The 63,860-nt window shown below is 38.5% G+C and overlaps 1 protein-coding gene across 1 annotated transcript; it reads right to left on the bottom strand.

Moving 5' to 3' along the window:
• Positions 1-4,319: 4,319 nt before the first annotated feature.
• LOC111864507 (1,4-alpha-glucan-branching enzyme) lies at positions 4,320-58,925 on the bottom strand. The gene is made up of 14 exons (XM_023851801.2): positions 58,674-58,925; positions 55,601-55,770; positions 53,028-53,143; positions 47,592-47,720; positions 47,362-47,506; positions 43,336-43,426; positions 40,975-41,184; positions 29,476-29,547; positions 26,013-26,184; positions 23,083-23,292; positions 20,991-21,162; positions 16,148-16,332; positions 5,880-6,128; positions 4,320-4,560 (listed from the first exon to the last, which is right to left on the bottom strand). The coding sequence occupies exons 1-14, from the start codon at positions 58,784-58,786 to the stop codon at positions 4,516-4,518; spliced, it is 2,079 nt and encodes a 692-aa protein (XP_023707569.1). The 5' UTR covers positions 58,787-58,925; the 3' UTR covers positions 4,320-4,515.
• Positions 58,926-63,860: the final 4,935 nt, after the last annotated feature.

Below are 63,860 nucleotides of genomic sequence, written 5' to 3'. Positions count from 1 at the left end.
ATATATATATATACACATACAAGTACTCAATATTTTACATATATAAATACAAATATAAAACATTTGTTGTCAGTAAAATTCTTGAAATATTATTATTTCTAGATTGTAAAGTGTGTCTTATTTTTATAATGTGGGGGTTGTCATGTGTCGAATTGCATGGGAGTGTCTTATTATTGTCTGTGCTCATTTATCTGCTCTATTCAATACACTATGATGTTCTGTAGATATAGGTGCTTATTACGTTGTTATTGTCAATGGGCACATGAGGGAAAGTCAGAAATTATCGGCACTTTCGCCGTAACACATCTTTAGGTTTGTCACACTGCCATCTGCACATGCATGCTTAGAGTTGGTACTACTGTGGTCATGTGATTGAAATTTGACCTTGATTGCATCATTTTCCTTGATGCTGTGACAGTGTAAACATGGCCGCTCCACTAGCAGTGTGCACCAAGGAGGAACAAAGAACAGTGATCTGATTTCTCTAGCTGGAAGGTGTGTCAGGGGCTGAAATTCATTGGAGGCTTTCAACACAATATGAGGACAGTGCTCTACTGCGTAGAAGTGTGTATGAGTGGATTGAGAAGTTTAAAAGTGGCCGGACAAGAAATTCAAGACTCAATCCTCCGCGGGAAAGGTGATGCTAACCGTTTTTTGGGACTCAAGAGGGCCTATACTGGAACACTACCTGGAAAAAGGGTGCATGATCAACAGTGCAAGATACAGTGATTTGCTGGCCAACAATCTGAAGCCAGCAATTCACACCAAACGCTGAGGACTATTGTTGAAGAAAGTGTTGTTGCATGACAATGCACGCCCACACATGGCCGGCCAGACCATTGAAACCATTAACCATTTGGGTTTCGAGGTGCTGGAACACCCTGCCTACAGTCAAGATGTCGCCCCTTCCGACTATTATCACATCTCTTTGGACAGCTCAAAGATGGTTTATAAGGTTGTCAATTTTCTACGGACAAAGAAGGGCGGGAAGCGGTGCATAAATGGTTGTGTGACCAACTGAAAACCTTCTTCTTGGATGAAATACGTAAGCTTGTTGACCGCTGGACCAAGTGCATCAAAAAGGAAGGAGACCAAGATCTAAAAGTTTGTGACGATGTTAAATTGCTACAAGTACTATGTTTTTGGACATTATCCATAGTCTGTCTATTTAAAAACAAAAAAGTCCTGTTTCTATTTTAAAACACAACGTTTCGGAGACTGGATTCTTTCCCCATCCTCAGGTAAAACCTACTCAGTTGGGTCCAATAGACAGATCTAGCCCCTATCTCCAGACTGGAGATAATTGCCATTCTCTTATAATGTATTTCTAATTTACAGATAAAACTGCAAATGCAAGATAATACATAGGGAAATCAAAAATTATCTGCACTCTTGTTTCCCAATTTATATACACAAAAGTAGGTGTTGAACAAGTACGTCATTTTTCTACATACTCTCCTTCCTACAAGTACTATGTTTTTGGACATTATCCATTGTCTTGTCTATTTAAAAAAAAATCCTGTTTCTATTTTAAAACACGTTTCGGAGACTGGATTCTGTCCCCACCCTCAGGTAAAACATACTCAGTTGAGTCCAATAGATAGAGCTAGCCCCTATCTCCAGTCCGGAGATATTGTTTCCTGGAAAGGAGCTTTTTGTGATGTTAATATTAATGTAAATTGGAGTTGTAGGTACTAACTATGTATGTCTATATCACAGTGTAATAAATAACAGCAGATAAACCACAGAAAATAATAAGACACACCCATAAAATCCATGTCACCACAAAAAAGAATTTGAAAACAGTCACAGTTTACCCCACACCCAATTCCACCCATAATGACCTCCACATTATGAAAATAAGACAACCTTTTACAATCTAGAAATAATAAGATTTCAAGAGTTTTACCAACTGACAACAAATATTATAGTTATATTTGTATTTATATATATAAAACATTGTGTACTTCTGTGTAAATAAACAGAGACACTTTTAATGCTATTGACAAGTTCACAGCTCTGCGCTTTACCACAACCGGTCCATTGCTGGCCACGAAGTGCATGCAAATTTTGTCACTGACTCAGCATGCTTGATGGCCAATGATGTATGGAATGAAGGAAAATAATAAACTTGTAGACCTCTACCCAGTATTATGTTACATGGTGGGCAGTACAATTCATGCATGTGGAGTTTCTTTATGATTTGTCAGCAGTAGGCAGTAATTAACAGTGCCATGAGCCATTTGTTCCCAGTTAACAGTTAGTCAGCAGTATGGCACGACATGGTTTGCAATACTTTAGAGCAACGTGTATTTCTGTATGACACCTACGTGAAATACACATCTGCTGGATAGTGTTCACAAAAATTTCAATGTAAAGCTTGTGATGAAAGAGTTCCCAGCAGACAAACAATTCATAATTAGGTGAATAAACTTATAACAACAGGACTCTTAAGCACTGATTGCTTAGTGAGGAGAAGTCAGATGGCACAGGGGCCAGACTTGAACATAGACCTAGAAAATCACCGAAATGTCTAACTCAAGAGACTGGATTGTCTAGTGCAAGAACAGCAACACAATTGCTCAAGCCATCCAGTGAAAGTTTGTGTCTGGTGTGCTGTAAGTGCAAGAAGGATTGTTGTATGTGTTTTTTAACAAAACAATTAATTGCGAAAGATATTTACGTTTAGAGGGACAGCATTTTCAACACCTCCAGTGATCTGTGAACAAAGGTAAGACTTCCCTTCATTCCAAATATTATAGGCATGCTGAGTCATCGGCAAAATTCTTGTGCGCTTTGCAGCCAGCAGTGTGCCAGTAGCAGTGAAGCACAGAGCTGTGAACACATCAATTTTATTAAAAAACACCCTGTATGTATTGTTTATACTTATATGACATGCGTAACAACAACAGATCTGTTGCATAAGGAGTTTAGTAGCAAATAATAACACAATTTATTATCTAGAAAATGCCTGATGATAGTCAAAAGACTGAAACATGTATATGATAATATTTCAATAAAACATCAGTACTGAAAAAGGAAATGTTTTGATTGAGGGGTATACTGCATATTGGTGTTATGCACAACAAGATGCATAACTTACGAAAAAAATAATAGCTTTCATTCTACACACACACACACACACACCCACCCACCCAGTTTGCAGTAATTTTTTTTATTTCTTCTATCAGTATTCTTTTACTTCAAAGTCACTACTAACAATAATCTATGAAATCTCATATGAAACTATATTAATACACTTCTTACCCTGTAACTTTCAATGGGCCTCTCTGTTCTACTGTGAACTACACAGCCTTTCCAAATGCAAGAAGACAAAAACCAAATAATAACAATTAACTTTGTATGGAATTACAGTGAACACCCATTTCATGTTCAGTTTAATATTTTCTTTCAGTTAAATTCAATTTCAACAATCCTTAGTCAATAATCTCAGAGTTAAATTTCTTCCATTTAAGAAGTAACTCAGTTTAGAGTTTAAATCCACAACTTCATGAGGAAACCTTAATCAGGGGTTTCACTGTATGCAACTGTGGTCTTCCACTGTGTATGTGATTATAATGGGCCATTCCTGTTTTGGATTATCAGTAATATGAAACTTAACTGTTGTATTTGGATACAAAGGAACCCATAATGAAAGTAGTGAACACAGAAATAGAAAACCAAATCAAATCCTACAAAATTCAGTTTCCTATGTGAACTGTCAGGCTCAGTATGTCAATCATAATCTTTGCATGCAATCTGGTATTAAAATAATTTTCATCATCATTCCAAATTATTTCAAAGCTAGTTCAGATCAGTGTTTCCATGTAATATGGCAACAAAACTCACCATGCATTTTAATATCAGTGTTCTCTGTGGAGTGTGAGAGATTTCACAATGGTATGTTGGTCACAATCACCAGCTGTCCAATTAAGGCTGGGGCCACACAAGTGCACAAAATGCGTCCGCTGTAGAAATAAACAAGAGAGGCGAATGCTATGCTTTCTTCTAGCTCCATTGCAGACAAAAACTACGCACCACATTCTGCAACTGTGTGGTGTCCTCAGCAACGTCCGTCATGAAGTACATCCATTGCAATGGACGTACTTTGTGCGCTCGTGTGACCCCAGCCTAATCCTTTACATTCCAGGTTTTTCAAATGAGTGCAATAAGGCCAATGACTTCTTTCAACCACATAATTATGTACTACAAAGAAATAGTACAGTATTCACGAAGTCCCAGCTACATCACTGTTATATCAAGAGTGAAACAAGCATGACGAACATTATCATTGGTATGGTGGATAAAACACAGCAGGATGCTAGAGAATATATTTATTACAGATATATCAGATTATTCAGGTTACTTCAAACTCAGACTGACAATCACACTAATTATGCACTATGGCCGTAAACTTTTACTTACCCCAAAATATCTATATGGAAGTTCTGAACTACTAATAAATGTCTCAAAATATGTGGCAATTGACATTTCAAGGCACCTTGCCTGCAGGAACTACACCCTTTCATACACCTGCGCTGTGCGTGATGGCAGGTACAGCTGAAAAAAATTGACACAAATATCACCTGGCTGCTTCATAAAATATTTCTTACATCAGCGATTCTCAACTTTTACATATAAACCCTGCTGCCAAAAAAAAAAAAGAAAGAAAGAAAGAAAGAAAGAAAGAAAGAAAATATAGTCCCATCACAATGAAACTGAGCATCTCATTCACAAAAAGTGTATTTCATAAATATGTACATTTTAGTGTTATAATAATTATTAATACAAGTTTTTAAGAACTAGAATACTGTAATAATTTTTTCCATAGTTTTGTTAGAAGAAATATAATTATATTGCAACCTTATTGAGGACCTTGTGCTTAGACTGCAGAAACATGTTTGTGTATGTGCCTTTCATGGAACTGAATTAATTATTATTTTGGGGGCCTTTCACACAACCCAAGTGACCATCAAGTTCCACCAGAGGGATCCTAACAATTGAGAAACACTGCCTTAAACACTACTGACAATAAACTGAAGACATACCTGTAATGTCTAGCACTTTAAGCTAAAGAACTCAAGCCACACTGTGCAAACAATGAATAAGATGGCATGCTTTATATCATATCTGAAGACAATATTTTGAAGAATAATGAAAGTTACATATTCAGTTCCCAGCCTGGCAGAGAGTTTTTCACTCAGACTATTCAAAACTCAAAATAATTATGCTGTCACGCTAAGTCAATATAAAATGACTAGAGAAATTATAACATCCCTCAAAACATGTTTAAATACAAGCAAGCCATTCTTGCTGTTATGACACATGGAAGTTACCACTACTTTTCAAAGAGTGACAAGAAGGTGGGGGATGAAGTATAGGCAAAGGCAAACCTATGCAGTTAACCTTCATCACGTAAAAGATCCTCATGTCTCTAGGAGACCTCTGAGCAAAATTAGGCAAAAAGTTTCCCGCCCAAGTAGTTTCCAATGCCTCTGATAGAGGGGGGAAGTATCAGGTACTGAGGGCCGACCTCGTTGGCTGAACAGGGCTGATAGCATGCACCAGTACCGGTAGGGTATGGCGACTGGTAGAATATCAAAGGGGGACGTACAATAGACTATTAGTCACAGCGCATGGGGAAACTCACCCCTCCAATAATAATAATAATAATAATAACCTTCATCAGCCATGTGTCACATCATGCATGTGGTCCAAGAGATGTAGTGTCATATAATTTTAATACATGTATAATTACACTCAAGCTAAAATACAGCCCACAGCAGCAGGGAGTTTAAATCCCTTATTCTCAGATAATACAGGTTAGAGGAATGAATGAAACAAGAAAATTGTTCAGTGTAATAAGGCTTTCCTTTTACCTTAACTGAATTCCTTCTACCAGCAAATTCTTCAGGATAAGTGAAATGTGGAACATTTGCATCCACTCGCTGGAAGCCTCCATATTTCCCATCATCTGAATCAAGGGCCACCTTGTACTGCCCGGGCACTTCCACCCCTATACGATAGTCAGTGAAACTCTTGATTGGATGGAAGTTGAAGATAAACAGCAGCTCCGCTCGCTCAAAAGCCACAACTTTGTCTGCCTCATGCTTCCAACTTACATAGCCCTAAACACAATGCAATCTGTTACTGTTTACTGAAACACCCATTTGGCTCATTCATATTCTCATATGCTGAATACCTACTTCATAATAATGTACCAGTTGGTATAATTCGTTACTACTAATTATACTGCTAATGAGAATGAATTCTGGATAAAGTAGCAGAACATGTGAAAAAGTGTGATATGCCCCCACTCCAACATCTCTATGCAAAGAAGAAATTTTGGGAAGAACTAAATGCCTACTTTCCTTTGATACAACATGGACTGCATAGAAAATAAACGTACAACAATTCTTGTATTGCTGTATGTGCATTTGTTGCCATGGTAATGTTTTTACTATGCCACTGCCTAGCAAGAGTAGGCGGATACATATTCAGACACAAACTGATGCGAGAGATGAACTCATATGCCATGATATACATAGGAAATTTCATAAAGGCTGGTTCTGGCATTCAACAGACACACAGGTCAGCATCGTGATCTCGTAAGCCTAGGTTTTTCTTCTTCAAAATAAGGTAGGTAGGCCTCGATGCGGTCTGCTCAGCAGCCCGCGGCATCCAAGTTGCCCTTGGGTTGGCCAGCAAGTATGGCCCTTACATGGTCCACACGGTCACTCTGGATATTTCCATGAGTACTGAGTTGACCAGTCTGCACTGTTGTTTGTCAGGGTCACAAATGTGAGAGTCCATGTATGAAGAGACAACCACTTATTAAACTTCTATACAACTATTTATTGGAGTTATATAGCATATGCAAACGTACTTCAGTTCAAGAACTGCAGGATGCAGTTTGCAGGTTGCAGACTGCAGGTAGACTGGTTGAAGACAATTGGTTCTCTGAGAGTCAGGGTTAGAGTTTCTTTACAACTGGCAGTTTACCGCCAGTCAGTTTGTCTCGGTGAGAAGCCCGTTGAGACCCACGACTTGAAATTTTATTTTCCAACTGAACACTTGAGGTTATAGTCCTTATGTAACATTTTCTCTGAGGAGAGGATGAGTCTGTCATTTACATTTGCTGCTGGTCCTCACCAGCAAAGTCATTCTCAGATCCAAATACCGTGGGACTCATTACCACATTTTACTATCTCAGATTCAAGACTCCCCCAACCTAGAGGGCCAGGTCCCCGCATTTATATCCCCCAAGAACAGGGTGGCCCAATTATACCCCAAGGCACTGGGGATAGGGTCCTTCCTTAAATAGTTTCATTCCGACCGCGTAGTGCAAATCTGGGGGTCTTGATTTGGTTCCGTGGATACATACATTATTGAGTCACTGCACATAAGTGAATAATTCCCAGTGATAATTGTACAATAAGTGTGTTGTCATTAAATGCTTGGTTTAATGTGGGTGGTTCCCACAGATCTATCAAGATCATCATCAGGTGGTATTTATGAATTATGAGGGAAAGTCAGAAATTATCCAGACTTTCGCCATAACACGTCTTTAGGTTTTTTTCACACTGCCTTCTGCGCATGCATCTTAGAGTTGGTACTACTGTGGTCACGTGATGGAAGTTTGACTTTGATCATGTCATTTTCCTTGACACTGTGACAGTGTAAACATGGCCGCTCTGCTAGCAGTGTGCACCAAGGAGGACCATAGAACAGTGATCCGATTTCTCTGGTTAGAAGGTGTGTCAGGGGCTGAAATTCATCGGTGGGTCCATCACTATGAACCAGAATCCAAAAGCCAGAGTATGGCGTGGAAACACCCAGGATCGCCAATGAAGAAGAAATTCAAGACTCAATCATGATGATGCTAACCATTTTTTGGGACTCAAAAGGGCCTATACTGGAACACTACCTGGAAAATTGTGCATGATCAAACGTGCAAGATACAGTGATTTGCTGGCCAACAATCTGAAGCCAGCAATTCACACCAAACGCTGAGGCCTACTGTCAAAGAAAGTGTTGTTGTTGTTGCATGACAATGCACGCCCACACATGGCTGGCCAGATGGTTGAAACAACTAACCATTTGGGTTTTGAGGTGCTGGAACAACCTGCCTACAGCCCAGATATCGCCCCTTCCAACTATGGTCTCTTTGGACCACTCAAAGATGGTTTACGATGTCAATTTTCTGCGGACAAAGAAGTGTGGGAAGAAGTGCATAAATTGTTGCGCGACCAACCGAAAACCTTCTTCTTGGAGGGAATACGTATGCTTGTGGACCACTGGACCAAGTGCATTGAAAAGGCAGGAGACTATGTAGAAAAATGATGTACTTGTTCAACCCCTACTTTTGTGTATATAAACTGGAAAAACAAGAGCATGGATAATTTTTTACTTCCATACATACATATCTTGTTACTGAATTATTAAACTGGATCTATTTTTTACATTTATCAGTAATATTATGACCTAAATTTTATTTTTTTAGGTTTAACAGAGCTCACTACCAGGGTTCATTAAGCCGGTATTACACGATGTCATTATAACTTCAGAGGTCCTTTTACAAGGACATATCACACAACAACTTGTGTGAGCAGCACATTATTTTCAATGAATTATCACAAAACTTTCGAGCCTTACACTCAGATGAAGATAGTAGGGTCCCCATCTCACAGTTCTCAAAGTACCTGTCATAAGTTAAAATTTTTTATTTTATTTTTAGTTTACTCAAAACCATGTTAGGTGGGCCCCTTGTCACCATGGCATGGCGCATCCTCAGGTTGCGGATGGAGGAGACGCCCTCCAGTTTTGGAGGGAAGCTGCAAATATATTGAATAAACAGTTCCAGACAGCCGACAAGGGGTGGCCTTCCAGCTTCGGGGTTGGGCGTGGGGCTAACAACTCCTCAACATAAAAAATCATTATGTTACAAAAATGAACATAAAGCCTCGGACCTGGACTGATTCCATGGATAAACGACCTAAACTAATGAAAATGAATATGAGATTTGGCACTCGGAATGTACGAAGTTTGTACAGGGCAGGTTCGCACAGGGCAGTGGCAGAAGAAATCTTAAAATATAAGTTAGATTTAGAGGGAGTACACGAGGTCAGATGGGATGGAGGTGGCATCGCACCAGCAGGAGACTATACATTTTTCTATGGAAAGGGGAATGAAAATCATGAATTCAGTACAGGTTTTTTCATACATAAGAGAATCGTATCAGCAGTTAAGAGGGTACAATTTGTTAGTGATAGGATATCACTGGTGTGATATCATCATTATGAATGTTCACGCCCCAACAGAAGATAAAACTGATGACATAAAGGATAGATTCTATGAAGAACTAGAACATGTATTTGATAAATTCCCAAAGTACCCTATGAAAATTTTGTTAGGAGATTTCAATGCCAAAGTAGAGAGGGTAGACATTTTCAAACCAACAATTGGGTATGAGAGTTTGCATGAAATTAGTAATGATTAGGGCCCGGATTTCTATGACATGTCATATTTTTTTCCTAGGGTTTATTCCTATTTTTCAATGTAATTATGCATGTTTCCAGTCATTCTTATTGAAATTATGTCGTTTTTATTGTGCATATAAATGCATATTTTAGAGTTTTATTGGTTTTACAGCATATTTTGGCATAATTTTGAAATAAGGTCATATTTTTGTCATTTTAGAAACAATTCTTTGATATAATGTAAAATTTCGGCTCCATAATGTTTAGTATTACAAAATAAATTTCAGGCTGGATTGTTGCTTCAATGTGGAATAGAGTTCAAGTACATGAAGTTCGTATTAAAAACCATATTTTTGACTGGACTGTACTTGCAGTTACAAAGGCGAAAATTTGTGAAATGCAGCATTTATGACCTGGCAAGCCGGCCTTTCCCAGTCGAGGCAGGAGGGAGGCAAGTGTAACGGGTATTCTCCTATTGTACTCCGTCTTACTATAAGGTATATACATCCCATTCTTTCTTGGAGGGCTTAGAAGTATTCTATTTATATATGTGGAGGGCGTTATAAGACTTCAGTTTGACTTTACAATGCCTAAAGTGAGTACATGTAGTTCAAGGAGCGCAAAGTTGCGTAGTTTTGTACAGGAGTTTGGTGAAAAAGTGTTTAGTACCGATGGCAAGATATTTTATTGTAAGTTGTGTGGCGTGAAAGTTACGGCAGAAAAGCGATTTACTGTGCAGCAGCATTGTAAAACTTTTAAACATGGTAAATGTTTAAGCAGATTATCTACAAAGGATAGCAGACAAAGTTTGTTGTTTAAAAACAGTTCCACTAATTCTTCTTCTTCTTCTTCTTCTTCTTCTTCTTCTTCTCCTTCTTCAACGAACAATGGGTCGGAATTTTCGAACGATTTGTGTCAGTGGATGGTATCTTCGAATATTCCATTAGAGAAATTGCATAATCAGCACTTCAGACAATTTTTGGAGACATACACTAGTCATCCTATCCCAAGTGAATCGACGTTAAGAAAGAATTATCTCTCTACATGTTATGAAGATATGTTAAATAAGATTCGAACATCTGTTGCTGACAACAAGATATGGGTTTCCTTGGACGAGACTTCTGACGTAGATGGGCGGTATATTGCGAATGTTATAGTTGGGACCCTGAAACAAGATCAACCTGGAGAGAGATTTCTTCTTGACTGTGAAGTTCTCGAAAGAGCAAATCATTCGACTATAGCTGTCCTATTTGATAATTCCATGAAGTTGTTGTGGCCAAATGGAATACAGCGAAATAATGTCCTTCTCCTAGTAACAGATGCCGCTCCATACATGAAGAAGGCTGCCAAAGGACTTCGAATCCTCTACCCGAAAATGGTCCATATTACTTGCCTCGCTCATGCATTGCATAGAGTGGCTGAAGAAGTTCGAGGACATTTTCCTGATGTAGATAGGCTAGTTTCAAACGGAAAGAAAATATTCATCAAGGCCCCTCTTCGAGTGCAGAAATTTAAACAAGAAGCTCCTCTACTGCCACTTCCTCCACAGCCTGTCGTCACACGGTGGGGTACATGGTTGGATGCTGTGGCATATTATTGTGAAAATTACACAGCCATTGAGAAAATGTTTAATGGCTTTGACAGCAGTGAGTCAACATCAATTAAAGCTGTCAAGGACTTATTCTCTACCACTCTAGCACAAAATCTGGCATACATAAAGTCAAACTTCTGTTCAATTTCAGGTGCAATAACTCGCCTGGAATTTGTAGGGACTGAACTCTGTGACGCGTTGGACACTGTAAAGAGCATTGAGAATGAACTAAACCGAACTCGTGGTGAAATAAGTGACAGGATTAAAACCAAAATAGAAAGTGTTCTTCATCGGAATGCTGGTTATTCAACATTATGCAAGATTGCAGATATACTTTCCGGTAAACTAGCAACATTCGAAGATGATACAGAACTGTCACCAAACGACTTGACATTCTTCAAATATGCTCCTGTCACATCATGTGATGTGGAACGAAGTTTTTCCAAATACAAAACTATCCTTAGTGATAATCGGCGATCTTTCAAATTTGAAAATTTGAAAATGCATGTAGTTATAAATTGCAATTGTAACAGTGAAAATTGAGACGTGAATAACTCAGTGAAAATTGAGACGTGAATAGCTTGTGTTCTTTTAAATGGTGTTTTTAGATAACAGAGTTAAGTTAGTGTTCATACCATGTGCACCAGTGTTTGTCTAAAATATGAACGCAAATATCAGTATTAAAAAGAAAACAATGAATGGTTTAATCCAGTACGAAATGTCGAAATTCCATCAGTTTTCTTTCCTTCAGAGACATAATAGGGCTAATTTGGTAAGTAGGACCTACTATCATATATTCATCATCTTTATTCTTAAACTCTAGTAAAAGTTGTAATTAAAATTGTGAAATTTTATGTTCCATTTAATATTTAAGGTCATATTTTACACTTTTTAGGTCATATTTGACATAATTTTGGGTCATAAGTGCATGCATATATTTATAGTTTTTAGGTCATAAAAATCCGGGCCCTAGTAATGATAATGGAGTTAAGAGTTGTAAATTTTGCCACATCAAAAAATCTTACTGTCAGAAGTACAATGTTCCCACATCGTAACATCCATAAATTTACATGGACATCTCCTGATGGGAAGATACACATTCAACTCGACCATATTTTGATAGACAGGAGATGGCACTCAAGTAAACTTGATGCCCGATCATTCAGGGCAGCAGATTGTGATACTGACCATTGCCTCGTGGTGGCAAAGGTTAGAGAAAGAGCACTGAGCAAACAAACAAACACACAGAGTTCATATGGAGAGGTTCAATCTCAAGAAATTAAATGAGGTAGAGGGTAAAGAGCAGTATTGTGTTGAAATCTCAAATAGGTTCACGGCTTTCAAAAACTTGGAAACTGAGGTGGATGTTAATAAAGCTTGGGAAAATATTAGAGAGAATATCAAAATTAATGCCAAGGAGAGTCTAGGTTATTATGAACTCAAGAAGCATAATGAAGGATGTTCAAAATTACTAGACCAAAGAAAACAAGCAAACTGCAATGGCTACATGATCCAAGCAAGTAAAATGGGGATAATCTGAACAATATAAAACAGGAAACCAGCAGGAATGTCTGATTGCAGTGTAAGGAGGATTTTACACAAGGATCTAAATTTCAATCCATATAAAACGGTGCTGGTGTAAGAGTTGAGCAATCATGACATGGCAAACCGTAGGACATTAGCTGGGCGCTTGATCAGAATTTTGTCCGACGATCTCATTTTCCTTATGAGAGATGAAGCACACTTCCACTTATTTGCCTGTGTCAACAAACAGAATTTTCACTATTTGGCTGAAGAAACTCCACAGTGGCTCCAGCAATGACCTCTTCACGGCACACGTGTGACTGTTTGGTATGGAGTGGCAAACTTCAGAGTCACAGACCTTGTCTTTCTGGAGGCAAAGATGGGCATGCAGTTACAGTCACATCTGCTCGTTATGTTGAAATATTATGGAACTTCCTCATACCAGAACTGAGTCATCGTGGAACTGAGCTCCCAACCGTATGATTCCAGCAAGATGGTGCAACTGCCCATACAGTGGGAGCATCCATGGAGGTCGTTTTGGAAACGTTTTTGGCGCACGTTACTTCAATGTGTGGTGAGCTTCAATGGCCTGCACCTTTGCCTATCTGTGCCTGTGATTATTTCCTTCAGGGGTATGTCAAAGCGAAAGTGTACACCACTAGACCATGGACTATCAACAAACAAACTCAAGATCGCAATTTGGAAACAATGTGGTGAGGTGAGCACTGGGAGACCTGTGAGCAAGGTTGGAAGAGTGTGGGCACAATGAAGGGCAACATTTTAATGATGTGCTGTTCAAAACGAAATAAAGAGAGATGTAATGAAATGTATGTGGAATAAAATTACATTAAAAGTTCATTCATCTTGTAACAACAAATTAAAAATTAAAATAAAATTTCACTGCTCTATATACTTTTGAAAATCGTCAGGCTCCTCTCCTGCATCTTGTACTTCACACAATTGCAATGTTGTTGATTTGAATTTAAAACTAATTAACTAGTTACTTTAATTAATTTCATGGGGCAGTCTTTCTTGAGAAGCCAGCAGCTGCTCTTTTTCTTTACTGGCGCTACAACCCTGCGTAGGTCTTGGCCTCCTCTGGAGGTTTCTTAACAGTAAATTTTTCTGGGGTGGCGTCATTAGCCCCATGCCCAAAACCCCAACTTGAGGACCAGGGACTACACTTCCTCTGGCCCCTAACCTTTGACATGTCTGGTATGGGTGGCCCTACCAGGAGCTAATGCTCCCACTATTATAGCTCTCCTGGTCATTGTGTCAGGCAAACCTCCTCTCCATGATAAGGATGTCCTCAAGGGGGCAACAGCTGGTCAGCCACTCCCTACATTTTGTGGAACATGAAGAGTCATTACCATCTTCACAAGAGCCTACCACTGGTCTCTATCATGAGCCAATTTAATTGAGTCCACAATCCCCCAAACTAGTTTTCTAAGATCCATTTTAATATTATCTTCCCATCTAGCACAGCTCTTCCTAGTAGTCTCTTTCGTTCTGGTTTTCCCAGCAAAACCCTACATACATTCCTCTTCTTCTCATATATGTTACATGACCTACCCATTCCATCCTCCTTGACTTCATCATTCTAATATCATCTGACGATGGGTACAAGTTATGAAGCTCCTCACTATACAATTTTCTCCGGCCTTCTGTCATATCATCCCTTTCAGGTCCAGATATTCTCCTCAAGACCATGTTCCCCAACACCCTTAGTTTATATTCTTCTCTTAATGTGAAAGACCAGGTCTCACACCTGCATAAAACTACTGGGAAGATTATAGTTTTACATATTTTAATCTTTACATTTACAGACAAAAGATTCTGAACTGCATGACAGCAAGCATTCCCCAAATTTAATCTGAATAGAAAACATTCCAGACAAATGTTAACCTACACCCACTTTGCTTTCATATATACACACTTTAATTAAACTAAATAGTCTATGGAGATACCAAACTCAATGAGAATTATGAACAATACTTCCCTCTAAATTGAATCACAGGTTTTCTGGAAGTCCAGAGCTAGCTGATGTACTGTATCAATGTACTTGCATTCTTTCCCAATATTTGACAAATGTAGACTATCTGATCAGCAGTTCAGGCAGTATGTTGAAACCCACACATGAGCCCTAATAATTCGGTCTACATATGGAGTTAACTCTGATAGAACAACATAAAAACTTGACAAACTTTCCAATAAACTTAAGAATCCTATGAAGAGTATTATCTTTTGAGTGTGACACTGTACAGTCTGGTACATATTTACTGTTCCTCTGAAACATTGGTAAACATTTACCAGATTGCACAGTGTCACATCCCAAAAGGTCAGTACCCTCCAGAGTCACTGACCACCATGAGGTCATCAAATGTCACATTATTCAGAATGCTAAACTGGAGTTAGTATACCACAGTTCTATACAGCCACCATACTAACATTTTCAGTAACAAAAAGTTAAGGACCAGAGTGGGAAGATGATTAAATGTTTTTCTAATAAACCTATCTGGAAGAACCAAACAATTTTCTGCCTGGTTTAGCTCATTTCTGATATTTTCCTATGTGCATCTATGTCCAGATTTTCTAAATGTCCAGAGTTTTGGCCATAATGAATTCTCTCTATTCATGTTCAGTAAAGTAATAAAAAAAAAAAAATAAAGCTATCCCTGTAAGAGGCCATGAAGGCCCATAGGGTTGTGAGATGTTAAGGGTCCCCCATTACCTTGACAATCGGCTAAAAGATGGCGGTAAGGTTGTCAGCCTTACGCGCCGCCCGCATTTCACTCCCCAGGAAAATTATTTAATTAATTCCTGGTACTCATTGCTGTTAGAGGCTGAGTAAAACCCAGGGCCTAGTGCGGCTGGAAGGATTAGGTCAATTGAAAAAATCCAATGACCTCATCAGGAATTGAACCCGTGACCTTCCGGCTTGTAGCATAGTACTACAGTACTACATGTTCAGTGCATCTGCTAACTTCCAACACTCAACTTATCATTACCCATACTTCGAACAATCTCCATATCTGAATTGTCAGTCAGACCTTCTCTTCCCTTCCACCTTGAAATCTCTTAAACCATCACAAGAACACTGAGGCACTGTGTACATGTCTGCGGTATTTCTTGCCACCTACATGAAAACCTTATGATGAGTTAACGTTCAGACCTGCAATCTTCTAGAATGTGAAACCAGGTGGTCTTGTAGGTGAGCAGCAACTTATACTGGTAACCCTTATGGGGAGGCAACATTAAACAGGACTCATCTCTTAGAAACTTACTGTATCAAGACAGCAAAGTTACTTTGCTCCCTTTCCTTTCAACCAAAGTACAGAGACCACAGCACTGTTCCTTGGCTCATACAGTTCTGACGCTCAGTTCAACAAGAGGTAATTAGGACAATCTACTGCTAGATATCATCCCCCCTGATCCATGACTCTGAAGATGATAGAATATTTCTGGCCATAAACATTAGTCTCATTAATTTATTACCGCATTTCATAAATCTCACACAGACTGTATTCCCATAATTCAGCCAACTTTAAATTACCGAGTCCTTGTGCAGCCAACCATGGCGCTCTTCCAGTTTGTTCATATCAGCATCAAATGCACTGAGAAACTTGTACTTCAGATGCTCATCATCCACCAGATGCCACTGACGGCGCGCATAATGATATGAGTCATTGTTTCCAGCTCGTGGAAAGTCTAGCCATTCAGGATGTCCAAATTCATTGCCTGAAAATTGTTAAACTTGTATTACTTTCCACCAGTTAAAGTTAAGTAAATCTTTCATGTTATTAAATTTTGAACAATCAAGTCATCCAATCCATCAATCTTTCAACTGCTCATCAAATTATTCAATAAGACCAATCCATCATTCAGTCAACCACTCAGACATTCAATCTACTGTCCAAGAACCATTTAATCAATCATTCATATGATCAAACAACCTATCATTCAGTCAATGACCAATCAAGCACTCATTTAGTCTAGTAATCAACCAACAACCAACCAACCAATCATCAATCAATTCTGAGTCCTCCTCCTGTTCCTCCAAGGTTTTTCCCTTTAAGGTTTCCCTACACCAAGTTTCCATCTCTAATAATTTTCTCCACCTTCCATTAGTTCTTTCATCCTGATTTCAGATGACATAGTGTGCCACTTCTCCAGTGACCAGCTGGACTCCATTCCAATTCCTGGCATGGCAAGCAGTGTTCTTCCATTTGATAAATATGTCCATAACATATCTACTGTTCTTCAGCTATGTGATTTTTACCATCACTTCTACTTTGACCTCTTGTCTAACTACAACATTGCAGACATTATGCAGAAGTGTTTTCTTTACACACCCAAAAGCCCATTTCTCCTACTAATAATCTCCTGCATACCTTCGTTTATTGTCCATGACAGCTACAAGTGTTACAGATTCTACAAAGAAGAAATGGATTCATTTTGGTAATATACTTCAATACCACAAGACTGAATTCAGTAGCAGCTTATCCTTTCCTTATTTTGCCGCATACATCTTTGTAGCTTGTGCCCATTCTATTGAAGACACAACCAAAATAATTATAACTGGAACATTCTTTAGTTTTTATGTGTAAATTTACACATTTTCGGCTTGTGAAACAATTATAGGAAGATTTTCGATTTGTTTTCTTCAAATTTATCTCTAGTCCCTACCTGGTACTGTCTTCCAAAAACGGTCATTCAGCCAGAAACACTATTCTCTCTTCCAATCTCAATACCTAAATATATATTGTACTCTACTGAACAGTGCCTGTAACCCAATTCAGGTAGTACTAAAAAATTTACAACAGACATTTAGGCCAATGCAGTATTCTACACATTCCAAAGTAAGAAGTTTAAATATCTTATGTCATCTAATATAATTGATGTAAAACTCTTTCTACAACACAAGCAATAATGATGCTTCTTTGTTTATTTTCAGTTGTTTTAGCATCAACTGATGACAGGAAATTTATGAATAAGTCGGGAGGACACAAAGATAAAAACTGCAAATTGCTCAGGAAATTAACAAAACTCCAATGTCTGTTTCACTATAAAACACAGATGTGCAAGAGCAAAAAATATTTTTCAATGTGTTCATTTTTAAATTTATTTAATGACACTTTTTTCAATAGCAAATATTTACAAGAGAACAGTAGGATGAAGGATGAAGGATGAAGGATGAAGTAGGAAAAATATGAACACAGTTGTGATTTGAATTGCATTACTCTCCCAACACATTCCTGGAAAGACAAAGGAAGATCACATAAAGAAATAGAACATGTTACATGTACACCCATTGCTAGGCAACGGGTTGGTAAACAAGTTCCTGTGAAGACAAATTCTTGGTAAAAAGTCTGTTGCTAGGTCACGCAACAATAGGACGAATGTTTATAACTCGTTGCTAGGCAACAATCACCGCGCCAATGACCTGGCAAGTTAGCTATCACATGACTTGTATGTAATGTGGTTCGTGCCATGTCCAGTGCTAAGCAATTGAACTGTAAACACATCTACAATAATCGGTATTTTCTAAGGGGTCCGTGCCAAAGGTTGACATGGAGACAGTGAAGGTCGTTTGCAGTCAGTCATAGCTGAGAAGCCATAAATCAACGACACGAAGCTGTCATGGAAAAAGAGTCCAGGAGGTTCAGCAGTTGAGAGTATGAGGATGAGAATGAAGAGTGTCTTTAGGGAATTGTGAAGATTAATTGAATACAGATTAGGACAGAGGAGTACAGAGTGACTGACAAAGAAATAACAGGAAAATTTCAGTGTGGTTTGAAGCACTAGTTTCTATGCTGAGATCCATTGCCAGGAGGCGACTAGTAAAGGCAGACAATCCTAGGGCATAATGGTGAACTGTAAATTGGGTAAATCAGCGACAGCGCCATAATAATTGTAATTAAGAGAGAAACTGTAACAGAAGTGCTAATAAATCCAATCATCCTAACTAGATTTCATCATGCATACCAGTTTACACATGACAATATCTATTAAGGAACTAAAACGTTTAGATAATAAATTAAATTTAACAGAACATCCTTATACATCCAAACATCTGCGAGGCTATCCACATAGTTCTATATCACTGGTCCTGATTAAAGAAAGCTAACTTAATGAAGTTGATCTGGCAAGAGACACAGAAGGTTTGCCTTACTTCAAATGCTCATTTTTAAATTGGTCAGAAGAATTCAAGTTGATCAAGATGTGGACACTAATGCTTTATAACTGCACAGGACAATGGATGCTGTCTGCATATGTTTTTCCCTCCATTCTAATACAATAAAACTTGATTCTTTTAATCTTTAAATTCTGCACCCTGTTGTGTTTACCAACTATAAAAATCCATAGACATTAAGTTTAAATTAATAACTGTTCAAAGAACTCCAATGATGACGTATCAGGTGGTACACTAACTAGAAACCTTATCACTGAGTGGTCATATTTTACCGCTACCTGCCTGAAATGAGGATCCAGTTTTCGGAAATTTGACATTGTATTATATATGCCAAAGCTTTAATGAAGTGTTGTGTAAATATTTAAAGAAAAAAGTATGATAAAATGTTAAATACACACGTTGCTGACAAAAACTCATTTAGTAAAAGCCCCGCATTTAGTGGAATAGATTTGCTGGTCCCAGCTGAAGCACAATATAAATAATTTCAATCTAGTATACAATGAGCAGGAAATTTTCACACTTCCAGAATTTCTACTTCAATTTACTGTCCTCGTGGCTCAAACAACTATCAACATTCACATTTTCTCTCTGCCAAAGACAGTTCCCACATAACCATTCTGTTTATTCCATATCATTAATTATTGTGGAAATGTATTTAAAATGACTAACTTGAAACTGCATTTACTAGTATTTGTGTACAAACTAAGGCAACTCCACGGAACTGAATCCTTAAGAAGCCAACAGTTGCTCAGGCACACAAGAAATTCCCAACATTTCAAAGAACCCCAAGGTTCATTACTGTGTTCACAAGAGAACGTCAGTAGCCTCTATCCTCAGCCAGATGAATTCAGTCCACACTCCTCAACCCATTCTTCCAAAATCTGTTTTAACATTACCCTCCCTTCAATGTCTACATCTTCCTAGTGGTCTCCTTCCTTCAGGTCTTCCTGCTAAAACCATGTATGCATGTCTGTCACACACATGCTACATAACCCACCCATCTCACTCTCCTTGACATGATCATCTTTATAATGATTTTTGATCAATACAACTTATGAGGATCCCCATTATTACCCATACATACTTCACCATAGCTTTCACTTAAACACATTTTAATTGATGTAACTAGTTTCATGGATATACCAAACTCAATGAGTATAATGTACCAATACTTCTTTCTTAAATGAATCACAGACTTAAATAGACGATGTACAGTCTCATTTTACTGCCACTCTGTATTCAGCATTTGATGAATGCAACAAATGTGATCAGTACTTGATTTATTATCTTAAACCTGAAGAGGACGTTGGATAAAATTCTGTACAAAGCTGATAACAATAACATGCCTCAATTATTACTAGAGTCAATTTTACCACATTTCTTGAAAATTGGTAAAATAATAGACCCCCTTCCATAGCTGAGGCAATTCTCTATTCCAAACAGAATTAATGAGCTTATGGATCTCATTTATTTGGGTACAGTTTCTTTAACTACTTACATAATAGAATTATTTCATCATAATTACATACAGTATACCTTATATTATTTGGTTTATTTAACCAGTCCTGCCAGTAGCTCAGACTATGTAGTGCACATTGGTAGAATGATTACTGAAATTAATTAGAAAGGATGTAAAGTGACTGCAGCCTAAATTGAGGTACTATCCTGGCATTTGCAACAGCAACTGAGTAAAACCATGATTATCAGTGTTCTGGTTTAGATTTGAACCAGGCACCTCACAAATAAATCAGATGCATTACTGCTTGAACCAGCTTACTTCGTAGTAAGTTTTATAAGACAACCGCCAGTTTCTTATTGCAATTTTGTATACCACTCTTTCACTGCAAATCTGAATTTAGGATATGAAAAGTCTTTCCTCCAGAGTGTAATTAAATATGTTCTTCGATGTAATATTTAACGAAATTGAGCACTGACACCCACTGCATAGGAAAAGCTGGCTGGGTAGGTCTCCAAGCTGGTCTGGATCTGTAATGTGGAGAAGCAACCCTACTCCTCCTGCAACCAAATCCCAGCTTTCCAGCCTACAGCCAGTCACTATGATGACTGAGCAATCCTGGCCCCCATGACATGATCACCCACAAACCATAACATCTCTGCACAGTTCTGAATTGCGAACAACAACAGCGACATTCTCCACAACATAAACTCTTCATTTTGTTGTGATACTGTGACTTTCACTTACCCATGAAGTTGAGATATGCCTCCCCTCCCAATCCATGTGTAATCAGCCTTATCATCTTGTGCAGTGCTAATCCTCGATCAATGATTGGTGATGGCTGAGAGAAGATTGACATGTGTGTATACATCTCCTTGTCCATTAGCCAAAATGCAATTGTCTTGTCTCCAACCAAGGCCTTAAACCAAAGAGTACATGGATATAGGCCTATAAAGACACTCAATAAATGAGTGACAAGCAAAACTATGCACACGTCCTGGATCAGCTACTGAGGCTATACACCATTAAACTTCAGTTGGAACAACATAAATGACAGGCTGCATCTTATATTATTTAATGATAATGTGACATGTAGACCCATTCTTGGGCAACGACTCTGTAAACACATTCCTGCAACAATGAACATGCAGGTAACACTGGATAACTTCCATTACTATGCAACGTGCCATAAATACAATAATAGTGGAAGTGGCGTTTTCTATGTGGTTTGCATATATCCATTGCTGGGCAATGGATGTGTTTTCTATGCAAGTTTTGTTTTTGTCGCAGTGGTTTCTTGATTAGATTTGTGTTGTATGCATTTCTTTGTAGTATGTTTTTATAGTGCTTTTTGTTTGTTTTGATTCTCTAGTTACTGGATATGTGTGTAACGGTTGTCTGCTGTTCCCAGGTTGCATGCAAAAAAAAACGTTGCTCATGACTTTCGGTACGATGTACATACATTCCTACAGTGAACAGTGACTTGTGACGAGATGTAAGTTCACTACTTCATGCAGCTAGGATATAAATTTCAAACCAATAAACCCAAACGTTGTTTCATGAATTGGCAATCATGATAAAAAAAACTTTTATTCTGCTGGCATCAGTAACTTGCCAGGATGATGGAAAAAACGTGTCCGTCTAAAGTAAAAATATCTTGAAAAGACATTAAAGTCTGGACATTTCTGGCATGTATATTCTTTTTGAGGAAGTAAAATTTAAGTCCAGGTTAATCCCAAACCACTGTCATAACATGAATCTACATGAAGCATGGACTATCCCTATTTATCCAATACAAATTCCCACAGGCAACACAGTAATGCAATATAATAATTATCACTTGTTTCTCATAGCCTGGTCTAGAAAACCGAAATTAACGGCCATGGGGATTCATTGTGCTGACCACACGACATCCTCTATCTGCTAAAGTTGGCACTAACTTCGCTGACAAGTGGCGGTCGCTTGGTTGGTATAGTTCGCTTGCAGACTAAAGCCACAGAGTTTGTTTTCTTTCTTTGTTTCTCATAGCTGTTCACTGGAAAGAAAGACTTGTCTTCTGTCCTGGGTCAAAATATTGGACTTCCAGGAAAGCAATTTCAAGTACAACACCTGAATTCTACATATGGACTTGAATTCTGGGACAGTTCACATTGGTTTCAGACAATATTTTGTTTATCAAAATCAGAAATGCAATAGGACCGTTCCTACACCTATCACAACATCCTGTCAATAAGCGGTCCCTGCAGATCACGAATCATAAATCAGAAAAGAGTAGCAATGTTCAATATAACATGAGTGTATGTGTTACAAACGGCATGGAAAGATGAACTATCTACTTCGCTTAAATTCATCAGATATACTATGTTCTTCATGGTAGAAGTAGTTCTGATGGAAAGTTATATTATTTTCCTGACTCATACCATAGCAATTTGGTCAGAAATATACTCTTAGTACATTTTGAATGATATTTAATTACAGTCACTCGGTGAAAGGATGTCATAGATTCTACTATATCTTCATGCCCAAAAATTATTTACATAACTTAAAATCCTACTCTATTCCAATCTAGAAAGTTTAGAACTTGGAGTTTGTGTGTATATGCATGTTTTAAATGTGGTACAGTTAAGTTCATGAGTTACAGTGCAGTTCTTATATGTGCACACAAACATTCACTTGTAAGCTGAAATATTCAACAAATCTCCAGTTAATTTAATTCCATAACCTTCATTTTTCAAAGAAATACAGATGTAATAACAATAATTCTGCATAAGCAGGTGCTTTCATTGTTGCGATTCTTCTACAAGTATGTTTGTGATACTGAGCACTTAACTCTAATTACCTGATCATGTGATTCTGCATAAGCAACTGTTTTCTCCTGCCACCGTCGATTTGTAAGTGTGTGAATAATATTGCCAATATCCCAATCATCATCTTTTACTTCCTTTAGAAGTTTTATCCATTTATCTGGGATTGCCATACCAAGTCGATAATCAAACCCAAGTCCTCCCTCTGAAACAGGACGGCATGATGCTGGCATACCAGACACATCCTGAAAAATATACCATAAAATACCAACTTCAATCATGACTCTGAAAGCCATTTAATCTGCAGTGGGAGCCAGGATAGCCCAGACAGAATAAATACTAAGCTAGACGCTGGACAACTGCAGATTCAGGGTTCAATTCCTGTCAGAGGTCAAGAGATATTTCTTTTCTCCACATCTTCCAGACTGGACATGGGACCCACACAGCCTCCAGTTGATGGGTAGTCTCTATCCAGGGGTAAAGTGACTGCAGTGTGAAGTTGACAACTCACCTCCATCTAATGCTGAAGTCAACATACCCAGGGCTTTGCTTCCACTCCCTAAATGCCTTCACTGCATGACGTTAATTAAGCAAACTATGAACACACATAATATTATTAACCTATTACCCATATGAATAGATTATTATTTCCAGTATTGATTCATTCTTATGTATAAGGTAAAAAATTGGAAACAATGAGGATCACTTTCAGCCTATTTTCTTTCCAAAAGAAAGTAGGCTTATGAGATCACCATGCTGTCTGTATCTTAACACCTCCAATTTAAATTTCTGAAGCACTTCACAGATTTCAGTCTTGGAAACTTGATACAGGAACAACACCTGTCATTTGAAAAGGAACTTACGTTTTGCATGCAACTTTCATTAGATCAGTTTTTAAGTAAACGGAAAATATCAAATGAATTCATGTATAAGCTCTTATCTTTTGTCACTTTGAAATTTGTAAAACTTCTTTGTCATTAAACGCAACTTTATGAAAATTTTCTACATCATTCTGATCACTTGGAAAATCTGTTTCTATTAGCAATGCTGAACTGAAAAACAAGGTGATGTCAAGTATGACAGATCAATAAGTGTTTCTTACCAAAATCATTTACTCTTCTGGTGGTCTTGTATTGATATTAAGAGCCAATATCACTGAGTTCTCTGTTCATGCTGTGCCATGAAGGGGCACTATCTACTGGTCTGTTAAACAGTTTGTAGAACCAGGATGATAAAAGGAAACCCTGTATATTTAATCATTCTCTCACATGTATTAACTGCACACTGTAGAGGTTACAGAAGATATGTAACAATGTATAGTTAACTTGCCTCTCTTCACGTAACAATGTAACTAAAGGAACAGATAAAGCTTCTGCCTTCCTTAGGAATAAAAGAAATCATCTCCAATCTACTGGAAGTCTTATGGGAGAAGGAAACACTTTTTATGTATCATGTGACTGCTTCCAATTTCAATATTAATGACTCTACATCAATTATTCTGACTTCCTATGAATTCTAACTGGATAACATACATGAAAACAAATATGCTTTTGATAATGCAAATTAAGTCCAATGTAGTGCTTCACAGATAATTTAAAAGAAATACTGATCATCTCCTGAATTGAACATAGAGAAGACACTTTTATAGTTTTGTAGTTCATACAGAATAGACATCTACAGACTCCAATGACTCTCTGAAATTAACAGTAAAACCAACAAGAAGTTCTGGGTAGAACTCATCGCTTATATTTCCTTTCACTAGAAACTGAGTATTTGTTATGACAAATGTTGCATAGTGGAAATTATTTATACCTTTGGTACCCAGTTAAGTTAAAAATTGCACTATATGAGGTGCTTTCAGAAAGTTCCCAGACTAGGTCAAAAAATAAATTGTGGTTTAACTTACTCAATTTTGGCTACCATCTCCCTCAAAATAGATTCCTTGGGAACATACACAGCAATCCCATCGTTTTCTCCGCACTTCAAAAGCACCATATAAGTCATTTTCCTTAATGCTGTCAAGTACTGCTTATGATCCTAGAGATAAAACTAAGGTCCTCGTTAGTCTTCTCTCACAGCTCAAGACACACATTTACCTGCCACTGCTTTTGATCATTTGTCAAGAGTTGGGGAACAAACTTTGTGGCAATGTGGTGCACATTCTAATTTTCTGTTAAGACCTCCTAGCAAACTCTATAACTGATCCCAATGGTGTCTGCGACATTTTCTGTCATTTTGCTGGTGCTTGGTCACCCTGAACGTTCATCATCTTCAACTGACACTCAAGCGGCCTTGAAATGTGAATGCCATTGAAAAACCACTGTTGGCTCAAAAATGTTCTCCAAAAGTATCATGAAGCATTTGAAGGGTTTTGCTAGTGGAATTACCGAGTGTCATGCAAAACTTGGTGCAGACATACTGCTCAATTTTGCCATCTGTCATAGAAAAGATGAAATAAAAAGTTGTAAAAGCACTTGCGTATAAACAATGTATTCACAGTGTGTCGTGTGGCAGACTGATATAACAGGCTTGCCCAAGTGTGACCTAGCCCTCCCCTCTCATCTTCTTCCAATGAGGCAGTTACAACAGTAACAGTCCAGGAACTTTCCAATAGCACCTCGTATACATACATACATTTATCTTTCCCTCTCTGGCTGTTTCCAAACATTTAGCTGTGAGCTGAATCTGGACTTAATTGCAAGATGAGCTACTTTGTTACATTACTTCCTTAGGTCCCTCCAGACAAATTACAGGACAGTATATAAAATTCCTAACATAAATCTGCTTGCCATTCATATTCATGTAAACACTACACTAACTCTCCATTCCCACATGTCTTTAGTACATGATATGACAGCAATGAAGAGCCAATAATTCAATCAATGCATGACACACTGGTTGAATCTCTCAGTATAATTTCATCTCCCTCTAACACTCATTGTGAATTCTAACATGCAAAACTAACCTCAGCAATTGTAATGGCATTTGGGTACAACTCATGAAGCATATGGTTAGCCAGCATCAAGTATACCAATGCCTCTGTATCAACATTCAGACCAAAGTACTCATCGTAATGGCCGCTGAAACCTTCTCCAATTCCACGGGAATGATACAACATGGACGTGACACCATCAAACCTGCCAACATGAACAATTTTGAAGGGATCTACCTTCTGGGATATAACGCCAAGTAATCCATTGAAAATCAACTGACATTTTGGAGGAAAATGTCGCCTCCATCTTCAGGGCAAAAGAATAAACCAAGCAAGAAACCAGCATGAAAACAGGTGGCAAGCAGAGCTTCACAATGGTTTCTTGCTTGGCTTACACTTTGGCCCTTTAGATGGAGGCGACATTTTCCTCCAAAACGTCAGTTGATTTTAAATGGATTATATGGCGTTATATCACATAAGACAGAGCTTTTCATAATCACCACTGCGATAACCTCAAACCCTACATAAGTACAGTTCTGTTTAACCACTTTCTCATGACTACCATACAGGGGTAAAGTAAAATAAATCTGGAGACCCTATTCTGTAAAAAATGGCAAACAAATTTTAATAAAAATAATTTTAGAAAACTTTCATTTCCTCTTCTGATCTTCATATAGGCATTATATAATCATAGGGCACATATATGAAATATAAAAAAGAATGAAATATCATGCACAATTTACGAGAAGTGCAAGATACAAAGATAGCTTTCCAAGAAACATATTCTAAGAGCCACAGCCATCAAACACATCTTCCATTACAATCTGAATATCAATTTTCTGTGCAGTCATATCAGCATCCCTATTTTGCATATAATGAAACCCCCATTTAAGGTTTCTTTAGGGAGTAGCAAATCAATCACTAAACTGATGAAAATCTTAAATGGAGGAAATTAGCACTGAGTTTATTAACCTGGTATCAATGGAACTGTATGTTAAATGAAGGAAAACCTTAAACTGAAGAATATTTAATAGGGGTTCCACTGTATATAGTAGAACAGACATAGTTTCTAATCATTAGTACATATAACCATACAAGTTACTCATTCTTTAGCAAGAAGCTACACAGAGTGTCAACTTCTCTCCATTTCTGTAACTTCCAAGCATTATTCCTTACATGAGTCAAGTTCCCAGCAATATACAGGGTATACACAAAAGAATGGTGCAGTTTCAAAAGTTAATAAAACATTTATTTCTCAACTTACATGGGCACAACATACACTGTCAGATGCGGCAACTGTCCAAGTTTCTCATGCGCTAATTAGAAACCTCCAATGTGTGCACACTTCTCACTCGGGGCGTGGATGTTTGGGTGCGTTTTTCTGTGTTTGTGTACAGGTAGAGGCCTTACGACGAGCTGATCACCCACTGAAATGAGGGCTGTAGCACCAAAAGAAAAAACAAATGTGTGCACCCTGGATTACACAACACACATCCACGTGGTAATCAAAGTCTGCTGCAGAGACAACAACCTTCTCCCTTGGCCACCCCATTCAGCAGATCTTAGACTGTGCGATTTCTTTCTTTGGGGGTTTGTTAAAGATAGCGTTTATGTACCACCATTGCCGACGTCCATTCATGAACTTCGTGATTGGATAACGCATGCACTGCAGGCCATTACAGTGGATATGCTACACCGGGTCTGGGATGAGTTTGATTACCGTGTGGATGTGTCGTGCGACCAAGGGTGCACACATTGGAGGTTTCTAATTAGCGCATGAGAAACTTGGACAGTTGCCGCATCTGACAGTGTATGTTGTGCCCGTGCAAGTTGAGAAATAAATGTTTTATTAACTTTTGAAACCGCATCATTCTTTTGTGTATACCCTGTACATAGACAGATTCATGCACTGCAAGATTCAAATACTTCTGAAGCCAATTTTTGGTCTACTGCATGAAAACATTCATTTGCAATGCCACAAAACATAATACTTGCTACTGTTTTTAAAGACTCCAGTTTTTGTTATTTTTCTCAGTTCGTCACTACTTTTCATACAATTTGCAATGAGCCGTCATACTTTCACAAGAACTGAACATACATTTTAAACAGAATATGGTTTTCTGATAAAGCTTACTTTCATTAAGATGGCTATGTGGGCAAAAGGAGTGCTAAATACTGGGCTGCACAAAGTCTACAGACTGTAATTCACATCACATACATTCTCAGTGAGATACAGTGTTGTATGAACCTTCTGGTATTGGCATATTTGAACACATGTTCATTGCACACCCTAAAGTTTTGCAGAATAATATCCTTCTTTTTCCAATCAGTAACAGTGCTGATAAGGTCTGGTCCCAACAAGGTGGCACAAGGCTTCATATAGCTGGTACTGTGTTGGATTTTTCAGAAGAAATATTTGGAGACTAGGTAGTCTCAAACACCCTTCCTCATCTTCATTGTACAGGTTCCCACTGACCACACATTTAAATCCAAGTGGCTTTTACCTATGGGAATATCTTGAGGATAAAGATAACCATTGCACAACTTACAATTTGAAATGCACAACAAGGTTAAGAGGGTTTTTTAGTCTCCACACAAAATTTGAAGTTATACTACAGATTTCTTTTCATTTCACAGGGCATATCAAACATCTTTTGCACAGACAACTGTACTTCCTATGTGTAGTCATGTGAAAATGCTGTGCCACTCTATTCTGAGAGCCTTCTTACAGGTGCCATCTGCAATGTGGAACTCTTAAATTAAATACAGGTTTATAATATTGTCACACGATAGAGTGACTATAGATGAGGTTCAAATTGATAATTAGATTTACTGAACACTTACAGAGAGGAAGTAGACAGACTGAATGAGTTACACACTTCAAAGATTAGTGTAACTACAGCATACATAAAGTCTTCTCAGTTTGCTATGTCTTCACCATTCATTGCCTGGTGACATATCTAAACAATGACCTCTGCTTCTGTGCTCACATTCTTACCTGCTGGTGACTGTCTCACAAATAACTCATTGCTCCAACTGTCCCGCTGATAACACCTCGGCATGGACAGTACAGAAAACACTGTTCCTCTGCTGCCGTTTCCAATTGCCACCATGCAAACACGCTTGTATGAGAAGCCCTTACTCAGTAATAGCTGCTGTATTTTTACTTATCTCAAGGTCACTGCACAGCAATGGGTCTACATGCCAAAATATGCTCACAGGTGACAATATGACAGAACGTACCTCCAAAATGTCAGGAATATCACCCAAAACCACATTATGCAATAGCCCAAAAACAGGATCAACCTCAATAATTAACCACCACAAAAGCCTAAAATCAGTAACTACTAGTCCTTACAAACATACATATTTTTAAAATTCATGTATTTCCTTTACAATAAATGCCACAATAGTATTCAATTCTGGGACACGTATGAAATTAGGTGAATGAGATCCTGAATCAGTTTCTCCTCAATACAAGAACACATCCAATTACCTGAAGCCATCAAAGCGGTATTCTTCAGCATACCATCGGAGATTGGACAGCAGAAATCTCAATACCTCATACCTGAAATGAAAATTTAATGTTTAAAAAGGTTCAATTATATATGTGGTGCTTTCTTTCAGAAAATGTGAAGGTCCATTAAGAAAAGTGAGTGACTTCGGAATAAATAATTTTGGTTTTTTCTTGGTATGGATAATTAAGCACAGACTTTACTTTACTTTTACTCGTATTTTACTAGGGAAAATTACATTTCCTCCTTTTTCACATTCTGGCTGGTTCTGAGGGCCACACAATCGCCTTACCCTCCTTGGGACTGGGGACTAGGGCAGTGTTCCGCAACCGGTGTGCCATCACAAGGTGAAAGGTGTGATGTGAACTTTTACCTATTGTAAGAAATTAACTGTCGAAATTGTCGAATTTTATCCCAGCTACCGTGTTTCATATGCTTGTATTTTATTCTCAGCCACTGCACTGATTAAATAAGATGAAGCTTGTTTATTATTACATGCTGTGATTTTTTATGTACAGTAATGTTGTATTCTAAGAAATTAAATGTAAATTATTTATTCACAGTTATTGTTATATCATAGTTTTATTTATTAATTAATTTTTATTTTTCTCGCATCTACGCAGCTTCTTTAATATGCTTGCCGCATGTTCTTTGTATGTGCTTTTCCCTAAAACTGCAGGGATTAGCATGGGTTTTCCTGTCTTTTATAATGCTGTTTCGGTATTTGCCCGTTTGTTAGAAGTTGGAGCTTCTTCAACTTTATGACTTTCTTCCTGCAACAATGCACCCACCGATTGTTGGACTTCATATAAATTATAAATATTTCAAAAATAAGTCGGTATAGTGTCACTTCTTCCGTTTGAAGAGTAGAGATCCCGCGTTTTCCAATTGNGAATTCAGAACATCTTCCGATTAATATACAACAGGAACTCGCAGATTTAAAAGCAGACAGAACATTGAAACTAAAACTTCTCAAAGTGCCTTTAGATATGTTTTGGTTGGCAATAAGGAGTGGATACCCGGCTATCTCCGAGATGGCAGTTAATGTGTTATTGCCATTTTCAACTACATATTTGTGTGAACTGGGCTTCTCGACGTTAACTGAAATTAAGACATCAAAGAGGGAGCGGCTCAAATCCATCAATGAAGAAATTAGACTTGCATTGTCAACGATTCCACCACAGATCAGTCGCCTGTGTGCAGGCACAAGTATCACATTGAAGGTATGAGTAGAATTACTGTATTTACTTTAATAGTAATAGAAGTGTATTTTCTACACTCTACAGTGAATTAAAGTTCATTAATTGTTAATAAATGCATGAGTCGATTTCTGTTTAATAATAAAATAACAATATAATAATAATATAGTAATAAGTTGATCACGTTACGTATTTATATTAATTGTCTGATATCATGCGCTTCTGAGGGGAATAACATTTTGGTGTGCCGTGTTGAGTCATGGATACTTCATGGTGTGCTGCGAGTAGAAAAAGGTTGCGGAACACTGGACTAGGGCATGATGGCAAACACCTGACTTTCTTCCAGGCCAAAGGTTAACTCTCTGCATGCCACATACCAACTGGACAGGCTTGGGTACTTGAGCTGAAACTGTCATTGCTGAAGATAGGCTTGCTGTTAATCGATCAGTATAGCATTTCTATAGACAGCATCAAAGCCATGTTAGGTGGGTTTCTGTCACCACGGCATGGCGCAGCCTCAGGTTGCGGATGGAGGAGACGCCCTCCAGTTTTGGAGGGAAGCTGCGAATATATTGAATAAGCAGTCCTGGACAGCCGACAAGGGGTGGCCCTCCAGCTTGGGGGGTTGGGCGTGGGGCTAACAACTCCTCACCATAAAAAATCATTACGTTACGAAAATGAACATAAAGCCTCGGAACTGGACAGATTCCTTGGATAAATGACCTAAACTAATAAAAATGGATATGATATTTGGCACTTGGAATGTACGAAGTTTCTATAGGGCAGGTTCACTCAGGGCAGTGGCAGAGAAAATCTTAAAATATAAGTTAGATTTAGTGGGAGTATAGGAGGTCAGATGAGATGGAGGTGGCATCGCACCAGCAGGAGACTATACATTTTTCTACGGAAAGGGGAATGAAAACCATGAATTAGGTACAGGTNTATCAGCAATTAAGAGGGTAGAATTCGTTAGTGATAGGATATCATATATAATACTAAAAGGTTGCTGGTGTGATATCATTGTTACGAATGTTCACGCCCCAACAGAAGATAAAATTGATGATATAAAGGATAGATTCTATGAAAAACTAAAACATGTATTTGATAAATTCCCGAAGTACCCTATGAAAATTTTGTTAGGAGATTTCAATGCCAAAGTAGGGAGGGTAGACATTTTCAAACCAACAATTGGGTATGAGAGTTTGCATGAAATTAGTATGATAATGGAGTTACAGTTGTAAACTTTGCCACATCAAAAAATCTTACTGTCAAAAGTACAATGTTCCCACATTGTAACATCCATAAATTTACATGGACATCTCCTGATGGGAAGATACACATTCAAGTCGACCATATTTTGATAGACAGGAGATGGCACTCAAGTAAACTTGATGCCCAATCATACAGGGCAGCAGACTGTGATACTGACCACTACCTCGTGGTGGCAAAGGTTAGAGAAAGACTGGCACTGAGCAAACAAACAAACACACATAGTTCATATGGAGAGGTTCAATCTCAGGAAATTAAATGAGGTACAGGGTAAGGAGCAGTATCGTATTGAAATCTCAAATAGGTTTGCGGCTTTGGAAAACTTGGAAACTGAAGTGGATGTTAATAAAGCTTGGGAAACTATTAGAGAGAATATAAAAATGTCTGCCAAAGAGAGTCTAGGTTATTATGAACCGAAGAAGCATAAACCATGGTTTGGTGAAGGATGCTCAAAATTATTAGATCAAAGAAAACAGGCCAAATTGCAATGGTTACAGAATCCAAGTGAGTTAAATGGGAATAATCTGAACAATATAAGATATGAAACCAGCAGGCATTTCAGGAACAAACGAGGGAATATCTGAAAGACAAAATTGATGAGATTGCAATGAACAGTAAGTACAAGAACATTAGAGACCTGCATAGAGGAATAAATGACCTTCAGAGGGGTTACCAGCCTAGCAGTAACTTGGTGAAGGATGAGAATGGTGACCTGCTTGCAGATTCCCACAACATTTTGAATAGGTGGAGGAACTACTTCTCTCAGTTATTGAATGTACATAGGGTCAGTGATGTTAGGCAGACAGAAATCCATACAGCTGAGCCATTAATGCCTGATCCTAGCCCTTTTGAAGTTGAAACTGCTATTGCAAAATTGAAACAGTATAAATCGCCAGGTAGTGATCAAATTCTGGCAGAACTTATTCAAGCAGGAGATGAAATATTACATTCTAAGATCCACAATCTAATTACTTCTATTTGGCATAAGGAAAAATTGCCTGATAAGTGGAAGGAGCCTATTACTGTACCAGTTCACAAGAAGGTGATAAAACTGACTGTAGTAATTATCGGGAGATATCAGTGATATCAACTTCATACAAAATTTTGTCCAATAATCTTCTGTCAAGGTTAAGTCCATATATAGATGAAATTTTGGGGGATCATCAGTGTGGGTTTCGACGTAACAGATCAACTACAGACCAGATCTTCTGCATTCATCAGATATTGGAGAAAAAATGGGAGTACGATGAGACAGTACATCAGATATCTGTAGACTTCAAGAAAGCCTATGATTCATATAGGAGGGAAGTATTGTACAATATTCTGATTGAGTTTGGGATACCCATGAAACTAGTTAACCTGATTACAATGTGTTTATATGAAACTTAGAGTAAAGTCCTTATAGGTAAACATTTGTCTGATAAATTTCCTATCCAGAATGGTCTAAAACAAGGAGATGCTTTATCACCACTCCTTTTCAACTTTGCCTTAGAATATGCAATTAGGAAGGTCTAGGGAAACCAGGTGGGACTGAAGTTAAACGGGACACATCAGCTGTTGGTCTACGCCAATGATGTGAATCTACTGGGTGATAATGTAGATATCATAAAGAAAAACACACAAATTTTAATTGACGCAAGTAAAGAGGGTGGTCTGGAAGTAAACACAGAGAAAACTAAGTATATGTTACTGTTTCATCACCAAAATGCAGGGCAAAATCATGACATAAAGATAGGAAACAGATGTTTTGAAAATGTGGCACAGTTCATATATTTGGGAACAACGATAACAGATCGAAACCTGATTCGGGAGGAAATTAAGAGGCGACTGAACTCGGGTAATGCTTGCTACCATTCAGTCCAGAACCTTTTGTCTTNAGTGACAGGAGGTTGGAGAAAACTGCATAATGAGGAGCTTCATAACTTGTACTCTTCTCCAAGTATAATTAGAATGATCAAGTCGAGGAGGATGAGGTGCACAGTGCATGTAGCACGAATGAGGGAGACGAGGAATGCGTATAGGATATTAGTGGGAAAGCCCAAAGGAAAGAGACCACTGGGAAGACCAAAGCGTAGGTGGGTGGACAATATTAGAATGGATCTTGGAGAGACAGGATGGGATGGTATGGATTGCATAGATCTGGCTCAGGATAGGGACCAGTGGAGGGCTCTCATGAACACGGTAATAAACCTTTGGGTTCCATAAAATGCTGGGAAATTCTTGAGTAGCTGCAGAATTGGCGGCTCCTCCAGAAGGGCTCAGCTCCATGAGTAAGTAAGTAAGAAAGTAAGTAAGTAAGACAGCATCAAGTGCAACATAGTGAGAAAGAACAGGCTTCTACATGACACATACATTCCCTTCTCCGTTCAAAGGTCATTTGAGAAAAATATTGTGTTATTTTGTTCAACTGCATTCACTACCAAGAAAACACCACTTGCAACATCCAAGGATAACATTAAAATGTACTTTAGAGAAATAAAACAACAGACTGAGAATACATGCTAACCAAATAATACATGAAGTGAATGAATTGTATCATCAACGCTGCTGAAATATTACTGTGCACAGGATCTGGCTAAAAATGTGACCACTGTAATAATTACATTCCTCGAATATTCATGATGTAGTGAGGAGTGTTGTTAAGAAGATTGCTTGTAATGACAGAATTATTGCTCTGAAGTTAAAGGCGGAACCGGTAGATATACTGATTATGCAAGTGTACATGCCAGCATCAGAGTATGAAGATGATGAAGTGGAAAAAGTGTATAACACAATTAAAGAAATTCTTCAGGAAGACGGAAGAGGAGACACAAACAGCATCATATTGGGAGACTGGAATAGCATTGTTGAAGATGAACCATATCAGAATATTGTTGGATCACATGGACTAGGAAGACGGAATCACAGGGGTCAAATGCTTATTGACTTTTGTGAAAGAAATGGACTGATTGTCACCAACACTTGGTTCAAGAAGCCAAAGAGAAGAATTTACACATGGAAGGCACCTAGGGATTGGAGGAGGCATCAGCTGGACTACATCCTTGTGAAACATCGATTCAGAAACAGTGTGAAGGATGTGAAGACGCTTCCTGGGGCAGATATTGACTCTGACCACAACTTACTGGTTGCCAAGTTCCAAACCAGGTTGAAGGAAATTATAAGATTTTGAAAGCGCAGACCCAGATGGGATTTTGGAGAAGTTATATGCTCAAAGACAAAGCGTGCAAGAGACCCTAGAAGAGAAACTCGGTGCAATTGAAGGTGAAAGCGGAAATGCTGAAGTGCAGTGGAACAATATAAAAGAATGCATGTTAGATACTATCAGTGATTTGGTAGGTAAAGTTGAGAAGATAGCAAGAAAACCATGGGTTACACAGGAGATGATGAGTAAAATGGAGGAGCGAAGGAAATGGAAGAATGTCAACAATGAAGAAGGCAGGAGGAAATACAGGAGACTGAGGAATGAATTGAAAAGAGCCACGGACAGGGCCAAAAAGGAATATCTTGAGAAGATATGTAATGAGATTATGGAATTTCAAAGAACAGGACGTTATGATTTGATGTACATGAAGACAAAAGAACTAGGATGGAAAGAGAATCATGGGATTCAAAATGTTGGCATCGAAGACTCCCAGGGGAATAGAATAGTAGATCAGAGGCAAGTGCTGAAAATTTGGGAAAATTATATTTCAGAACTATATGATCGACCTAATCGGCCAGAAACCTTAGAAGTTGAACCGGAAGAAGAAGTAGATACAGACGAGAAAGGACCATATATTTTACAAAGTGAGGTGGAAAAAGCTATCAAGGAAATGAGGAAGGGAAAGGCTACAGGAGATGATGATGTACCTGGAGATGTGCTCAAGTTACTGGGAGAAGGTGGTTTGAAAACACTGACAAAACTAATGAACACCATATATGAAAGTGGAGAGTGGCCCAAGGACTTTACAGAAGTTACAATGATTGCCTTAAAGAAAAAGACAAAAGCTACAAAATGCAGCGACCATCGCACAATAAGTCTTATTGCACATACAGCAAAGATAATAGCAAAGATACTTAAAAGAAGAATTGAAAGGAAAATAGAGGATGTACTTGGAGAAGATCAGTTTGGATTTAGAAGAGGAAAAGGAACCAGGGATGCAATTGGGATGATGAGAATTATAGCGGAACGAACTTTGGAGATAGATGAAGAACTGTGTGTTTGCTTCATAGACTGGCAGAAGGCATTTGACCGGGTAAACTGGACCAAATTAATGCAGATCCTGAAAGAAACAGGTATCGATTGGCATGAAAGAAGATTGATTAGCAAATTGTACATGGATCAGAAAGTTAGAGTACGACTGGACAGGGGGGAGACAGGAAGTGTGCAGATTGGAAGAGGAGTTCGACAAGGATGCTGTTTATCACCAATTCTGTTCAACTTGTACAGCGAATGCCTTACCAAGGAAGCTCTGGATGGACTCGGAGACTTCAAAGTAGGAGGGCAAATTATTCAAACTGTGAAATATGCAGATGACCTTGTGTTAATGGCTAAGGAAGAAACTGTGCTACAGGGCACGATTGATAGACTAATTGAAATTTGAAGGTGCTATGGCATGGAAATGAATGTGGAAAAAACAAAAGTAATGAAAATTTCGTGACAACCAACCCCAGTCACAACAAAGATAGACCAAAAACAACTGGAGAATGTGAAATGTTTTAAATATTTGGGTAGCTTGTTAACAGATGATAGAAGGTGTACGTGTGAAATTAAATCCAGGATTGCCATGGCAAAAGCTGCTATTAACCACAAGATCTCACATAAAATATCGATGCTTAAACAGACATTATTTTTCAAGCTGCTGCATCGTTACAGGTGTTTATAGTGCAGCTGCTTCAAATTACAATATGTTTGCTCTGCTGTCATGACACAAAATACCAAAGAACAATGACAGTGAGAATGATATATTTGTAGAGACAAATTCAGATAGCTGCAACTATTCTGCTTCTGCAAGTGAGGGAAATACAGATAAGCACCATCTCCTTGACAAACCAAATTTCCTTTACTGCTCTTCATGAATGCGTGTTAACAACAGTTGAAAATTTCTGTATTTCCATTGTTTCAGACCCACATTCAGGATCACTCCACAAAATTACTGAAACTGGGGCACCATGCACATCTCTTCCACCACAAAAGATAGCCAGGACATCGAGGGCTCATAATAATACACAGCGGACAGACATGGACTGTGTCCCCGATGCTGTTGCATATTCAGGTCTCCATGGAGAGGTACAAGGGATTGCTTTGGGTGATTCAAGTGAATCAGTAGATTTCTTTTTGCATTATACTGATTCTAAACTAACCGAAAAAATGCAAAGAAACAAGTTTACATGCCAGATAAAAGTGGGTACACTATGGGCATCCATGACCCAATTAGAAACAAAACACTTCCTTGCTATATTTTTACACATGTGCATCAAACAAAGGCCAAACACTGCTCATGACAGATTTCTCAATATTCTGTCAATATTTCATCTTACATGCAAGAGCCAAGAAAAGGAGGCACATGCAAATGGCTTTGATGCCCCATTCAAAGTCAGATATTTGCTTCGGAAGCTGACAGAGATATTCCAGGAGACCTGCTAACCTGAAGAAGCAATATCTACTGATGACGAGATGTACCCATTCAGGAGGAGGGTCAGCTTTGGAGTTTATATGCCTCAGAAGCCCAACAAGTATGACATGAAGTTATTCATTCTAGCAGGATCAAGGACTCATACATATAGAATTTTGAGGTGTACCATGGGAGGAATCCTGTACTGGATAACAGTGCTGCTGGGGTAGTAAAGTGCTTGTTAGGACAACTAACCAACAAGGGCAATACTGTTTCTTTGACAATTTCTAAACTAGTATTCCACTTGATGCCATATGCAAACACTGCCCTTGTAGGGACAATAATGAAATCCACAAAAGTACTGCCAAAAGCCCTACAGAAGCCAAAAATAGAAAAGGGTCAACAGGTGTTCCACCAGAAGAATGCTCTTGCCCTGTGGTGGAGGAACAAGAGGGACATGTGGATGCTGAGCAGCAGACACACTGCCCAGATGGAAAAGACCTCCAAACAGGCAAGTGAAGGGAGAGATGAAACTCCTTCTCACTGTTGCTGACTATAATAAACACAAAGCAGGGGTGGATCTCTCTAATCAGCATTTGTCCCATGGGGCTCTGGAGCACAAGGCCGTTGATTGGTGGACGAAATTATGCTTCCATTGCATCATCATGACAATTACAAATGCCTGTATCTTGCAAAACACCATGAAAACTAAGGTACTCAGCATGCCTGCATTCATTGAGGATGACTTGGCTGGAAATGAAAATTTAAGGTCTTCAAAAATAACTCACCAAATTTCGAAGCACCTTCCAGAAGGGCTTTCTCTCCCTGAAGGAAAGATGAAAGGCTAGAGAAGATGCACTGTATGCACTGATAAGGAAAAATAACTTACAGGCAAGGCTCACAGGAAAGACAAACTCTACCAGTATACCAAATGCAACTGTTGGACCCCTTCCTTCAAAATATTTCACACAGTGATGCATTGTGAAGAAACGATTCATGTGTTGAATATATATATATTCTTTTAAAGTTCGTTATTCTACCAAAAATTGTAATACTAGTGTGCATAATACTGTAAATATCTGATTTCCAATTAATGTTTATTTGTTAATACCTGTCAAATTTGTAATGGATCACTAATCTACTTTACAACACTTCTTTCATGTATTTATTTAGAATTAGTTTCTGGCCTGTGGAAACTGATAAAGAAATAGTAAAAATCAACCAGCACAGAGGGTTACATCACTGTGTTAAATGGCATGTGTGGATGTGGACTGGATCATATGGTCGAGAAATGGTCCCACTTTTGTGAACACAGCAATCAACATTTCTATTCTAGAACAGGCAGTGAAATTACTAGCTACCAGTGTAATTATTAGCTTCTTAAGAATGACCCAAAATAAGGTTATTTTAAAGGGTTTGGGGTGGTGAATATATTTTCAGTTCGGTGAGCAGACACCATATGTTTCAAGTCATGATGATGAAAAACAATAATCAACTCTTACACTTCATGAATGCGGATATGAATACATCACTTAAAACACATTTTATTCACCTGTTGTTCCCTTACCTACAACATACTCACAAATCAGGCTGCTTCAACATTTAAATGAAAATAAATCATTTTGAAATCCAACCAGTAGTGATATGTAAATAACGTGAATTACTTAATGCCCTAAATTGTGGCTTCGAAATTTTCGGTTGAAATACTCTATCCAGAAAGTCATTATGGGTATATACTTGCTTTACAACACAATCAGGCGTATTTCATTTCATCTTCATCAGGGGCTCCAGGTAGTTTTAAATGTTTGTGACAAGTTTCTACAATTTCAAAGGTAAGGAATACAGTGTGGGTGTCAACTGTTTACATCTATGAGCTCTGAATGTCATTTTCAGTATGAAGAACTGTGAATGAGACACTTTAAAAATTCAGCTCCATTCCTTACATTAAGTAGCCATACTGATTTAAACATTATTAAAATCTGTAAACATAACATGAATATTCAAGTTCAAAAACTGGGAATCAGTTAAAGTGGCTGACAAACTGTCAAAACTGAATACACTTCATACATATTCGTGAGGTCCACCAACACTGGATTTCATGAAATCCCTTCACTCTTCAGTTATGTATGCACATGGAAGAATCTCTGTGTTCACACCTTATAAAGCTACTGTAATGCCTTCCTTCTTGCACTTTTAAACATGACTTTAAAGCATAAATCACCCCACGATTATAGAACACAAAACAAAAAACTCCCCATATAACTTAAAGATAATACAACAAATCGCCCATGTAAAATATCAAACATTATCATACTGAACATAACTGTGAAGACTTGTCCAATAAAACAGCTTCATCTACTCCAGAATCCACAATTATTTGTCACGGAACCCTGGACATGTGACAATGTAATGCATCCCTCTTAGCAAAGTTTTACAGCTGGGAATATAAAGAAATCACAGAATAGGCAGGGTTTTCCATCCTAAGGAATTGTTTTTGCATGATAAACTGGCTCATCAATATTGCAGTGTGAGCAGGTACACTGTCCTTTGCAATATCCACTTGTCTGGCCAAAAGTCATGTATTTTCCACATCATTTATTCCTTCAAACACTGCAGAACTTCAAGGTACAATGCTGACTGACACTGTGTTCCAAGTAAACAAACCCTCGGTGGACAATTCCTTTCTTATCAGAGAACATGATGAACATGGTCATGAATTTTGATTTGTTCACCCTTGCTTCATTTGATTTGGGAGAACCTGTTGTTCTCCGCTGTTTTCTCAGCCCTCTGATCTCAGGATCGTTCTGAAATAACTATGTTTTGTCCTTTGTGATGGCATCGAGAAAGTATGGTTTAGCTTGAATTTTGTCCAAAAGGTTGACATAATCTTCTTCTTGCCTCAGTCACTAGTCATTAAGTACTTTTGCATCATCTTATCACAAACCTTCTTTACTTCAAGACTAATGGTTAAAATGTGGTAACATTCTGATAGCCAACCTTCAACTGATACAAACAGCTTGCCACACTTTTTGACATTTTCACCAGTCTGTTGTTGCTGTTGTATGCCAGCCTAACTGACAAATCATAAGAAGCATCTTCTCCTCCTTCAGAAAAAAATTTGCACCACTTGAAAACTCATTCCACTGATACTGAAGACTCCCCTTAAGCATCTTCTGACAATTTGCAACTTCAATTTCAACTTCACAAAAATCTGAGATTAATGTGATGTTCAAAAGGATCAGCTAAAACGTTTATATCAATGAAGCACAGAGCACATGACCACCAAACAACAGTTGAAGAGCACATTATAACATGCACTGAAAGGTTTGAGATGGAATGTAATAGCAACACACCACTGCAGCCATTTCTGGAACTTCTTAGCCACTTCTAGTATTGTTACATAACAAATATTACTTACTCAGAATAGTTGAAGAGGCGACTGTCCCACAGAGAGTGTTCACCTCTGGCACCATCATGGAAGAAGCAACTGTTTGTTCCATCAAACTGGTTTAGTCCATCAAGAACATTCTTGGAGGCATGAGAATGCACTACATCTAGCAGTACGTATAAACCATGGGCATGCGCAATGTCAATCAGCTCCTTCAGCTCTTCAGGAGTTCCATAGCGACTAAAAAACCAATGCTTCATTATATTAGTTTGGCCACATCATTTAAACTCTTCATGATGAGATATTCATAAGAAAGACACCTTCTTGTTTATATTATAAGGGTAGCTTTAAATTGCTTGAAAGAAGTAACACTTGCATCGAAAGTGTCAAGAGACGGATGGACAGGTTTCTTTTCACTGCTGTTGCCACACACAAAAGATATATGTAACTTCAATTTATAGTTTATTTAATGTGTGGCAGTAACTCAGACTACAATGAAACCCCTATTTAATGTTTCTTTGAGGAAGAGCAAATTTCAAAAATTAAACTGAGGAAAATTTATGAAGGTAATTTATCATTGAGACCATTGAATATGATCATTAAATGAAGGAAAACCTAAATCAAAGAATATTATATGGGGATTCCATAGCATATAGCATTAATATACAGGTATGTGTATAGAATGACCGATTTCAGACTGATTTATCCAGTTTTTAGCATGGACACTGTAAGCATCATTACATCTTTTCATGTGCGTGTATAAACATACTACCAATCCTAATCTCAACAGTCTGTATTCCTACTTCAGGGAACATGGCCATCTGTCAGCTTGAAACTTCCACTTAGTTCTCGTCACATAAAATTCAGTGTAGATATAACTATACATGCCATCTTACATTATCAGATGGAATGGTGTTTGCACTATTCAACTGCTTCATCACCCCCCCCCAAAAAAAAAAATAGCAATATTAAACTACTGCAGTATCCAGGAAGCTTGACACCATGCATTCTACATGCAGACCTTTTGAGACTGTATTTCAAAGTCCTCACAGACACCACCACATAAAGAATGCCATCCCCCCACTCTTCGTACAGTTGGCAGACACAGATAGAAGTAAGATTAATTTATTTTTGTTGTTTACTTTACAATGTCAGTACCTTCAGACTATGAAGCAACAAACAGTAACACGACTGGTGAATTAGAAAATAGAAAGAATTTGCAATCAGTCATGTCCTAACCAATGTACTCCTTGAGAATCTGTCTGGAGGGACCAACAAAAACCAGAAAAACCTCCTCCAGGACAGCTGGAGCCCTGGTCAAATACAAATGCAAGTTTAGAGCTTTAACACTATACCAACCCATTCAGCATACAGTGTTCAAGATACCCAGAATACATAACACATGTATTTCTTACATATACATGTATGTGATACATGGGTAACATCTCAGATAACAGATCTAGATTTACTGTGAACCTTACAGACAGCATGACTGGATCAGGAAAAAAAAGCCAGTTTTCTTCATATACATTGATATCACTGACAGAACGTTTATGCTTCACTACAAAAATGCACAAATTAAACACATATTATCTCTGACATGAAGATTTAACACCAAAATCAACCAGTGGACAGGACCCTCAGCCAGTTCAATCAAGTCAGCATCCAAATTCCCAAAAGTCTGATTCCAGCATTATCCTTTCATACATTTCCTTACCAAATTCAAGAAATATTTCAGTCTCTCCCTTTCAAACCACTTGTTGGCCACATTCTGTGCTCCCTGGTTTGACTACCCTAGCAACAGCTGCCTAGTATAAATTCTCATATTATGTAATATCTTCTATTACTACTTATTCAACCTGTATTGTGTCCAAATATTTCTCTTAGCACTTTCTTTTTGAATATTTGTAATTTATGTCCTTAACATGATTTAGAAAGCACATTTCACTACCAACCCTAACAACTGGCACAATATCTTAATCTTTAGTATTCTGGAAAGTAGACAGATGAGACAATAACTGTTTTTGGAATGCATAATTCATGTGTCTTCCATGTGTTCTTCTATTGATTTTATTGTAAACCACATATGTGTTGCTGATTCTCGTTCCCAAGTTCATAAATATGCAAATATTTTAAAATTATCGTATCACAAATTTCCTTGACAATGGCAGCAGCACAGAAATATCTGCCTTCACCAGAAAATGGATATGGAAATTTAAGAATCGCCTTGCCCATATTTATGAATAAAATAAACATAAACTCCACCTTACACAGCCAAATGTTAATTCATCACATTGATCAAAATATTTACATAAGTGAGCAAAACTCCTACCCAAATATACGATTAAAAATTTTTATGCACAAAATTTTGTTAGGGGAATGCTTGCTTACCTCGAAGCAGCATAGAAGCTGGTTACTTGATAACCAAAACTGGCATAATAAGCATGCTCCATTATTGCCATCAATTGAATAGCATTGTAGCCTGGAAACAAATCAGACATAATTAATTATCAAACGTTCACAACGAAATTAATTCAGAAAATCTGAGATCAATTATGACAACCATTCTTGCTAAAACAATTGCAATTCATGATGATGTATTTACAGCAAAGGCAAATCTAGCAAACGTCATACTCTGAAAATGATAAGACAGAATGGATATATCAAGTCTGCAGGAACAGATGGAATTTTACCGGCACTTCTGCAGCAAGGGATGGAACACTTAGTCCCACACCTGTGCCACATATTTAGAGCTTGCATGGCGTATGGGTTTAAGCCTACAGCCTTGAGGCAAGTCAAAGTAACATTTATTCCAAAGCCCAGGAAACTTGATTATACCAAGGCTAAGGCTTATCGTCCAGATTATTATGGCCCAACCCTTATACATTCACTGATTGATTGACTGATTCATTCATTCATTCATTCATTCACTGAACTATGACAACCATTCTTGCTAAAACAAGTGCAATTCATGATGATGTATTTACAGCAAAGGCATATCTAGCAATGTCATACTCTGAAAATGATAAGAGAGAATGGATATATCAATGACTATGAACAACAAAGGCACTTCAAGAGAATGTCACAAGGCATTTTATCTGTGCTGTGGACTTCTTCAGTAAGATGAAGAAACTATTTACTGTGCAATGTGACACATTATAAACTTATGGAGTAACACCCCCACCCAATGATATTCTCACATTTTCCTACAGCCAACAACTTAATATACAAGTACATATAATATTTATCAGATTCTTACAATAAGTGACTACTAACTACACAGAAATGAGCCCTTCTTGAGAAGGTGCCAGTTGTGCAGCTACTTAAGAATTTCCCAACTTTTTATGGAACCTGAAGGTTCACTACTACATTCACAACAGCCTTCCACTAGTTCCTATCCTGAGCTGGACTAATCGAGTCCATACCACACAATCGTATCTCTCTAAGACCCATTTTAACATTATCCACCCACCTATATGTTGGTCTCCCTTGTGGTCTCTTTCCTTCTGGCTTTCATACCAAACTCCTACATGCATTCCTCTTCTCCCCCATTCATGTTACATACCCTGACCATCTCATCCTCCTTGACTTTATCACTCTAATTACACATGTTGAAGAGTACCAAGGAACCCATTAAGTCTGATACCCTTTGTAAGATTTCATAACAAGCCTATTTTTTATGCTGAGGAGTTGTTAGCCGAACACCGAACCCCCAAACTGGAGGATCACCCCTTGTCGGCTGTCTGCAACTGCTTATTCAATATATTCGCAGCTACCCTCCATATACGGAAGCCATCTCCTCTATCTGCAACCTGAGGACACACCATGCCATGTTGACAAGGGACCTACTTAGTGACCACTTCAAAACAAAATCAATACTGGTGATGACGACGATGATGATGAGGAGGAGGAGGAGGAGGAGGAGAATTGAGGAAGGAGGATTATGAATGCACTAGTTTAGTTATGTCTTCAAAACGGAAGTAGTAACACTTTTTCTACAAAAGGAAAAATTTATGGATGAAATATTTGCTGACAGTAACACAGACTGTTAATTTAGGTATGGACTGAATGCTAAGAATGAGAGCTAAAGACCCAGCAGAACACAACGGTGCAGCATTTTCCCACCTTAATTAAAAGAAAACATTCTGAGACTGACTTCAGCTTCAGACACTTGGAAAACATTGAAAATTAACTCACCCATGCATAATTTCTTAGAACTCCCATATTTCCTAAGTTTCTATCATTCTGATTCCAAGAGTTGAACAATTCAAGCTGCTATACATAGAAACGTAAAAAAACAAGTTCAATTTCTGAAAAATGGTCAAGCTATTCAAAAGAAAATGGAATTTGCATGACAGTATATCAGACAAGAGTGAATGATTTTATAACAAAATGCATAGCCCAGAGGCTTGAATGGCCAATTTAAATCATATATTACATAACTGGTTACGCATTTCATTTCTTCATTATTAACATACTAATATTACGGCCACCCCCGTACAAGTTAAAATATGACTACCAGCCTCATTCCAGGAAGGTTTAAATCTCCATTCTCAAATAAAACTGTTACCCATGAGTTAAAATCTGGCACAAACCATATGAGGATAAAAATTAAGATCAAACAAATGGCAGTGAACATATTCTAATCTAAACAAAATTTTATCACTCTGGTTAGAGGTAGAACCCAGACAAGTGCAAGAACCTATGGCTGCTGGAGACAAAATTCTTTCCAAAAAAAGTTTCCAATTCAGTGGTCAGCAAACCAAGTAAGGTATTGTTGGATCTGAGGTTCTCACAGTGATAAACATGAAGATGACTATCTTCCAGGACGGAATGCTGTGTAGTGCAGTAGAAGTTCAACATCCTTTTGGAGGAATTTATATTACTTGCTTCATTTATACTTCAAGCCTGAAGTTGGAAAAAGTATCAAGAGATGTAGACCCACTTTCAAGTAAGAGCTAAGTAAACAGACAACAGTACAACAGCCATTGCTAGGGAACAGCTCTGTGGACACACTGTTTCCCCAGCAATGAGAGAACATGCAATAATGGAAGAAACATTTTCTGTGTGATCTGTGCTGGGGCCTACAGAACAAGGTTCTCTGCACTATTGGCAAATGGCAACACTGGTTCACGATTTACACATGGCTTTCAAAATTCCATACTTATATGATTATATAACAAAATTATGCAGGCAACAAGCGAAGTCATACAAAATCATATCGAAAATGTTCGTAATATTGGACAAGGCGAAGCACGACATAAAAAGTATAAGAGGCTTAAGTTTGGCAGCAGTCAAGCATATGACCATTCAAGTGACTAGACTGCCATTGAAGCAGAAGCTACTAGAAATAGGGCATAATCTGCTGTGCTGAGTCTGGACTGACAAGAGGCCCTGTATACATTTAATACATTTATCATCATGTTTAACATGTAAAATGTAAATATCCTTTACATTATAACAAATGACTTACTACTACACACAACTCTGACAAAACATAGACCCGTCCTCTTGTCAGAGAGGATGTCCCACAATAACAAGACCTAAATTGTCAAACAGTAATAAATATCTGGTCATGAGCCCCAGATTGGGCTTGACACCAAGACTGACTGACTGACTGACTGACTGACTGACTGACTGACTGTCGCAATGTGACTTTGACTTTGACTTGAGTTGGTTGAGTCAGTTGAGAGTCGAATTTGTGAGAAGTGAAAAGCTAGTAGCTGAGGCTGGGGACAGTTCGGAAACCCACAGGTACAGGAACATCCACCATTGGTAGCTACTACCAAGCAACAACCAGTGAAGACTAAGAAGACTTTATGTGTGCTTTGGTTACAGTGATCTTTGCAGTGTATAACTCAGTGAGACTGTCATAATTATTTGTAGTTATGAGTGTAAGTGTCCAACAAATCCAATTACCAATCCAAACCCCATCTATAGTCAATCAAATAACAGTATGTTCCTCCAAAAATTTTGTGAAATTCTACCAAACTACATAGCATCATATCCCTGAAGAAAGGTATTAATTCCTGACATGATCTTTATTAATATATTTATAAAGGCCGCGCCATAGCTCAAGCGGTTAGTCGTTGGCTTCCCACCCTGGTGGCAGGGGTTTGATCCCAGGTCTGGTCAAGTGGTATTTGTGGTGGACAATTGGCACTGGGGCAGGTTTTCTCCGAGTACTTCGGTTTCCCCTGCCAATCTTCATCCCACCAAATTCTCCATCATCATAATCACCCGGGGCAGGCTACAATAGGCAAATCAGTGGCCGCCGTGCTGAGTGCACCCAGTTGGACTCCACTCCCCACTAAGCAAATTTAAAAATATATATATTTAAAAACTAAATATTTGTGTTTTATTTAGAAAAGTATTTATGGAACATGTCTGCAAAATTGGAAAACACTGAGGTCTTACCTTGTTTTATTATCCTTGGGATGATTTCTTTTCCGAACTCCTTGTAAGTCCCAACTCTGGGTTCTTCTGTTGCAATTCCTACATGACATTCATAGATGCGGAGACTCAGTGGCTTCTTTGCTTTTTCATGCTTAAACTGATATTTCTGGAAAGCACAGCAATTACAATCACAACACTGGACAGATTCCAGCTTCACAAAATGCGTAAAATTATGATATACTGGGCCTCACCTCAGAAGAAGGGGGGTTCCAGAACCTCTGCTTGTAGGTAAAGCCCTCACTTCTAGGAGGCTGCACTACAAAGACTGCCCAAGGAGAGAGGCGATCCACCAGCTCCCCAGTCTTTGTACGTATCACTACCTGCACATATGAAAATGGAGAAATATGTTAATCAACTGACTATTTGCCATTAACTAATTATTTTCTACATTAATCAGTTTATGGTACCATATTCAGTTAGATCGTTCAACCCAGCTTGGACATATCTCCCATCTGGACTCCCATTATCACAGCAGAAGTCCAAAAGCTACAGCTCTGTCCAGTGCTGAGTGGGAAAATTTGTGTTTTCATATTGGTACAATATGAAGAATTTATATCTTCAGTGATGGCTTGTTTTCTGATGGTTCTCTGGTGCAAGCCTTCATACATGTGGAGTTGAGGTTTTGTCTTAGCTCTCACAGATGATCTGTGCTGTGCTCAGTTTGTACACCTTATCTAGTGCTGGTACAGGTGTCTGGAGAAGGGGACTAGCTATATCAACTGGACCCAACTGAGTAGGTTTTACCTGAAGACAGACACATAATCCAGTCTCCGAAATGTTGTGTATTTAAATAAAATCAGGACAATGGATTATGTCCAGAAATATAATAATATTTAAATCAATCTACCATCATCACAAATTTTTAGAATTTCTTCAGATTTTCACTGCTCCCTTATTATACAAATCCCTTCATTCTGCCCTGTATATACAGAGTGGATTTTAAAGAACTTGATGCATTCACGGCTCTGCACTTCACTGCAACTGGCGCGCTGCTAGCTGCGGAGCACCCACAAATTTTGCTGATGACTCAGCATGCTGATAACATTCAGAATGAAGGGAAGTTTTTGCCTTTGTACACAGATCACAGGTGGTGTTGAAAATGCTGTCCCTCTACACGTAGACATTCCTCACACTGGAAGAGGTTCTGATTTACCTTCTGAAGATTCTCTGCAGGAATATTTTAAATTTCCCTACAAATGTTTTCCTTCAGACCTTCTTCCATTTGAGGGTTACTGCTGTAAATTTTGTCCTCCACACAACCCCAGAAGAAACAATCATAACGATCACTTCTCCTTGGTAAGCATTCGACATTTATGTTTTGTTTCCTTGTCTACTGAGTGTCCTGTTATTTTAAGTTTTTTCACCAAATTATGAATTGTTTGATTTGAGGTGATATGAATTGTCTGTTTGCTGGGAACTCTTTCATCATGAAATTAACGTCGTAATTTTTGCCAACAATTTCCAACAGATCCATATCTCACATAGGTGTCATACAGAAATACACGTTGCTCTGAAGTATCACGAACCATGTTGTACCAAACTGCTGACTAACTGTTAACTGGGAACAAATGGCTCATGGCACTGATAACTACTGCCTACTGCTGAGAAGATCATAAACACCCAAGCATGAACTGCATTTCCCACCGTGTAACATAATACTGTGTAGATGTAGAAGTCTACTGGTTAATTAATTTCCTTCATTCCAAATGTTATTGGCCATTGAGCATGCTGAGTCACTGACAAAATTTGCATGTGCTTAGCAGCCAGCAATGCCCTGGTAGCGGTGAAGCATGTAGCCCTAGAACATGTCAAAAGCTTTAAAAATTTCCCTGTACCTATTATTTACATCATTTATGTCAATGTAAATGATTTTTGACAATTAACATTTAATCATTCACTCAACAAGACATAACTCTTCCCATCTTTATTCACCTCATTATACTCAGAGGTAAACGTATCATTCATCTCCTCATGGGATGTTCACATTCTGATTTTGCATCCATGAATGTGTGACCAACAGACTAGGCCATCCTGTATTGAGGATCAGTAAGTATCTTAAGTACACAGCACTAGTTGTCCTACTGTCCCATCATTCATGTTTGTCTACTATCCCTTTCATTTCTGCTTCATATTTTTAAGATGGTAAGTAAAGTAAAGCTATCCCTGTAAACGGCCGTGAAGGCCCATAGGGTTGTGAGACGTTGAGGGTCCCACATTATCTAGACAATCGGCTCAAGGATGGCGGTATTTCATGAAATTATAAATCCATCTCTCTGTGAAATCCAAAATCACGTAATTTCTTTGTAGATTTTTAACTCCCATAATCAATTATGGTAATTACCTTCTCATTTCCAAAGTAAATATCTACATATATGCAGTTCTGCAATTTAAAATCATACATATGTACATATGCATATTATTTTCTTCTTCTGCTTCAAGCATTGCAATATTCTGAATAATAATACTAAATTCAACTTTTTATTACTGAAGTACTTTTAGTTGGCATGACAGGGACCTGTGATTCTTGACTGTAAAGTTTGCCTGGTTCCCAACATTGTCTTTTTGCACTAGGAGTAGAGGTTTCTTTAGTGTTTCAGTTTTCAATTTCCCATTTAGATCTGTACCTTGAAGGAATGTACATATATGTACCTATTGAACTGAGCATTAGTATACCTATTCAGATCAAATAAAGCTCTATCAGCATGAAATCTAGGTTTTGGGTCAAGAACTCTGTGATGTAAAGTCTGCAAAAACCAAATGAAAAAGAAGTCTCTTGTAATCACCTTCTTCAACTGTTTGAACCTGCCAAATTTTATATGGCAGCAGATGTAACTTTTTAGTTTCTCTCCACACTGTTGTAGCTGAAACCTGTTCTTGCTGAGCTAATAGTGTGAGACATTTGCAAAACCTTCTTTTACACAATTTATGATTCATTTTTCACATATACATTGTCACATGTACTAGGGTACATCTGACCAAAAAAAAAAGGGTTCTAGTTCTGTTGACTGGATTTATTAGCACTTCAGTTACAATTTCTCTTAATTACAATTAATACAGTGCTATCACTGATTCACATGCGTTACAGTTCATCATTGCACGCGCACTAGGATTCTCAGTTTTCACTAGTCCTAGCAACGGATCTTAACACAGAAACTAGCACTTCAAATCATATGTAGTTTTCTTGCATTTCTCATTCAACCATCCTGGAATCTCAGAACTCAACTAAAAACTCTCTTTAGCTGCAAGCAGACTCGTGTTATATAGCCGCAGCATGGACAACACAGAAAACATAGTTCTACTGTTGCACAGACCACACAAAAAACAAGTCACATGACAGCTAAGTACTGTTGGAGTGTAACATCACTGCGCCTGTATGGAAGTGTCTTCACCAAACTGTTGCATAGAAACAGGATGCATAATCCTGTTGCTCCTTTGTTGGTGTGTGTATTACTTAGAAACGGCTGTTTCTGTGGCTCAACTGTTCTTGCATGGGGAAAATACGCCACATTATCATACTGAAAAACTCAGTTAAGCGCATTTTTCGCCTTCTTAATTCAGTACTGCAGATAAGAACACAACACAGATTTTTGAATACCTTACACCAGAACAGAAACACAAAGGAACTGATACATACTACAGTAAGTCATTTGCAGCTATAGTCAATGAGATACAAGATAAGACATTGTAAAAATAACTGGCAGCCTCTCTTCCCATTAATATATAACTTAAGAGCATGTTCAGCTACCAATTTTGTGTTCTTCTAACAGTCAGGGTGATCAAATTCAGTTCTTCAAGAAATACTTTGTATAACACCTGTCATTTTAATTACAAAACAAACTCCGTGACCTGTAGTCCACAAGCCAACTATACCGACCAAGCAACCCTCATTTTTCGGCAAAGTTAGTGGCAACTTTAGCAGATAGAGGGTGTCACATAGTCAGCACACTGGATCCCCACGGCCATTAATCTCGGTTTTCTGGACCAGAGCATCTATTTCCTTGAAACAGCACCTCAATTATCCTCATGAGGCTGAGTGAAGCACGTTCCAGACCCACTACTTCTCAGAGAATCTGGTAGCGGCGGGAATCGAACCCAGGACCTCTGGATCTGTAACCAGGAACTCTGAACACTAGACCACAGAGGCAGTCTCATTTTTAATTAACCCTATTATTATTTTTACTCAAACATTTAGTTCAACTCTGCAGACAAAAAAAAATCTACAGAATGTAGAAATGTAAATGATCAAATAGGAAGTCTGTCCAAAAACTATCTGACTATATTTTTTCCTGCGGTAAGTAATGGCAAAAGGGTGGGGAAACTGAGCACTGTGGTAGAAGGGACTTTCATGTGCATGTGTGATTTTTTGTTGCCTTGCACCATCGCCGGATGCGTCTGTGGCTGTCAAATAGCTAAGTGGTGTAACACGTGTTCGTCACATTCTCGTTTCACTTAAGATGACAGAACGCTTGGAGCAGCGATACTGCATCAAGTTTTGTCAAAACTTGGGGACGCCCATGCAGAATCACTCTGCAAAATTCAGCAGACTTTCTACAATCATGCAATGTGGTTCACTCAAATTAAAGAGTGGTTCAACCACTTTAAAGTTGGCCGTATGTCGGCGGACAGTGACCAGCATTCCAGGAGACCATCAACGACCCAAAATGCTGATGTCATTGAAAAAGTGCGAACACTGATCATGGAGGACCACCATTTGACCATCCAGGAAGTTGCTGATGAGGTTGCGATCAGCAGAGGTTCCACAAACACAATTTTAACCAAGGATTTGGGCATGTGAAGAGTGGCGGTAAAATTTGTGCCCAAGCTGCTTTCGCCGGAGCAGCAACAACTCCACCTTGAGGTCATGCAGGACATGTTGGAGTGCACCAACGGGGATCCTGAGTTCCTGAAGAATGTGATCACTGGTGACAAGTCGTGGGTGTATGGATGTGACCTGGACACCAAGGTCCAGGGGTCACAATGGAAGTATCCGAGGCCCAAAAAAGCACAACAAGTTCAGAGAAATGCGAAGGTGAGACTGTATTTTTGATTGCCGGAGTGTTGTGCATCATGAGTACGCACCACTAGGCCAAAGTGTCAATAAGGAGTACTACCAAGAAGTCCTCCACCATCTTTGTGATGCAGTTCAGCACAAGGGACTGGAGCTGTGGGACACACGCAACTGGCAGCTGCATCATGGCAAAGTCCCAGCTCATTCATCACACCTGATCCAGGGTTTCCTGGCCAAGCACGGCATTCCACAGGTTCACCAGGCTCCCTACTCTCCTGACATGGCTCCTTGTGATTTCTGGCTGTTCGCGAGATTGAAGACACCACTAAAAGGCTCCTGTTTTGACAGTCACAAGGACATCATACAGAATGCAACAACACAGCTGCACACCATTCCAAAACAAGCCTTCCAGAATTGCTTCCAGCAATGGAAGGACCACTGGCTTAAGTGTATGGAGTCAAAAGGGCCTACTTTGAAGGGGATTAGGTATTCTAACCACCCAGATACAGCACTTTGTTTTCCCAGCCCAAGGTCGGATATTTTTTGGACAGAGAAGAACATAATCCTTGTTCAGTGCATTTTTTCCAGTAACTTTTAACCAGCCATTCATCATTATTACCTTGACTTCTGACATATGAGCAACTGGACAGGAACCATCAGGATTTGCTGGAATTTGTAATTCCCATTTGCCATATTCCAACTTTTTGTAAGGATGTCCTTCCCTATGCCATCCATCTATAAAATAAAATCACACAGTTCTGCATGCACCTAAAGAAGCACCATACCCTTCTGCCTGTTATCATTAATAATCATATATAACATTTCTGATTACATATTACTTTCCTGGCAAACCAGACTAAGTTGTACTCAATTAAAATTATACATCAACCACTAACCCATATAACTATGTGTTTTAAGTGTTCAGTAATGCAGTGTTGTATCCCTCTACTAATCTCATGTACACAACATTGTACAATGTCAACACTTCTCATAGACACATCCTGTTGCTAACCAAATAATAATCTGCAAATGTTCAGACATAGAAAGAGCAGTTTACTTGTGAAAATAGTTTGTGTGAGAGACACACTGATACTGCTGTTCAAAAAATTTGTGAAATCCATTACTGACACAGGTAGGAGGTGAAACATCCCCCACAGGCAATAAGCCACAATACTAACCACAACATAAATGGAGAAATAGTATCAAATATTTTAAGGTATCTAAACCAACACAGAAACAACACAAAGGTAATCATGGCATAAATATTAAATTGCTTGAAAACATTGTCCTGATAAGCTATCCACTGTAATCCGGTCATGTACACAATTCATCACTCAGCACCAACATCAACTGAGCCTGATGTAATTTATCCTTGGCAGGGCAACACATAGCCACTTACAAGTCCCTATTACTATCCTCACAGATGTCCTCACTCTTATCACTTTACAATCCCCTTGGCTCATTTACCTTACTTTTCTCCTTCTTCATCCCATTCTTCACTTTCCCACCCACTCTACCCTCTGGACAGAAGATAGGCCTTTAAAGGTCAATTTCTTCTTCATTCTTCTCTGTCTTCTTACCCTTCTGGCTTCCCTCTAAATATTGGCTCACTCAAGCCACTGTTCTCACATTCATTGCACCATCATGGCCACCGTCTCAAGTCCCAGTTCCCCTTTTAATTTAAAAAATTACTCATTTGTACTTTCTCCTTCCTGCTATTGGTCTACTCAGGGCTTAATTGCTCGTTCTCCCATCTATATATTCATATCAGCTCTTCCCTTTGCTCACCTTACTCTTTCAGATTGAAAATGAAGTCAGTATGCTCCTCTACATCACTGGCAAAATTCTATCAACTACAAGGTGTTACACCCCAATGTTTTGTGGAACAGTACCTTATGCAAAAAAATCTGACTCAAAAAGAATAGATAATGTATCAAAATGAAACAAAGTTTACACATGGTTACAATTCTAGACAACATGTTAGTGCTGTGGGGACTAAACATTTAATGACTGGAACAATAATCTTGATTGTGATACCCTTAGAAGAACTATGGTGGGAATGATACATTTTATAGAAGGATACTAGCTGCAGCTACCCCAAACTAATAAATTCCATGTTGAATTATACTTAATACAAAGGACCTGCATACTGTTTTCATAGCCAATAATTTTAACAGAACAGCAGTATCCAGTTCGAAAATCTGTTGCATTTAAAGATCCTTGTTAGGGAGAATTTTCATCCATTTCAAACTGTGTTTCTACTGACATATCAGAATTAATAAAGAAAGAAGCTATTAAGTTATATTCATTCAGGGAAGATATCAAGTCAGCAGGTTTTGAATCAGATCTATGATGTAAGACCTGGCAAATACAGACATCTTTTCAATAATAAACCAACACACAACTACAGCATCCACTGTAGTACTACATGCATGGGGTTTCTCTCTCATAAAATGCTGATGAAATTTGAAAGAAATGGTACTCATTCTCATACTTTCCAATAATATCACATAAAACAGTCTTCCATATTCAAACCGTCACAATGCCTTGCACATCATTCTCTTGTTTACATTTGTTCCACAAGGTCACCATTTCAATTCTGAAGAAGCTTGAATGACAATAACAACTTTATTTATTTATATTTAATTTTAAGAATATTCAAATTATTTCACAGAGTGTCTACCATTTAAACAAAAAAAAATAGAACAAAACATGGATGGTATCAGCATATAATGAGAATAAATGAAGACAAACTTCCCAACCACATTCTACAATACAAACCATCTGGAAGGTGAGAAGAAGACAAACACAGATGAAAATGAAAGACTGGTTTCACAACTCATGACCCCGAAGTAAAAACATGTCTGAGAAACCTAAATTACAGTGAATGAGAAGACAACTACTATCCCTATATCCACTCTACCAATATCCCTAGCAGTATGTGCCAGGGTTGCCCACTCACACTCAATTTACTTTGAGTTTCAGCATTCTGAAACTACCACACATGATAATCCATTCACTGACAAAATGGAAAAAGAAATGTGATCCTGGCCTGAAAATGAACAGATCAAAATATTCCACACTTGTCAGATAAGGCACTAAATAATCAATTTTTATGTAGCGCAAAGCAACTGAATAAACTGGGTGGGGAAAATCAAATGAGAGGTCTTACTGAAGCTAGAAGGAACATACTGAATTCTCCGGTCAGATACACTTGTACAGCACCAGGAGCCCACTCTCTGGCTGTCACTGAGTTGTCTGAATTCATATGGATCCCAAAGTACTTGTAGCCTTCGGTGAAGTTATCCAGTCCACCTTCATATTCCTTCACCTTGCCCACATAATCTTGGAAACAGGCATACCTGTACAAACAAAAAAAAAACACTACATATTGTTATATTCATGATCATGAAACATTGAGAGCAATTTAAACCAAACAGGTTGGTCTAGAGGTAACGCTCTAGACCTGTATTTGAAAGGCAACTGGTTCAAATCTCAGCTAGGATACAGGTTATCCTGATTGAAGTTCTCTGTTGATTTTCTCAGCTCCTCCAAGAAAATGACAAGATAGTACCTCAAACAGGCCATGACGGTTTACTTCCAAATACTTTCCAATTCATCAGTCATCCTAACAATATACAGTCTCAATACTGACATGGTCATTAAATAAGCCACCAAAAAAAAGAGTAATTTGGAAAAAAAATTAAGTGCACTAATCTGAAAGACATAAGTGCAAAGACAATCAGTTCCAGAGTTAGGCAAGAAGCTATCCCATTCTCCAAAGCGAGCTGCTCTACAAACGAACTTCAGAATAGGAAAACCTCAGAGATGGACAAATGAAAAAATGTTCTGAAAAAAAGGTGCACTCTTACATGCAAGCCTACTTACTTTCCTCTAAAATGGGCAACCACATTGGCTGCAAGTACAAATAAGACATATTTTACAGGATCTGAGGTTCTCATATCAGTGGTTATGAAGAGTTATATCTTTTGGGATATAACAACCACACAGTCTGCTGAAAGTCATCTGATGCTTTGGAAGAACACATCACCTACATCTTCAGGGTCAAAGAAGAAGCCAAGCAAGAAAATAGCATCAAGCAGGCAGTGAGTGTCCTGCTTAGTATCTGCTTCATTCTGATTTCTTACCTGACTTCATTTTTAACACTGAAGATGGAGGTGACATGATCCTTTGAAATGTTGGTTGATTTTCAATGGACTAGACATACTCATACAGGTCTTCAAGACGCATTTCCTTCACGGTGAGAACATTCAGTCAAAAAGAAAGTCCCATGGTAAATAGTTAATGAGTTGTCTGGAAACAAATGATCACATAATTTCTGTGATTTGATACTGTATATACCATTTTCACTTATGAATCTCATTTAAAGCACTAGTGAAGAGCAGAAATTGGTTCAGAAACGTTCCACTGGTGTGAGTAACAGTAAGTAAAGTGCCAGTAAGATGAAACTTTATATGGGAACTGTACAATATATGCCTAAATTACAACTGTGTCCATTTCAATGCAAACTGTGATTGTACTTAAAGCACAAATACTTCTTTATATCTAACAAGCAGTACTGCCTATTCTTCATCCAAGACATGGTTTATTTTCTTGCAAATATAATATAATAGTAGCTATATCATACTATACAGGATATATGTCATGAAATTTCCATCACGCTAAAGAACGTTTTAATTACATAATAAGCAAATATAATAAACAGTTCACTGTACTGATTGAAGGGCTGGCCATTCTTAGTCTCTCCAGGAAAATATCAGAAGAGTACCTCAAAGTAAGCATTGATTAATTTCCCTTACATCCTATCCAATTCATCATCATCTAACCAAATCTCCTGTGATGCAATATAACCTAACAAACTGTATGACCATCAATGTACAGCACCACTTCTATGCAGCCATCTGACTGGAATTTAAAATGGCTCTGGTAAATTAAATGATGGCTGGTAGAGCATGAAGGTTCTTCTCAAGGCTTAGTGTGATGCCAACAGTGAACATATGAGGTAATGGACCAGCAACATGGATACTTTCCAAAATAACTCAGAAGTTAATTCAAGAAATTTCACTTTAAATACACTCACTCACTCACTCACACAGCTAAGCCTTTCCTAAGAAGCCACCAATTGTGAAGCTACTCAAGAACTTCTCAGCATTTTATGGAACCCGAAGGTTCATTACCATGTTCACAAGAACCCTCCACTGGTCCCTACCCTGAGCCAGATCACTCCAGTCCATACCATCCCATCCTGTCTCTCCAAGATCCATTTTAATACTGTCCACCCACCTACGCCATGGTCTTCCCAGTGGTCTCTTTCCTTCTGGCTTTCCCACCAATATCCTATTTGCAGTCCTCTTCCCCACCATTCATGCTACATGCCCTGTCCATCTCATCCTCTTTGACTTGATCATTCTAATTATACTTGAAGAAGAGTATAAGTTATGAAGCTCCTCATTATGCAGTTCTCTCCAACCTTCCATCACTTCATCTCTCTTTGGTCCAAATATTCCACTCCACCCATTAAGCTGAGATAATTCATAAACTTGCATTAAAGCTGTGCTTTCTAAAAAACTAACTGAACTTAGAGTATGTGGAGATTTATTCTATACTAAATGCATCTGCTGACTTCTCAGACAGCCATTACCAGTGATACAGCAATATTCTCAGGATTGTTTAAACATCTGAATAAGAAGTCACCAGATAACACTCATGAAGAAATTCTGTACTAGTTAGATGTCTTACTTTTTTCATGTTATATTTCCTTTCAGAAAAGAATCTCGACATCTTAAGCTTTGGAAAGTCGGGTTTTCACAAGAGTGTCTATGATTATTCTTCATAAATTATACCTCCGTCCACAATGCAACTTATTTATCTTCTATTTTCTATGACGATTACTATTTACTGGGATATGGGATATGACACCATGTGGTCTGGCACATCATTACCAATGTTTGAGAGGAACATGCTGTCCGTTTTCACAGTGGAGGTTGCAACCCTAAAGTTGCTCCAAAATGTCTGTAATAATCTACCAGCCTACATTGCATTAAATCTCGGATGTCAATAATATTGTAAAATAGATCACAACAACTGGAAGTTGCATTTCATAGTTCAACATTCGTATTCCTCCCGAACAGTATCCTACAATTATCCTTTACCAGTTTGAATGCTCTTCCTTATCCATGATATTATAAAACTCTTACACGACCCCACTCAATTTAATTTAAAGATATCGTTTTTTTAAACTTACCGTCGTCGGAACTCTCTTTCGTATGGCCTTAAATACGGATCACGATCTAAAAGCTCCTTCAATTCTGGAACTTCTACTTGCATAGGATCCAGTGCCGAAAGTTTGCCTCCCATTTTCAAACGTCTTTCACATGCATTACAGCCCTCGACCTTCTAGTTCTAGTGCGTTCTAGTGGTCATATACGCACAAAGTATACGGTCATGTGCGGTCATGTGAGGTTAACGAGAACGGATTACTACACATACGACACAGATGAAACATTTCAGATGTCGCCGATGTGTAACATGAACACATGAGAGAAGAAAAAATGTAAATCATGTAGCCTCTCAAACACTCTCAAAGTACAGGCGGTATAGATGGTATAGATCGTACATATAGTGCTCTTTGACCTGGCCTTTGGGTTGTGCGTGAAGATAAGAATGACAAGTAGCATGGCAATATGTGTTTCACCTATCGTCATTAAGCACTAGGTGAACTTTCACGGATACGAACGAGCGGTTGAGGGTGATGGCATTATTATAATCGATCAAATTAGCATGGTATCCTTCTGCGGCAGCTACAGCTTAGCGCTGCGGACCGACCTCGAACCTCGAACATCCACTAGCCCACTTAGGTAGGGAGAGAAACAAAGAGGGGGAAACATGTGACACGTACGTCAGCAAAGAGCATACGCAGAAAGAAGGGAACACTCATCGGGGGGGTGAGGGGGGGGGGTCAAAGATCCTATTCCACAGAACCGTGTTCCCCTCGCCATAGTAACAAAAAAGAAATAAAAATCCATATGATGGGAAACTCGGGTAGTTCGGCTCTAAATTCGGACACAATAACTCCTAGGGGCTTGCTTCTTCTTGCAACAAACAGCGGGATCCACCAGAAAACACACTGTCCGTTTCTGCCCACTGCTGTGCAACAATCACCAGGAGGGAGACTCCTCAGGAATGCCATCTTCTCGGAGAGCAGTTGAATCTATGAGTCTAAATCTACGGCATCACCAACACTTTCACTCCCATCACGCGCCCCGCGAATGCAGGAGAAGACACACAACCTTCAGGCCGTGAACCAATGGCCCCTACCGAGTCGCTAAAGTCCAGAGTTGCTACAGATGAGATGAAGTACCCTTTTACCCTCTTGGGCCCTGGGGATACGGAGGCAATAGTAGGCACGGTTGTAGAAACTCCGCATCGTCGGCAAGGCAATAAGGAAGGGACAAAGGAACAAAATAATCAGTACACAAAAATAAAAAAAAGAACCGCATTGCACAGTCTCCAGGGGAGAAGATTACAGAAAATTATACGGTAGTGCAAAATATGAGTAACAAGGGCCAGTGCCCTAATCACCAGTGAAATACCTTTTCAGTTGAGAAATGTGAGCTTTTCTGACTAACACGCCAGTATCGGGATTTGCCAATTGTACAGTGACCTTCGTCAGAAATTTGGCAATAACCAATGGGTTAGACCACTTATTTTCTACCTTAGCGGAACACTTTAAGACTTTCGATCTCTGAGGGTCGAGTTTCACAAGGACAAAATCTCCTACCTTGAGCACTACCTCGCTCCTCAGTACATTATATCTCCTGGCAAGCCTATCTCTGACCTTTTCAAATTAGCCAAGGCCCATTCCCAAAATACATTAATACCCTGGCACCGGAGAATTTTCAAACATGAGAAACGTATATTTCCAGGAAATAATGAAGGTTAATCTGTAGCGAGACAGCCTCTCTAATCACACAGCTCTGCCCAGCAGCCATGCGAGTAGTCCGGTTCGCCATTTCTACCAAACAAGGCAAACCTAGGCTCTGGATCTGTTGAAATACAGCTCGTCTAACAAAGGAAAATGACGAACCCGAAGCCAAGATGGCTGGCTTACAACAATCTTTCATGGGTAACACAACCCAAGGATTATAACCAGCTACCCTTACAGGAGAGATTCGACACCGAGGACGTTTACTCTCTGGCGCTTGGACCTCGGCAACATCATTCACTGCTGAGCGCCTCCTTTGTTTCCCTGGTTCCTCGCAACAGAGGTCCTAAAGGAAGGACAATCCTTCCTAACATGTCCTATTCCAGAATATTTCCATCATCTCACAGCCCAACTAACAGACGGAGAGGTCCCCCCAACTGCCATACTAACAGTACGCGGGACACACCTCCCCTGCAGAGAATCTCTGATAGGAGCATGTTGTTTAGAAAGTTCTCTCTGATTGTCAATAGCCCGACTTTCGGCTACTTGACTCACAAGCAAATACAATTCTTTAATAGACTTTGGTTCGGAAACAAACACCAAACAAGAACGTACATGAGGATGAATATTCTGAATCATACGGCAGACCAGTACAGACTCAGGGGCTTGATACTCAAGGATATTAGCGACAGTTACTACAGACATGACGAACAGTGATAGTTCTTCAGTAGCAGCTTGGAAATGATCCAAAATATATCTCAACAAGAACCCTTCTTGAATACGAGGCGGAAGGAAGGTTGACAGGATTTCGGAGCAAACTAACCCCCACCTAGAGGAAGCACACAAATGGACACTAATAATTTACATTACCCTTCTGGTCGTCCTAGCGACCAAGAGTGCCAGAAATTTGGCATCTGTTACAAGATTCAATTCATAAACCTCCCTTGCTTGGACAAGGAATTTGAACACACTCTCTGGTTCCGTATTGGACAAACTGGTATATTCCTCACCAAATCAGTGACCACTTTGCCTCTAAACTTTTTCTGAGAATAGTTTACATGAGCATGAATGTCACTGAAATTTAACATCACTAGCTCCGGCAACGCCCATGCCCACTTCAGACCTATCTGTACTCTGAGGGGGTAGGTAGGTCTCAACTTATCTCCAATTCTCCTTCAATTTCTTCTGCAACTCGTCCAACATCCCCTGTACAGAGACACCCAACTCTATCGCCAATTTTTCGGCATCTTCCCTCGGGAGACTATAAATCCAAGCTAGTGGCATGTCGATAGCATGTAACACCACAAACAATATTAAAATTAGTTCACAGTAATCCTACCTACACTCTACAAGCAAGCTAAATGCAACAAACCCACAACCGGGTACACATGGTTGCATTTAACTAACCATGCTCTGCTACCATTTCTGTGAGCCGCCGTCCTCATAGGTTACGTAAGGAAGCGAGAGGAGGGGAGCCACAGGAATAGCTTGCTCATGGACGTGGAGTTACAGGCTTCCCTAAGTTGATGCAGGGATCTCAAGAAAAGATTCCTTGGGATCAGCTGGTTAATGGGGGAACATAAATCCAGACAGGCATCAGGCAATTCATAACTACTCAGACTATGTCAGAATGACATCATCAGTAATTTTGGTCATTTTGTATATGGAGTGGACAGTCCACTGAATGTTTTAGGGCTAATGAAATGTAAGGAAAAATAAGTTCTGACTGTGAAGTGATTGGTTTTGCAACAATAGAGTCATATTAAAGACCGAACATTAATGCAAGCTCATAAAACGATGTGCAGAGGGAAAGAAGCAGTGAAATTCTTGTGGGAAGGACTTTTATTACACTTAACCAACATTTTCATTAACTGCGGGTTGTAGAAAATTACATCAAGAAACTGTTCATCACCTTATAATACTTGCTAGTGGGGTGGGACTAAGTCCCTTGTACTGTGGCCACTTCTGGCCTATTGTACCAGCCCCAGATGATAGGTGAGGGTGATTGTGGAGCAATTAGTGGAATGAAGATTGGCAGGGGAAACTGAAGTACTTGGAGAAAACCTGCTCCAGTGCCATTTTGTCCACCACAAATTCCATTTGACCAGACCCAGGATCAAACTTGGGCCACCCTGATGGGAAGCCAGTGACTAACCGCTTGAGCTATGGCGCGGCCCTCTCATCACTGTAAGGAGCAAGACTTTGAAACCTGTGCAATACAGCTAGTAACTAAAACATCTCACCTAATTATATTAAGCTTGTACAGAGCCCCTTCAGGAGAGGTTAATGACAGACTAGATGCAACTTTAAAATATCTGTACAATCCAAAGTCTGAGTTTATAATCTTATGGAGACATAAACTATTTAAATGAAAGCAGTCAGAAAAAACAAGTAAACTCTTTAATAAGGACATACACTCTGTTACACACAGTGAATTTTGCAACAAGAGTTCAAAATTCCTCAAGCACAGCCATTGATATCTTTATAGATAATGCAAGGTTCATCTCCTATAGTCAATGGCCTCTCTGACCATGATGCTCAATTTCTTACAGTAAATAATATTATTGCGGAAGTAAATTCAACACCTTGAAACAGAGAACCAGAAAAATAAATAGTGAAACCATTGCCCAATTTCAACATCTATTAGAAAATGAAACATGGGAAACTGTTTTCAAAAATAAGGGTACAAATTATAAGTTTAACTCCTTTTTATATATTTTTCTAAATATCTTTGAAGCCAGTTTTCCTATGGAGAATGGAAGTGTAAGTAAAATAAAAAACCACTGGATTACACATGGAATAAAAATATCTTTTAAACAAAAATGTGTCTGTATGTAGACAGCAGGAGCAGTAATAATCCCTACATGAGAGCATACTACATAAGGTATTGCAAAATCCTGCGTAGAGTTATAAAAGAGGCTAAAAGGCAGCATTACTGTAGGCTTATAGCAACATTGAATAATCACATAAAAACAACCTGTAATATAATAAAACATGAAACAGGAAAATCATATTTACCTGAACAGATACCATCTCTATTTATCTCTACTTGAGGACCCAGGAGAAATGGCAGATGCTTTCAATACTTTTTTCTAACAATTACAGAAAATCTAAACTTGCATCAGGAAGAGGGAGATGCCATTTCATTTTTAAGAGAGGCATTTCCTAGAAAATTCCCTGGTATTAAAACCATTCCAACCACTGAAACTGAAATAAAAACAAAAAACTCTTCAGGTTATGATGGAATTATTTATTTATTTCATTGTAAAATTCTGTTGATCCAATCTAGGCTACAAATATGCCTGACGGATATAGAACCAGTCACAGACAAGTAACTAAAATACACATGCTATGAAAATAAGCATAGGTCAGATCAAATAATAAACCTACTTTAATATTAAACATAACATCTTAAAAAATATGGTAAAAAATCATAATACCAAAAGGTAGATGATATAACATATTTATGCCAAAATAAAGCACCTATGATATATAAAACCTTAAAAA

This window comes from Cryptotermes secundus, unplaced genomic scaffold (genome assembly GCF_002891405.2).
Source record: "Cryptotermes secundus unplaced genomic scaffold, Csec_1.0 scaffold854, whole genome shotgun sequence".
NCBI lineage: Eukaryota > Metazoa > Arthropoda > Insecta > Blattodea > Kalotermitidae > Cryptotermes > Cryptotermes secundus.
The sequence above is the reverse complement of the archived record's forward strand: the minus strand, read 5'-3'. Positions and strand labels throughout refer to the sequence as shown.

What these genes read in the sequence shown, in the direction of transcription:
- LOC111864507 (XM_023851801.2), bottom strand. Translation starts at nt 58,786, where the DNA reads ATGGGAGGCAAACTTTCGGCACTGGATCCTATGCAAGTAGAAGTTCCA. An exon ending in CCCAAGGATAATAAAACAAG is followed by an intron (nt 43,427 to 47,361) that starts GTAAGACCTCAG and finishes ATTTGTTTCCAG; the next exon opens with GCTACAATGCTATTCAATTG. An exon ending in ATGCAGAATCACATGATCAG is followed by an intron (nt 21,163 to 23,082) that starts GTAATTAGAGTT and finishes CTTTGGTTTAAG; the next exon opens with GCCTTGGTTGGAGACAAGAC.